Source organism: Lontra canadensis, unplaced genomic scaffold (genome assembly GCF_010015895.1).
Source record: "Lontra canadensis isolate GAN:19392208 unplaced genomic scaffold, GSC_riverotter_1.0 scaffold92, whole genome shotgun sequence".
Lineage (NCBI taxonomy): Eukaryota > Metazoa > Chordata > Mammalia > Carnivora > Mustelidae > Lontra > Lontra canadensis.
In genome coordinates, this window is record NW_022631086.1 from 5,657,367 (window position 1) to 5,729,455 (window position 72,089).

Sequence of the window (72,089 nt, forward strand, 5' to 3'; positions counted from 1 at the left end):
AAGGGGCGTCTGGCTGGCTCAGTTGGTAGAGCACGAGACTCTTGATCTTGGGGTTGAAAGTTCGAGGCCCACGTGTGGTGTAGAGATTACTTTAAAAATTAAATAAATAATACATTCCCCACATACTCAGGAATCCTGCTCTATTCCTTTACCCTGCGCTGCTGTTCTCCGTAGCATTTACCATTATCTGAAATAATATTATGTATTCACTTGCTTATAACCACCAGAATGTAGTTCCTCAAAGGCGGGGACTTCCTCGTCCTTGTAGCCTGTGATGTTCCCAGCACCTAGAAAGCTGGGCACATAATAGGCACTCAAGAAACTTGTGTGGAAAGAATTCAGGAATTAGCGATAACGTGTACGGAGCCTGAAACTCAGGGCAGAGCACAAGTCAGAGAATCAACAGATGGTACCCGCTATTATTTAATCATATTTCCTGTCTGTCCAATTCAGACAGTGAATGTCATATACCTTCTTATAGCGCTAGGCCCCAAATCACTCAAGAAACAAATATTTTTTAACCCGACTTGATTTGTTCTAAAGCCAGTGGTGAGGGAGAACTGGTGAGATCATTTTTATCCAGGCCGGCTAGCTGGTTCTACTTCATTTGAATGGCCAAGATTCTATCACATCATGATTGGTCTCTATTAAAATTAATTATGGTCAGACTCCATCCATCGCCTCCCAGCAAGAGAAGACAGAGGCTTCCGGCAAAAGTCATTCTGGCCACTTCCAGAGACAGAGGGTTTCTCTGAGGCCCTGTGTGACATTTCTTTACTCAAATCACCAAATATTGCTAATATTATTCAATAATCTTTTAGAAACTATAAAAAGGGAGGTAATAGATGTGAACTCTGCCCCCCGAATCACTTAAAATCCAAACTTGTCAGAGCAGAAGAGAGAAGAGAGGCCCCATTATTTCTCACCTGTTCCCTGCCCTGCCCCCTTCACCTTCCGTAACTTCCCCCTTCTCCTGAGCTCTGTTCCTCCAGGTCTGACAGGAACATGCCGCCTGGCATTCCTATCTATTTGATATCCCACAGTTCTGCATAGTGACAGTGCATTTTATGAATTATATGGCACGCACAGTATCTCCTGCTTTGCCATATTCAGGGAGCGGTGAATACATATGTACAATTTTAATGCAGTTCCCACAAAACCAGACTTCAGAATGCTGTGTAGAACTTGGTGACAATTCTTAGCTCTTTGTCCCTTCTTTTGCAGATTCACGAAAATCTAAAGAAGGGAAGCCTCACCACGGAGAGGGCACACAGAGGCAGGGAAGGAGGGCGACAGCCATGAGCCAGGCCTGTGCGAGGGAAATTCATGTTCATTTTGCAACTTAATCCACACTGCAGCACTTTGAGGTAGGTATTATCCTCAATTTACAGATGAAGGAAGAGGTTAGAGAGACGAGTAATGTATGTTGGGTCACTCAGATGGCAAGTAATAAGTCAAGATTTGAATTAAACTTTCTCTGATTCCAAAGGCTCTCCTAAGATTTTGTCATGTTTTCATGTACCCTTAGTCTGGTCCCTGACATCCTTGAGCCCAAGCTTGGGTCTCCTCCTTAAGAGCTCCCATGCTACCCAGGATCCTATTTGGAAAAACAAACCAACCTATAAAAAAAGTTGCACTGTCAGATGAAAAAATACTGTAAAGCCACAATAGTTAAAACAGAATGGTAAACAGTATGGTGGTAGAGTTCAGGAATAAATTCAGGCATATGACAAAGGGTGCATTTCAAATCCTTTCAAATGGAAGAAAAAATGAATTATTCTAAAATGGCATTAGGAAACCGGGTTAGTAAGACAATAAGTATTGGTAATGTGTACATCGTACAGTTAGATGAGATGAGATGTGAGTCAGAATAACTTTCTGAGTTATGGACTTTTTTTTTTTTAGGGCTTGAACTCACAACCCCGAGACCAAGAGTCCCACGCTCTGCTGACTGAGCCAGCCAAGTGGCTGGAGTTTGGGGCTTTTTCAACTCTCTGGTCTATAAAGCACTCTGATCTTAATTCTTCACACAGTCTCCTACAATACTTTCACAATTTACAAAGTGTTTTCACTTCCGTTTGGGCAGGACAAGTGTTATTATTCCCACTTTCTCGATAAGGACACCGAGGCACGGTGTGGTTAGGTTCACAGCTAGCGTCGTGGGTAAAACTTAAGCACGGGGCTTCCTGATTCCTGAGCAGCCAGCCAGCTGACTCTCAGACCAACTCTCCGCCCAGCCCTGGCTTTCACACCCACAGGATTTAAACAATGCAAAACAAATAACATCACTACATTAACATTAACACAATAACTATGTTAATTTCTCCGTATCCCTGTTCAGTCTCCGTCCATAGCACACATATTTTTACATAATTGCAATCATCGTTTAATTATAATGTAGTGGCCCCTTTTTCCACTTAACATTGTAGCCGAAGTCCCCACTGCTGTTTACAGTTTTGTAGCCAATGACTGATGCAGATCTTGACTGTCTCTTACACGCTCCTCTTCTTTAATGCCATCCATGTAAATCTCCATCTCTAATCCAATTGCTCTTAAATGAATTTCTTTCACATGAGTGAGTGCGGGCCATTGTGTTCCTCTTTTCAGACAGCCATTTATCTCTTTTCCCTCAAAGAGAAGCCTTGTTTCTTTTCCCAGCCCTGGGTAACTTCACATATTGTGTTTGGATTCCTCTGCTCTCAGAGTCTCTCTCCTGTGGGTGCACGTCAGGGAGCTCTCCCGCAGGCTTTTGCCTGGGTGTAAGCAGCAGAAGGGGGCGTCTGTTGCCTTCTGGGAGTGTGTCTGACCATCGTGTTCCTGTTAAGGATTCACTCCTCGCTCCTTTTTTAACCTGTGGCTTCTCAATTTAGCTTCCTTGGGACAGTCATCACTGAAAGCATGATTCACCCCCATGGTTTCCTCCCTGGCCGGGGAGAAATTTCAAACTGAATATTTTCATCACCGTTATGTATACAGTGTGATTCATGGAGAACAGACTCTGCTTAGAGTATTAAATAAGTCATTGTTTTCAATCATTCACACCGTGTGTTAGGAAAGAGAGACATTTTGCATATGTAATGTTCTAGTCCCTCCATTTCGGCAGATAAAAATGGCCTCATGGAAACATGCTCTGACTTGACTGGTCTTTGGAAAGGAGTAGATGGAGGAGAGACATGGAAAAGACACGTTTTTGGTCAGTGTCTGTCCTGAATGCGCCATAAGGTCAAGTTCGGTCCACTTAAAATAAAGGTGTTATGAGGCCTTAACAAGGCCATACTCAAGCAGGCTGTCAATAAACACCCATGGAATGTCTACACACAGCCCTGTTGGCTCTCCGGAGAAAGTTTGCCGTCCCTGCTCTCCAGAAACTGATTCTCTACCCCAAGTTGTCCAGCTGACAACATGCTGACCAGATCTGCCTCAAGAGGGTGATCTAGTAAGAGGGCTGTGGTAGTTTTACGAAAGGTTGATTTCGATTGCGTTTCTAACCACGAAGTGCTTTTACTTAATTAAAATGAAGCTAATGAAGCTACAGGATAATGGTAACAACAGTAATAATAACAGAGAGGGGCTATTATAATTCGGTTTTGCTTTCAGACGTCTAATTGTGCACGGGGAAGAATAAGAATGAGTTTTTGTCTAAGACCAAATGCAACTATCGCCTTTTTTGACATTAAGGAGACTTTCCTAGGGAAAGGAGTCCTGATTCCATCTGGGGAACAAAGAAGGAAAATTTATGAGTTAGTACATCCCAGATTGATCGTCACTTCCCATGCCTCGGCTCAGATGGGCCAGGAATGGCCAAACATGTTGGAACATCATGCTTTAGTGAGGCAGAGGCATTGCCAACAGTCGAAAGTTACGGTAGCTGTGATTCAGGAGGGGGAACAGCAGCCTCGACCTGAGGAAAATGTAGTGCTCCAGTAACGAGCCAAATTGCTGGCACTGTCAGTAGCTGCGATTTCATTTTATTGATTGTCTCCTGTGAAACATGAGGCTCTTTATTTGAATCATTTGTATAGGTGTCATATTGGGTTAATTGCAAAGCAATTGGATTTAATAATAATATAACAGTGTATCCATGTACATCGATTCCTAGAATCATGAGAAGTGAATTGCACTTGATCATGAGGTTGTGCTTCCCGGTGCCAGGATGAGCAAGTCCCAGGCTAATCGTGTAAATTTAAGCTGCTCAGGGTGAGCTTTAACATATATGCCAGTTTAGATTGCTACTGCAAATACTTTATAGGGCTGCAACGTGATTGGATGCCCTTGAACTTGAATTGTTTTTAAAAGCCCAGCTTTAGGTTGAGTTAACAGCGTGCCATTAAGATCAGTACCAGTGTAAACACAGAGAATGCAGGCTTTCGGTCGGCCACGCTCTCCTGCAGATTTTCATAGTTGCTGAAATTATTTTGCTCTTAGCTAAGCTGTTTTGTCTTTGTTAGTCCTTCCAGTGAGGAATGCAAGAAAGACAGTTCTCAAAGTGAACAGAAATTCCCGAAAAGCAAGGGCACAGACAAAAGAAATCAACAACCAAGGTCATTATTTCTTGGCAACTGAAGAAACAACATAGTTCTATATTTGTGTAATTATTTTTACATTTAAATGGGTGGATATTTTCCAGTTCTCCATTTGAAGGATGTTCCTTTCTAAGGGGGAAAAGTAGGGGTGGGGGATAAATTTTCTGGGAAAATTTGTGAAGAAAAAAATTAAAGGAAAAATTCAAGTCAGATCCAAGTAGGAAAACTTTCAGAGGTTTTAGAGAAAGAGAAAAAAGGAGGATGAGGAGGTGTTATAAAATGAGAAGACTGACTCAGTGCAGACCGCCTGTTACAGCAGAGGCACTCAATAATTGTTTTTGAATCAGTAACTCAATTAACTGAGCTTTTAAAAAAAACCTGTGAAGGGGCGCATGGGTGACTCAGTCCGTTGAGTGACTGACACTTGATTTCAGCTCAGGTCATGATCTCAGGGTCATGAGATCGAGCCCTGTCAGACTCTGCCCTCAGCGCAGCATCTGCTTGAGATGCTCTCCTTCTCCTCCTCCCCCTGCCGGCTCTTCCTCTTTCTAAAATAAATAAATAAAGTCGTTAATTTAAAAAAAAAGTTGTGAAGAAAGTTAATAAGCCATCAAAATGTATTGCCCAGATTGCCGTCTCTCACGCCACTAAAAAGGCATAACAAACATTCTTTGTGTAGGCCAAAGTTGGAATTTACATTACATTATATTATGTGAATTTACATTAACACATTGTCTTCACTAGTTAGATTTACTTTGTTCACCATTTTCACTAGGAACATTGCTATAACATCTTTTTTTGGGGGGGGGAAGATTTTAAAAATGTATTTATTTGAGAGAAAGAGAGAGAGAGTGCACACATTGGCAGGGGATGGGGCAGAGGGAGAGGGAGAAGCAGACTCCCTGTGGACCCCAGCTCCGGGCTCCATCCCCGGACCCTGAGATCCTGAACTGAGCCAAAGGCAGACACTTAACATACTGAGCCACACCAGGTGCCCTTGTGTAACCTCTTAATATTATTCAGCTCCATGGTCAAATTGGAGAGGTCACTGGGAGGATCACTGACAGACAATTCATCCAGAGCCAGCATGTAAAATCATTCACCTACACCCAAATGCTTCTCGTTTCCCTTCCATTTGGAGAATCTGACTTCCTCACCAATTCGGAGACAATTTTGGAGGACACGAAATAAAAACCCAAACCAGATACACTGAATAAGCATGTTATCTATGAAGAGATTTGCTATGTTTGTTCCCTACAGGTTGATCTTTTTATGAATACAGACCAATGCCACAAAGTGGTTTTTAAATGTTTTTCGGAAATGTGTTTGAATGCATGTGCTAATGGCTGAGATGAGGCCTCATTGAAACGCTAATGAATTATAGGACCGCGTTCAAAGCTGCTCTGGGCCACACTGAAGGCAACAGCAGTGAGAGAAGACAAAAACGAAGCTCCTTTTATCTTGCACAGATCTTCATTTTAATTTGGTGTGGATGGAGCAATAATATTACAGACTTAGGAGGAATATAGGAACCTAGGAAATTCTAAAAGGAAGGACTTAGGTGAAATGAGACACGACCAAGAAGGAAACTTCCCATTTATGACTACAGTAAAGTGCATGGCACTTCCTAGCATAATGGGGATAATGGGAAGCAGTATCCTTCTGTCAGGATGACAGTCCCATCTCTTCTGCCTTTTGATTTCACCAGGCACCAGATCTTCTTAATTAAAACAAGGCTCCTATTAAGTAAAAATCATAAAATGAAAAGACTTAAGTAAGAATCAACAAAAGAAGGAAAACAACATTAAAACAATGGATCCTGCCTGACTATTCAAATTTGTATATAGCTGCTCATAAACACGCATATTGTATAAAAAGTACAGCAGTTTTTAGCTATTGAAACGAAACTTGGACTCAAGACCCAAGAAAAAGTTAATAAATGCTAAAGTGCTCTTCTCCTAGGGAGATTCTCCCTCGGATTGAACAAATGTTATTTACATTTTATGTATTCTAGGAGTACTTTTTTTCTTTGTTCATAGGCATTTTATTCGGAGCCTGGAAAACAAACCAAACAAACAAAAAATTAAAAATCCTGTTGCTTTTCGTTCTATCCGCTGGGAGTCCCATCCTCCCTTTTTCTACCTTGTTTCTACTGCCTCTTCATTATAATAGCAAAGAAAAACAAGAACCCTACAGTATTTGTGCAAAATTTCACCAAAATGCTCCACCCTGTGCCCCAAGGGCAAATACTGTCTAAAAAATGGGGCTGAGGTGGGGGTGGGCAGCAGGATTGCAAAATGTGACCTGGAAGGGTGCTCTGGGAATCCTGCGCTCAGGATCTCTCTTGAGCTTCTATCTTAGGAAAGATTTGCAATTTTTATCCGGTCGCAGAACAAATAGAACCATGACTATTGTTTCACAATCTAGGCAGCGGATTGCACGGACTGGATTGCATGTTTCTTCTTCTATCACATTTCCAACAGTTGCAAATGTTTCTTCCTCTGGGACATCAGGATGTCACATTGGTTTACTATGGGGGGGCGGGCTTTAGAACTGGAGACAGCCGGTGATTGGTTGAGGGGAGATGACGCACGCTGGCTGCTCCACCCACCCTCGATCCGGGCTCTGTTGAAGCACTGACCCACCAGACTGGCTTCCCCCGCCCTTATTTTGCTTCTGTGTCCTTGTTCATGTCTACACCGACCATATTACAGTCCCCAAAGCAGGGCACCTGCTTTAGCATTTATGACCATATTTCCTGGACTATCACTATATTGAAATCAAAGCTGTCGCAGGAGATCTAGAATATGCGTTTCTCCTGTCCATCCATCCACAACAATCTATCCCATTTTTTAGGAACTCATCTGAGTGCTCCTCCTTCAAGAAAATGTCTTTAACTATTAACTATTTAACTTCTTTAAGAATTCCAATGACCCTCTTTCTGAACTAATAGCTTGAAAAATGTCTTACGTTAAGTTTATTTACCTCTATTGAATGTATTATGACGTTATATTATAATTTCATCCATGTTATTGTTTTTTTACCATGTGAAATAAGCCTTACATCAGTTACTTTGATAAATGTGCAGAAGAGGGGAGGGTTTTTTTTGTTTTGTTTTGTTTTGTTTTTAAGATTTATTTTTTTTGAGAGAGAGGGGTGGCGTTGCAGAGTGAGAGGGAGAACCAAAAACAGACTCCATGCTCAGGGATGGAGCCTGACTCGGGCTCAGTCGCAGGACCCTGAGATCACCACCTGAACCCAAACCAAGTGGGACCCTTAACCAACTGAGTCACTCAGGTGCCCCTAGAGGGGAGGTTTTCATTTTTGTTTTGTCAAGTATACTATATATTTGACACATATATATTGGAGTTTATATGCCATATATATATATATATATATTGGAGTTTTTAGTTTTCTAAGGCTATTTATGTCCAAAAACTACTTTGCCTACTCCCTTGGTCCTCTAAAAGGTACACATATATAATCTATTTATTTAAGTAATTACAGATGAAGGCATAGATTGGGGATGGTCTACCTAAAGACCCTTGGTGACAAGTCTTAAAAATCTTAAGCCAAGATAGGAACAGTAGTATGGCTATTGGCTGTGCCCGTCTAGAGATGCAATGGTCTCACCTCATAATAGAAACCCTATGTTTTCTTGTTTCCTTGTTTACTATCTCTGTTCTTTCTTTTAACCTTTTTTTATTAACATTAACTTTTTAAAAAAGATTTTATTTATTTGAGAGAGAGAAAGAGAGAGAGCAAGTGAGCCAGCATGAACAGGGAGAAGGAGAAGCAGTCTCCCTGTGACCAGGGAGCCCAATGCAGGGCTCAATCCCAGGACCCTGAGATCATGATGTGAGGCTAAGGCAGCGGCTTAACCGACTGAGTCAACACAGGCATATCTCAGTGTTTTTTAATAAAATAGTAAATACTATTGGAGTTTGAAGGGATCAAGTATATGCCTTCCAATACCACTGCTACCTGAATGTCTATTGATGTTTTCTACACCTGGTCAGACTGTCTTTGTTTGAACAAATACAATGAACATAACATTTCGAGTATTGATGCTCATGTTATCAGAAATTTCGTACTTACAGTGAGCTAAAATTAGATTCATTACCTATAAGTTTTAAACTTTGGCCCTAGATATGCTCCCTGGAGGAATAAAAATAAATCTGCTTGGGGCACCTCACCTAGGTGGCTCAGTCAGTTAAGTGTCTGAATTTGGCTTAGGTCATGATCTCTGTCTGGGTCTGGGATCAAGCCCCAGGATGTACTCCACACTCAATGGGGAGTCTGCTTGTCCCTCTGCCCCTCCCCCTGCTTGTGCTCTCTCTCTCTCTCTTTCCAATAAATAAGAAAAATCTTTGAAAAAAAAAATCTATCCTCACTTTTCTTCGAAGGCCCTCCATGTGTGTATAGCTTTTCAGTTGTTCCACATGAGTACTTTTGTCTCCAAATCAAGTATCCTCAATTCTTTCTATGGTTCTTCTAGACATTTCAATTTCCTCCTTCTTCATTCATTCAGTCAACTTTCACTGAAGATCTACTAAGTTGAAAGCATTGTGCTGCCTCCTGTCTATATAATGATGAGCAAAACCAGACATGGCTCTTGTTCTCATGGAACCCAGAGTCAAGGCAGAGAAGACCACATTCATCACCTAGTCACACTAATGTATTGATAATTAAGAGCTCAGATAAGTGCTCTGAAGGGAAAGAATGTCATTCCATGCAAGCATAGGACAACAGAACCTGACCTAGTCTGGAGATCCGGGGAAAGCTTCCCTGAAAAAAGTGGTGGCTGAGCTGAGATGGGAAGAAATAGTGGGATAAAGGGCAGAGAGGAGGACAGGTAACAGAAGAGAGAGAGGGATCAGCATGGTCAGGGATCCTGAAAGAGAGGGTATGTTGTCAAAGAAGGAAAGAATAACAAGGTAAAGTAAAGACAATGAGGGATAGAGAGGTGACAGATAAAGCTGGGGAGTTTAGGACAAAGAATATGACCAGGAGCCTTGCAGGTCTGGGAAAGGTTTTGGATTTCATCCCCAAAACAATAAGAAGTCACTGAAGGGTGTGGTGAATTGTGGTAAATTCCTGGTCCCCAGGTCACCAAATATTCTGGCTTTACTTCCTCCAGTGTTCCTCCCTTTGGGCAGATCACACATCCCTCCCTACAGAGAAGACCTTGTGACCACTTTGGCCAGTGAGCCGTGGGCAGCCGTGGTGTTTGTCCCTTCTGGACAGAAGCTTTGAGAGCCAGCATGCGGACCATACTTTCTCTTCAGTCATGTCATTGCCACCATGACCAGCAATGGCCCATACAGAGGCTGCTCCCTCAGCTTGAATTCCAAAGTGAAATTTCCATGGAGCAAAGCTGTGAATGAGCAATAAAGGGCTGTTGTTGAAAGCTAGCGAGATTGTTTGTTACGACAGTATTACCTAACATATTCTGACAGATACAAAGGACTTTAGGGGGCCTGAGGGAACATGACCAAATTTGTGTTTTGAAAAGATGAGTAACTACTCTTCAGAAAGTAGACTGAAAAGAAACCAAAGTAGATTCTGGAAAACCAGTTAAGCCATTATTATATTTACCAAGTAACAAGGTAGCACTAAATTGGAGAGTGGTGAACACACGGATACAAAGATGTAGGTATAGCCAAAAGCTATTTAGGAGATAAAATTTTCAGTACTTAGTGATAGATTTGGATTCTTGGTGGGAGAGGATGTGGAGAAATAGATGTACCGGGGGTCATGACTATGTTTCTGGCTACATTTCAGATGAACACTGATGGGCTTCTGAAGAAATGGGTAAAAGCAGAGGAGGCCAATACTCAATACTTAAGGAAAGATCATGAGGTTGGTGTAGCGCAAACCTAACGTGAAGCACATTGGAGGCAGCCACGTGATGTTCAGTGGGCAGCTGGTTAGAACCCAAAGAACTAGCTGGCTAGTGGGCAGCTCTAGAACCCAAAGGTGAGGTTACAGATACAAACTTAGGAATCACTGGCATATAGCTGGTGGTAATCATGGGCAGTAGTGAGTTTGCTAGGTACATATGTGTGTGTGTAAGAGAAGTTGATTGATTTTAGGATTAAACATTTAGAAGCTCCAAAATGTGATATCTGGGGACAGACTTACTCTTATTAAGAAGGATTAGCCAGAGAGGAGGAAGGAGAATCAGAAGAAAATGAGGTCTCCAAAGCCATAAGAAAAGACTTTTTCAAAAAGAGCGCAGTGATTCAATGTCAAGTCTCCTCAGAACTCAAGAAAGATGAGGACCAAGAAATCTCCATTGGTTTAACCACATGAGCGTCACCAGAGGCCTTTGCCAAAGCTCTCTGTTACCAGAATGATGTGGCAGAAGGCTGGCTGGTGTGGTGCCACACACAGCCCTCTGGGGCCCTGCTGCCTCCAGCACAAAGACAAGAGTGAAGTGAGGTCTGGGAGCTCTGTGCATTATTTCAGCACAAGAGAACCCACATCTCACATGCAACTTTCCCAGCCAGGAGCTCACCAACATTCACTAACATGCTCCCTAGATATACACAGTAGCATATCCTGCCCACTTTCTTCACCCTTAAACAAAAAATTCTAGCTCTAAACCATAATACAACCATTATTTATCATCACTTTGTGGGTATTTAGGAAAACAGAATTAACTACAGATGCCACGATACTCAGTTATGAATCTAAACAGACTCTCAAAAAGTATATTCACATTAATCTAATTAAGAGAAAGGCCAAAAAACCACAAGCAATGCAAAACACACACACACACACACACACCCCTCTCTACTGATTACATATATTCTTACTTTCAAATTAGAGTGGGTTTCGGGGAGTGATGGGAAGACGGGGATGAAGAAAGAAATCTCTTTTATTTTCTTCATTTCTGGTTCAGACTGCTTTTACAAATATTTTGACTATGTATTTCTAGCTTATTCACTTATAAAATTATCTGTTTCTTCTCTTTTTACAAAATTTTTTATCCTATGAATCCTTTTTTTTTGAACTATCTCAGACCTGGCCTTTTGTTACTTGCCCACTCCTGCTACCTCATGTCTCAGCTCCTTGACCCTCTCTAATTTATTTTGCATAAATACTTGCCTGACAGACTCCTATTCCTAAAATCCTATTTTAATCACTTCTAGCCCTTTCAAGAACTTATAATGGCTCCCTACTTCCTACCACATGAAAAATAGGGTTCTCTACTTAGAACACAACACTTGCCACAATCTATCTCTATTTGACTCATTCAAGTGTTTCAACTCCTCCTCAAAGTACAACCTCCACTTCCCTTAGGCTCTATCAGAACCAGCTCCCGGACTCCTACTCACCTTTCCTCTATGCTCTGGTACCTGCCTCTCCTTGGGCTGAAATGCCCTCTGCTAGTCTCTTCACAGAACCAAATCTCAGCCATCTTTCAAGACCCTGTAGGAAAAAAATCTACACGCAGAAATTGCTTAACTTTTATGAGAAATTTGCTAATTAAAAAACGAATTCTCGGGAGATTTTACAATGCCACCCTCTTTACACGAATTACCTCACTGAATACTCAGAATAGCCCTTTGAGGTGAGCCCATTTTGAAGATGATCAAAGTAAGGATTCAGTCCACCGATGGAAAGCCCCCTCCCAGCGCCTACGCATAACAAGGATTCGATAAATGTTGACCATTATTATGCCCACTCCAGAGACGTAACAACTCTGTTCACACAACTGTCCATGAAAGCGCTAGAATGCAAACTAGCTTTGGAGCCCACCCTTTGACCTTGCCAGGTAGCATGGCTATGTTGCTGAGCTTTCCTCAGCCATGACAATCAGCTCTCTATGATCTGTGCTCTCTGAATTCCTTAACAGGAGAAGTGCCTATACTACTCTATATTACATTCAATGGCTACCTTAGACTTCCTCTTTCCTCAATATATGTCTTATCTCAGGCTGTCCAAGAGTAAAGCTTACCTGTGCAGATAAATGCTTAACAATCATTTCTCAAGGAGGAGAGGGAGCTGGCTCATAGTGTACCTTCACGGTGTTGGCTGACTTCAGGGGTGTAAATATTCCTACTGTGATCAATTTCAAGATATCTAAACAAAGCCAACCAATCCATAAAATTGCTAAAATGTTTAACCATTCGTCTTGCAAGTTGGGGCAAGCTGGCTGCCGCACACTACTTGTCCTAAGAGTTAAATATTACACTGTATTCTCTCGTCTTTCCTAGTACCAAGCTTACTAGGGAGCGATTAGGACACATGACTACATATCTGGACCTTCTGATCCGAGGTGCAAGTTACATATAAACATTTACTTAGCTTCCTTCCCAAAATCCCATTGAAAAGAGGATACACAGGGGCTCCTGGGTGCCTCAGTGGGTTAAAGCCTCTGCCTTCCACTCAGGTCATGATTCCAAGGTCCTGGGATCGAGCCCTGCATTGGGCTCTCTGCTCAGTTGGGAGCCTCCTTCCTCCTCTCTCATTGCGTGTCTCTTGGCCTACTTGTGACCTCTGTCTGTTAAATAAATAAATTATTTTAAAAATAAAAAGATAAGAAACGAGGATACACAAAAGCTAATGCTCCCATAATAATCCTTACACAAGAAAAGGTGCCAACGGCCAATTAGAAAACTTCACAGATTCACGAAAGACAAGAAAGCAGAGGGACTCCTATTGATGGATAAGCCAAAGGAAACCACAGATGGAAACCAGCACCCATGAGGGCCGCTATGCAAATGGCAGCCATTCTTCCCAGGGAGACTCAGCAGGTATGGAGAGCTCACATGGACGGTGGAACAAATAATCAGGGTGACTCATTGAAGGCGAAAGAAGAGCTGAGCCAGTTTGCCCCCTCCCTCTTCTGCATATTGTCAGTACCGCGTCCCCAGCTACAGGTCTCGGAACTGCTTTCTAAACTAAGTGCAGTGTTTCTCCGGGAAGGACCCCCAGCATGGATATTTAAGGCAGGAGAAATAGAGTGGAGCCTCTGTTATCTGAACTTTCAAATGGACTCTCAGGGGAAAAGTGGGTCCAGCTTTAGTGGCCCCACTAAAGTTAAGTTAAGTTCAGTGAATGAACGAATGACTCTTCTAGCTTGGAGACAAATGAATAACTCTTCAAGCAACACAATAGCTTAAGCAAGTGCATGCAAAATCTGGGCTTAAAGCTAATAAAAATGTGTTTTAGCAGCCAAGTTGGAGAAGAGGAGGAAGGAAATCTCCAAGTGACACAAATGAAGAGATACATCAAGGGCACCAGTTGCACAGTCCACGTCCTCTGCAACTGGGGGTGACCATGAGATAGAGGTTTAGTCAATATGACGTAAGCAGCAACACGCAAGGGAATTCTGGGAAAGCTGGTCTTTCCTGATCAGGGGGCCATCCATTCTTCCTTGTTTCTTCTCCCTTGTTCTGTCTGGACCATGGCTTGTGAGGCTTGAAATAGAAGAGCCAACATGCCAGGAGAAACAAGGAGAAGTATAGGAACTACTCCTTGAGGATGGAGGGGCAGGAAGATAGAGGGAGCTTGAGGAAAAAGACAAGGCTACAGGTAGTTCTTCCCCGCTCTAAGTTCTTCTAGCCTTCCTGTTGTGTTAGAAAAATAAAACCCTTCCATGCTAGGTCACTATAACTAGTCTTGGTTGCATCCCAAAATGACACATTGCATGTCTGGAAACTTGGATGGAAGAAAAATACCTCTAAGAATGAAAAATTCCAGGCCTGAGCTAAATAAATGTGTGTAGGGGGTCTAAATTTATACACCTTGCTTGACCCAGGAATCCTAATTGAGAAACTAAGTTAAATAAAAAATTAAGCCAGGGTATTTGAAATCTCTAGAGCCCCAGCAGTAAAAATAAGCACTCACTCCATGGGACACTATCACATCTCCAAGGGAGGAGCAAGAATTAAAGATAAGTCCATAGTTAAAAATTACAAGGTCCGTAAAAGAATACACTACCGTGGGATGAATCAACTGATAGAGCAGAGGGAAGAATCAGCACTCTGAGAACTGATGAAAAAAGAACACCCTGAAAGGGACCATGAAATAACTATAACATGACTGAAGATATAAACAAAGGCATAGAAACCATAATGAACAAAAGACCAAAAACAACAACAACAACAAAACAAAACACCCAAACTTTGAAAAAAACAAAATTGAGTCTCTGTAAATGAAAAACATAGTCACTGAAATTAAAAATTCAATGAACAGGGTAAGGTATCTGGGTGGCTCAGTCTGTTAGGCATCCAACTCTCAGTTTTGGCTCAGGTCATGATCTCGTGGGTTATAGGATGGAGCCCCGAGTCAGGCTCCACACTCAGGGGGCAGTCTGCTTGAAGATTCTCTCCCTTTTGCCCTCCTCCCACTCTCTCTCTCTGTCTCTCAAATAAATAAATAAACAAATAAATCTTAAAAAAAAAAAAAAACCCTCAGTAAACAGGATAATGAATAGTTAAGACAAATGTGAAAAAAGAATCCATAAATCAGAAGACAAATTTGAGGAAACTTCTGCAAATGTAGGACAGAGAAACTATGAAATTGTAGTTAAGAACCATTGAAAATAGATCAAGAAGGTTGAATATATATCAAATGGAAATGCCAGACAGAACCAAGGGCAGAAAAGGGAGAAGAGATGATATTTAAGAAAGCAACACCTGAGGGCCACCTGGGTCGGTTAAGTGTTTGCCTTCAGCTCAGGTCATGTGATTCCAGGGTCCTGGGATCAAGTCTTGCATTGGGCTCCCTGCTGTGCAGGGAGCCTGCTTCTCCCTCTCTGTCTGCTGCTCCTCCTGCTTCTTGTGCTCTCTCATTCTCTCTCTCTGTCAAATAAATAAATGAAAATCTTTTTAAAAAATGCTTGAAAAAAAGAAAGAACACCTGAGAATTTGCCAGAACAGAGTAAAACATAAATGAGTCTTCAGATTTCAGAAGCATACAAACACCTTAACTTTACAATTTTTTAAATTCCCAACTGATTATACTGTGATGAAACTGCAGAATGTCAATGGTAAGGAGAAAAATCTTTAAAAAGCAAACATTCTAAAAACAAAACAAAACAAAAAGCAAAAATCATTCAATTGGACCATCATGAAATTTGTCATCAGTCACAACAGATATCTGTGGGAAATGAATGATGTCTTGATGCTGCATGGGGGAAATAATTCTCATCCTAGAATTCTATACCCAGCTAAATTTTTATTCTAGGCTGAAAATGACAGACATTTCAAACCAACAAAGTTTGAGAATTTACCAGTCAATGACTCTTTATAAAAGAAAGACTCTCTCTCTCTCTCTTTTTTTTTTTAAGATTTTATTTATTTATTTGACAGAGAGAGACACAGTGAGACAGGGAACACAAGCAGAAGGAGTGGGAGAGGGAGAAACAGGCTTCCCACCAAGCAGGGAGCCCAATGCAGGGCTCGATCCCAGGACTCTGGGATCATGACCTGAGCTGAAGGCAGACACTTAACGACTGAGCCACCCAAGTGCCCAAAAAGATGCTTTTTAAAAAGATCTACTGTAGGGTTTACTTCAGTAACAAAAATAATAGAATCTGGAAGATATGTTCCTCAAACATAAGGATGAATAAAGAAATTGGTAAGCATATCATTAAAATTAAATAATGACTTACTGTAAAGAAAAAATGCTGATGATCAATTTGAGAGGACTTTAAAAATAAAGTAACATGAAGATACCAGTTGACAATAACATGGGACACTGAAAAAATATAAGATTTGAGTTTAGGCTGTTGATAGAGTTCAAGGGTCCTAAAGTCCTGTGTCAGTTTGAAGGAGAAAGGATATATCAATGAACTTTACATTCTGTTAAGATTTTTTTTGAGACTAAATGGTAAAAAGTATAGAAATATAATTTCCAAGCCAAAAGAGTAAAGAGTTTGGAAATTAAAAGAAAAAAAGAACTGACAATGCCATGATAGGCAGGACAGCGGGGAGGAGACAGAAGAAAAAAAAAAAGCAGAAAGACAAATTTAGATAAATTCTAAACAGAAAAATCTAAAAACAATGTTGAGTAATACACATATTCATACTTTATATGAGTATAAATATATATTTTAAAGCATTAAACAAGATAAAATATTGCTAATAGACAGATATATGAACAAAGAGTAGAAAAACAAGGATAGGAAAGAGAGTAAGGAATTTCAGAATCATGGCTACCTCCAGAGGGGATGGAGACTGGGACTGAGAACAGGTCCAAAGGGACTTCCACTTACCTTCATGAGTTTTGTTCTGTTTTTTTTTTTTTTTTTTTTTTCTATGCTGTGAAAGAAACAAAAAGAGAGAGAGAGAGAGAGAAGGAAAGAAAGAAGAAAAATGCCGAGCTATTTGATACAAGATAATTCTACACAAACAAGCAGCACACAAAGTGTCCCCTCCAGCACTGGCTAGCTAAGTCAGAAGAGTGTCTGACCCTTGATGTTGGGGTTAGGAGTTTGAGCCCCACATTGGCTGTAGGGATTATGAAATAAAAATAAAACTTAGGGGTGCTTGGGTGTCTCAGTCAGTTGAGCATCTGGTTTCTGCTCAGGTCATGGTCTTGGGGTCCTGGGACGGAGCCCTGCATCATTGGGGCTCCCCGCTCAGTGAGGAATCTGCTTGTCCCTCTCCCTCTGCTCTTCCCCTGTCCATGCTCTCTCTCTCAAATAAAATAAAATCTTTAAAAAATAATAAAATAAAATAAATAAAACTTTAAAAAAAGGAAGTGCCCCCTCAACAAATTAACATGTACAGAGAAACAGATACATCATGAGCAAGCAGGATAAGCCCTGCGAAGGATGATATGTGAGAATGGTTTGTCCTCAGCTACTGGTATTGGCATTATTAGCGTTCTAACTGCAGAAATCTGCTGGGAGAGAAAACGGCTTTAACTTTTACAGGAAAAGACTGATAGTAGAGTGAAGGAAAGGTCACGTGGCTCTAAGGATTTTATTTTAACATTGACAGAGGTTAAAGTATACATATTATAGAAGATCCTGTTTCCTCACAATATTTACAAATAAGGATAATCTGGCTGATTAAATCTCTTCTGAAGGCAAAATAGAGCACTATATACCAGCTTGGTAAGCAAGCATCTGGGTGAAAAATTGCAAATACTAAAATCCCTTTTGGGATGGTTCCAATTTGAAGAGTCTCTAGCTTGGAAGTCTCCTCTACCCACTGCTGTTTGCCTCAATTCTGGGGGCTTCAGGGTAAAGGGGAGAAGGGGGACATTGAGGAGGGGGAGGAGGGGCGTGGGAGATCAGATGTAAAACTGGGCAAACCACTCATCTGCTTTACTTACTTCTTCCATTTCTCAGGAAGAATTGGACACGAAGAGAACTGGAATAAATTTCAGATGTGTTAGCTTTCTACATTTCTTCTGCCCACAATTTTCCAGAGAGTCGGCTGCCCTTACCTAGGCCAGACTTTAAGAGAAAGTGGGATTTAATTACATCTCTTCCAATGCAAGCTGGCCATGGGGACAGTATCGGTGGGAAAAGTTTGTTCATGTTTATTGTTAAGTTTATGGCAGCTAAAAATAAAGCTCTGCTCCTCTGTCTTCTCAAAGTGATGACAAAGATTTTCACCTAAATACCAAGACCACTGGACATGACATCTCGAGCCACTCCAGCACTAACCCCAGAAGGATCCCATGAACACCTCAAGGACTATCAGACAATGTGAGCTCCGCCACTCCAGCTGAAAGGGTGATTCTGAAATGTTACCTTCTCCCCAGTTCTCTTTTTTTATTGGGTTATAATATACATATTATAAAATACACATATTTTACATATATAGTTTTAACTAATTATAATTATACAAATACAAATGCACCGTTTTAAATATATAAGATATACACATAATTTTGATGAAACTGTACATCCATCCCAATCACAATACCATATAAAGTCATTCTTTAAGGAAACATATTATCTGAATAGATCCAATAGCAAAGAAATAATAGCTTCTATTTCTAAATATCTTGCATTTGCATCTTAGACCCAGCATCCGAGACGTGAAGATAATGAGATACAAGGTAGTAAATAGTATATTTTACCCAATGTATAGGAAGAGTTCCCACTTTCCATAGTCATTTAGATAAGAAACAGAAAACGCTATAAATCACTGCAAAGTGATTTGTACTTGAAAGCACAAATCTTAACAACTTGTATGCTGAAAAGTGATGAATCATACTTTATTTTCTTTTCAAATTTTCCTCCCCTGCCTCATGAATAAGCCAATACACCTTATCTTCTGTCCTATCTGAAAAATCTGGGTTAACAGCCAAGGCCGAATTCCATTCTAACAACAGGGTACCTAGCTACAAATAATTCTCTTGAAGTCCAAGGCAAATAACAACAAATACAGGAACACCTTACTCTGAGCTTCCTTTATTTTGGTTTAAACCTCTCTTAACAGGCTCTGTTCAAGTCTTTGGAGCATTATTAAACGATCCTGCTATTGATTTTCTGCACTTAGTACTGGTGGAATGGAGAGACTGGAAGCACTAATGACTGAAGTCCACTCACTGCCTGAAGGACAGGTACAAAGGCGGACGTACTTGGAACTCATTCCTCCAACCATCCTCATAACTTAGACTTCGGCGCCTGGAAATAGGACAGGTGGGAAATAGGACACGGAACCCAACTCATCTCTCCTACTTAAATATAGCACTGCTTCTATTTCTGTTACTTATCTTGGGAAATTTCGTAAGTATTGGTGTATTTTCCTATTCAGAATGAAGCCGTATGTTTCATTTCTACCTTTGAAATCCGAATGTCCAAGCAATCGTTTTTAGAAAAGCACTCCTCTATTTTCAGCTTCATTCTCCATGGGCTATTTGTGACGCCGTGCCGTTGAGTAACTAGAGGTTACAATAAGAATTTGTCATGCCAGAGTCCATCTTTAAAAATAAAAGCTTTTAAGACAAACACACCAAATTTTTAAATGAGTAGAACAAATGAACAGGCATTTCACATAAAAGGTGGGGGTGGGGAGGAACGGTCTCCTAAGTTCAACCTCATAAATAATCAGGAAAATGCACATTAAAACCACAATGAGACACCATTTCACACCCCATCAGATTAGCAAAAATTTGTAGTCTTACAATACCAAGTGTTGATGAGGATGTAACAGTAGAGAAACTCTCATACAAATTGGTAAGAGCGAGGAGGTGTCTTTAGGGGTGATATGTCAGGATGTCTTTAAAATGGTTCAGAAAAAAAACACCACAAAAATGTATAGAGGGAGAAAGAAAAGGCAAATAAGACAAAGTTTGTTTTACAAAGTAGGGGACAGGCTCTGGGGGGCAGAGTCTGGAAATTGGAATCACGGTTCTGCTGCTCGTTAATTGTAGTCTGGTTTAATTATTTAAGCTCTCTTTATGTCAGTTTAATTATCTGTGAAATGGGAGTAAGGGTGGTATGTAGTTGCTAGAGGTGTGAGCATTTAGTATGGTACTTCATGAGAAATCCTTAAAGGAGTCCCTGCGGTGACATAAGCCTTCAATAAATGTCAGTTATTACCTCTGTGAGCTCCATTTTGCAGATGATGTAAGTTGAGACTCAAGGGGGAAGCAACTTGTCCTGTCACATCTGGTGCTGGTTGAGGCTGTGGGGAAGCTCTCCCACAAATCAGCAGAGACACCCACACAGCAGCTCCCTAACAGCCAACACTTGAGCAGCCTAAATGCCCACTCACTGTAGACTGGTTCACTAAACAAAGCTGGTTTGGTTTTGGGTTTTTTTTGGGGGGGGGAGGTTATTTATTTATTTAGAGAGTGTGCACGTGTACACACAAAAGTGGGAAGGGGGGAAGGACAAAGGGAGAGTGAGAGTCTCAAACTGACTCTGCACTGAGCTCCGGAGCCCAATGTAGGACTCAATCTCATGACCTTAGATCATAACCTAAGAGAAAAATCAAGAGTCCAACGTTTAATGGACAGAGCCACACAGGCGCTCCAATAATGCTACGTTTCTATAACAGAAGGCTATACAGCCAGGGAGAGGAAAAAGATGTATTAACATGAAGAGTATAAAAAAATTAAAATTAGGGGTGCCTGGGTGGCTCAGTGGGTTAAGCCTCTGCCTTCAGCTCAGCTCATGATCTCAAGGTCCTGGGATCAAGTCCTGCATTGGGCCCTCTGCTCAGCGGGGAGCCCTCTCTCTCTCTGCCTGCCTCTCTGCCTACTTGTGATGTCTCTCTCTGTCAAATAAATAAATAAAATCTTTGGAAAAAAATTAAAATTAATTAAAGGGTTTTATTTTATCCTTGAAGATTTTAGCTGGTGCAGCAACAAGACTGATTAAGTCATAAAAACTACCATAAAAAAACAAAAAAAAATTTTGTTTGTACCAGTTTGTACTTCAGCACAACACTTGTTAAGATCAGGAAAGTACTCTCAAAATATTTAACACATGAATAGTTAAATAAGCCAAAAACTTATTCCTACAGTGAACTAATTGACAACAATTAAGATCAGGTTTTAAATGAATATTTAGTGACATGGTGAAATGCTCACTTTATAAACTTTAAAAATATAGGATTCCCAAACTTTAAATATATACAAATATATATATGCAAATATATACATTTGCATCCATACATGTATATGTACATATATCTATGTATCTATAAAGTACTTGTATATATATACATATTTAATATATATATATCACAAAACTTGAAAGTTTATACACCAAAATAAATCTTTTCTATTTTTTAAAGATTTTATTTTATTTCATTTATTTATTTTTAAGCAGACTCCACACCCAAAGTAGGGGTTAAACTCACAACCCCAAGATCAAGAGTTGCCTGGTCTCAACCCACTGAGCCAACCAGGTGCCCCTAAAATTCACCTTTTTTTTTTTTTTTTCAAAGTTAGAAGTGGTTTTCTTTGAATGGAGAGATGGAAAATGATTTTTTCCTTTTTTTCTTCTCATCTGTAATCTGTATTTTCCACAGTGAAAATGTACAACTGAGGACTCTGGAGGGTAATTAGGCATCTAATATAGTCAGGGATTGCCCATGTACAGTCCTAAAACATTTCCACTCCTCGGTGAAACTCTTCACCTGTGCTCAAGAAGACATTTACAAGAAGGTTCATAGCAACATTGCCTCTAATAGAGAAAAAGTAGAAACACTCTACATCCATCCACGGAAGCATCGATATGTACCTGGTGAATATCTAGGCAGCACTTAAAAAGAAGGAAACAGAGATACAATAATCAAGGTGGTCTATCACAAAAGTATAACGTGGAGTGATATATATCTGAAAATGGCAGAAATGCAGGTGGAGTAGGATACTGTTTATAAAAAGATTAAATAGATGCAAAACAACATTATGTATGTTTACTTATATATTATTTGTGTATATATGCATATGTAGGAAAAATATTTTTAATACATGGGAATGTTGAAACACCAAATGCAGGGTAAAGGTTATCTGTGGAATGTGAGGAAGGGAAATGAGATGGGGGGGCATACAACTAGGGGGGCAGGGAGAGGACTGTAAGCACACCTGTAATGCTTCTTATCTTGGACTGAGTAGTAGAGTACAGGGGTTGGTTCTTATACAATTCTCTGCGGGGGTTTGTATGTGTGTGTATGCCTGAAGTATTTCAGAATAAAATAGTCCTCACATAACGAAATAAAAATTTTAAATTGTTTATCTCGAGAAATACAATTATTTGGAGGTGCAATCATGGACATTTAGACTAATTTAGTGTGTGTGTGTGTGTGTGTGTGTGTGCACACGCGCGCACGCGCGCACATGCGCACACAGCATTGACAGGGGGTGGGGGTTCCAGTTGGACTGATTTTTTTAAATATTTTTACATCTTTATTTTGGCAAAAACAAGATTTCCAAACCAGAACATTTAATTCCTGCGACAACAGAAACGATTTTTAATGAGAATATTTGATTATAATTATTACCCAATTTCGTTTAATACCCCAACTCTATCGGGAGAAAAAAACTAAAACATTCGCCCTTCCCGTCCCTAAAACATACATATTTAAAAGCAGGGGGTAAAGAAAGACCGAATCTGTAGAAAGCTGTAGTCATTTTATTTTTCCAGCCAATTCTAGATGTAGGGGAAGAAGCTCCGTGGCTCAGGACAGAGGCCCTGGATGACTAAAGCCACATTCCCAGCCTTGCTGAAGCCCATCATCCCAACCCTGGCCGACTTTGTCAGAGGCAGAATGACACATTTGCACATGGTTAAACGGTTTCGTCAGTGAAATAGATTTAAACTAGCTTTAGAAGGAGGAAAAGAAAACATTCAGTTCATTCCACATTTTCCCTTAAGTACACTGTACCTTCCAGTTATGCTGCATTTTGCATGCCTCAGAGCTCTGAAACACTATTTAAATGGTGCACATAAATCATTTCGTCCCCAGTGAAATACAGCTATCTCCTCCAGGAGTAATAAGGGGTGACCCGTCCCAAGTGACTACACCCTGGGGTGAGGCCACGGCTCGGCCAATATCAAAGGCAGGTAAACCGAAGGGACCCACGTTCTGTCTTCATGGCCGGAAAGTCTGGAGAAGTTCTCGTCTTTTCTTGTATCCATCCACCACAAATTTGGGTTAAAAGCTCTCGTTTGAAACCCTGGGAAATTCTACCTCCCGACCACAAGATCTCAGCAGTTCCAGCGTGTGGGAAATGTAGGGTTACAAGAGCGGAAAAGATCATCCAAAAAAAAGGCAGGCTGGAGGGAGAACTCCAAAGAGTGGCTCTGGAAAAGGTTACACGACCCAGAAATTAACAAAGATGTAAGTGAGGGGGTGGGTGTCCGTGTGTTCCCAGCAAAAAAAGAGACTTTCCTCATCCCCGAGAATCCACCGTGGGGGTTCGTGCAACGCACGGACGCGACTCGATTGACAACAATCTTGTTTACACACCGCACACCCTGGGGGAGAGCCGTCCTGTGTTCGCAAGCCAGTGCCTGCGTTCCAGACGCTTCCCGGGAAAGGAGCGGGCCGCGCGGGGGTGGGGCCGCCAGGCCCGGGGCCGCGCGGCCCGCGGCTGCTCCCCCGCCCCGCCCGCCCCGCCACCGCGCTCCCGGCCCGAGCGGGTGCTGGGAGGAGCGAAACCGGTTCCCGGGTCAGCCTACCCCAGGATGTGGCAGAGGAGGGCTGGCCGATACTCGGGGAGCCTGGGAAGGCAGCGGCCTCTGCCCCGCGCGTCCGCGGGCCTCCGCACATGTGCACTCTTTCTGCATTGCTAATCAGGACCTGTAAGGAGCCTAGGTAATTTCCAAACCCAAACCCTGCCCCTACCCCCAGCGGCACACACTGGCTCGCACCCCGGGTCCGTAGGAATTGCCAGTAAGGGCGCCTCCTGTCCGAGGAACGTGCTTAGCAGCCGAATTCGGCCGCAAGGATGGTCTGAAGGCGGCCCTTGCTCCAGGCGTCCCCAAGGAGAAGAGCGAGGTCCGCCTCCGGAACAGCCTGGAAGCTTCGACTTCCTAGGGCAGAGGAGAGAAGTCTACCTCACCTGAGCCGAGGCCAAAACCCGCCCCTTCCTTTGGGGCCTGGCTTTCCCTGTAACTGAAAGGACCACATCTACTGTAAAATTTTTCTAAATTTCACTAAATTGCTTTCGGTTGAATAATTATGGGATCTCACTTTCAGAATTAAATTCATCACCCACCAGGACGGCGCCCCAGACTGGGCACATGCACAAAAATTGGCTGAGTCCTCACACAGCCCAGTGGGGTTGCTGCAAATACTTGCCCAGGGGGGCGCCTGGGTGGCTCAGTGGGTTACGCTCCCCACTCTTGGTTTGGGGTCAGGTCATGATCTCAGCGTTCTGAAATCCAGACCCCTGTGTGTGTTGGGGGGGGGGGTCCTGCTCAGCGGGGAGTCTGCTTAAAATTCTCTCTCCCTCCCCCCACCCCCGCCTCCCCCGCTCGCTCTTGCTCTCTAAAATAAATAAATATTAAAACAAAAAGCCCAGGCAGACAAGCAGAAGGCCTTCCTAGGCTGTGTTGTTGGTGTAAAGTCACCCAGACCAGCACCTTGCAGGACCTGCTCCTTAAAACCCAGGTTTCCATACTAGGGAATGGAAATGCCTTCACCCTTGACTTCCTTTTCTCTGCAACCCTTTATCCGAAGCTGCTTTCATTTCCTTCTTTCCCTCTCCTTTCTCTCTGTCTTTTTGCTCCCTTGGCCACAGGGTCACTTCTTCCTAGCCGCAGGAAGACTGTCGAGGACAGAGGATTAAAGGGTAAGGTGGGGAAGGGAGATGCTAGCCATCAGAGCAGGACAAGGGCAGAGCCGGCCTTCTGCTCCTCTTGCCAAGTGAATGTGGTACGAGAACCAGCTGGGTCGGGTCTGGACACGCTTTCCTGTTCTGCAGCTCCCAGAAGTTTTCGCGTCTCTAACTTCAGTGATCTTTGGTGCCCCTAAAGGCAAGTGGGACACCTGAATCATAAAGTTTCAGATGAGCTGAGTTCAAAGTTTTATTTTCTACTTCTAAAGACCTCCATAAATTAGGGCAAAGGGAGTTGGAATCCCGCCTCCTGCCCCTGCGTTCCTCTGAGATTATTAAGGTCGGCTAAGCAGTCGGCTCTTGGGAAACCAGGTGTAACGAGACCTGGCTGGAGGGAGCTGGGGGTTGTTTGTGGAACTTTCTTCTCTGCGGCAGGAGCAGTCCGGCAAGTTTGCCACTTAGAGCTATGTGGTGTCGCCTGCCTTTTGTAGCAAAAGTCCCAGGGCACAAGGCTTCCCGGCTGAGTATCAGGCTGGCCTTGAATGAGGAGGAAAGCAGGCACTGTGAACTGGGGGCTGCGGGTGTGGGAGACCTGTTCACTCCCTCCTCCACCCCACCTCCCCCCTTCTCATCGGCAGTAGCCTGGCGAGCTAATGTTCAAAGAGAAGCAATGCTTCAGAGCTTTGCCACCAATTTGGATGGAGTCCTTAGGATTAAAGTGATAGGATATCGTCAGAATGAACATTCTGCACAGATCTAAGTTGATCCTGAAGAAAGCAATTAATTCTTGCTGTTCTGCTTTCCTTATCTTCATGTGGAACCCTACTTTGTCGCAACTCTCTCATGTTTTTGCATTTCCAGCAAAAGAGCTGTTTCTAAGACTCTTACAACAGTTATGGTGTTGGGGATAGTTGGTAATTCCTGTTTTTCCCCTCTGGCCTGTCAGCTTGCAAATGTTCTGCCGCTGTAGCAACCGACGTGTTTTTGAAACCTGGTTGCAGAGATGCCATTTGGTATAATTTTCCAGGTTGTGCCGGACCGTTTCCCCAGGGCGAACACAGAGACCCTGGGCCGTGCATGTAGGTTGAGACAGGAGGGGAACATAGAGCAACAGAAGGGTGGGGACTTAAGGTGGCTTCGTTCCAAAGCCCCGGGATGGCCCCACAATCACACCAGATCCTGTTCTGGACTATCTGTCTGCCCACTCAAATCAGGTTCCCATAATAACAAGGACAAAAGTAGGTGGGAGTGTGAACCATGGAAATATCAGCTCCCTATGGAGCAAGTTTGTTGGTGTTTATGAACGTCGGCCTTTTGAAGAGATGGGGACCTAGAAAAAATCGAGGCTATATTGCGGGAAGAAAACGAAAAGAGAAAGTAGGAGTAAGTGAACCACCCATCCAAAATAAAGGAACTCTCTCCCACTCTGCTTTGTACTGTGATCTAAACCTACCGGAAGCCAGACCCAAAAGATAGACAAGGCCAAACTGATGAGTGTATCATGCTGTCAGCTCCATGGGGTTTGCAAACAGCTGAGAAATGACTCCCATTCTCATGACTCTCCAAGACATTCTGTAGTGAGTGTCATGGTGACACCAGCTGCTCTTCCACTTCCTGTTATTTCCTGGAGGGCCTTCTGCAAAGAGGAAAGCACCCCTTTCTGCTTTATTCCAATAGACTGGTCATTTTTATATCTCAGTGGTCCCCAAAGCATCTTATAGAGGAATCTAAATCCATCTGTTATTATGGGGAAAATACAGACTTTCAGGGAACAGAAATGAGAAAGCCCTTTGGCTGAAATTATTTATTTTTTATAAAATCTCTCCGTAACAAAGAACCTATCTGGGTGATAAAGAGATTCAGAAGCATGGGGGAATGGCCCTCACATTGCGTTTTGTTTTTACTCTTTGGTTACGTTCTCTGGGTCAATCAGACCAATTAGAAAAGTCAGTGATATTCAAAGTGGGGTAGTCTTTTACTTAGGACTCGGACAACTATTTTGCTGGAAATATAGAAACATTAGGGAATCGGATTCCCCATAAAGATAAGGGAAACAGAAAACAGTGAGAATTAGTTGCTGTCTTTGGGATCAGCTTAGATTTGTGCAGAATGTTTGTTTTGACAATATCACTTTCATCCTCAGGACACCCTTACAAATCCACATTGATGTGTCCTTAAAAAATAATGTGACAGCCAGTTCTTAACTACTTGAATCATGGTGCAGAAAGAACTTATTATAACCAGCAGACCAAGGGACCATTCATAGAAAAGATGGGTGAACGGGACACAGGGGTGGGGGGAGGGGGATGAGGGTTGGAGGAAGCAATCGAAGTTCCTGATTGTTTCTCTTCCCAAAATTCTTTTTGACAAAGATTCAGTTGCACCAAATATGCACCAGTGTCATGATGACCAGACCATCAAACTTGTTTCATTAAACGCCCTCTGTCCTCCTACGATGGTCTAAACAGGGTTTTCCCGCTTCGCACTCTATCAATCCAGAGTGATGATTGTGCCATAATTTAGAAGATCCCTTGTATCAAATATTAATATTTGTATAGTTATTAAAGTATGTAATGATGTGCACAGGGACTCTAAAATTAAATATAGCATGTCATTTATAGTCTTTTCTAAAACCATAAATGAAAAATTACTTTCTAGCCATTAGTCTTTGCTGGAACCACTTATGAGATGACTTCTGTTTTAAACGGTAGATATAACACTTTTTAGAAAGTACAGCATTTAAGTGAAATCGTTTACCTTGATGATCAGGTGGTTTTCAGATGAGGTTGATCTGTGCGCTCTTTCTTGAACAAACTATTGAGTAGAAGACAAATAAATGAAACAGATAAAAACAAAAAGGGTTGAGGGGGCAATGGGGGAACAGGTTTTAGGGCTTTCAACCCTCGGAAGGGCCACAGAAGCACTTTTGAGGAAGAGCAGGGCATGGGGGACCGTGAAAGCCAGTGAAGTATTGTCAGACTCATTAAAAAGAAAATAAATAAAAGCCTGTTGGGGATGACATACCTCTTCCTTGTAACCGTATGTGTCTGTGAAGTACCATTCAATTCATATCTGGTTCCCGTCTTCATCATTCTTCCCCTCAAACTGCAACTTCTGTGGCATTTTATCCTAGGGCAGATGGATTCTGTGTCTGTGAATTTTTAGATTCTCAGTTGTGTCCTGGCAGTTCAGACCAGGCCGGAGGCATGTTAGGCCAAGAGGCACATGACCTCGATGAAATTATTGAGCTAAGTATTTCTATGTTGTCAAATAACCATAGCATCTCAAGAAATGATTGTCAACTTATGATTAGAACTTTAAGGCTCTTTCATCCAGAAAAGGTGATTTATTTGCAGTTGAGACCACTGAGGTCTTGGAAGTTGAGGGAGATCACCAAGGTCACACGAGTTCATTCCAGACCCCAGCACAAGTCTCTTGGCCTGAGTCCTATGCTTTTTCTGCTACCCTGTGGGATGCATTGCACACATTTATATGAAATTTTTACAGCTTGCAAATATCAAAAGAACCATCAACTGAAACCGATGATTTGTACGTTTGTTTAGGCTCAGCTAGTCTGAAGTCATAATCAGGAGGCACAGCTCATCTTAGATCACAGATCCTGGAAACGTCCTTAAGAAACACAAGTCACTGCAAAAGGATTTTAGGAGGTCATGTGGGGAGACAAAGAACACTAAGGTACGCCAAGCATCTGCGCCTTCTTTGGGAAGGGGGGTGGGTTGCGTAGCGTATACTGAAACTCATCAGCAAACGCAAGACTGGGACGGGGAGGCTGAAACTCTGGTGTAGCTGACTTGGGCCACTGTCTGCATCGAGAGCTCCTTTCCCACCTAACTCCCTGGGCAGAAAGTGGGGAGAGCTCATCCCATGGGCCAACCTTCAGTCCTGCACTGGTGGCAGAGGACTCTGAGTTTGTGTCACACACCCATGATCGAAATAAGGGAGCTTCGTGTGGTTTTGAACTCGTCTAAGCATATTTGTAACTACTCCACATGCCTTTCCAAATGACCTAATTGGACATTTTGTTTATAAGTCCCATTCCTTAAACATGTCATTTTCTGCTTCAGCCGACGTTGGATTCGTTTGTTTTTGCTCCTTCTGGGCTTTCAAGAGAAATACTGAAGGAGGATTCGCTGTGAACCAGATCGATACGATGGTTTCCATTTTTGGCTTTTTGGCATCTTCGCTTATGTTAGTCGTTGTGTGCCTAGTTGTATATACAGTGATACGACATGCATTTCAGTCTGTGTAAATGCACATGCTTCCGAGAGACCAAGCAGCACAGGCTTCCGTGAGGCACACGTCTGTCAACCGCGAGTGGAGTGAGAGGAGTGAGTCTCCCGGCGGGGGTTCCCTGTTGCTCTGTACAGTTTGGCAAATGGAAGACTCTCAACTTTGGAAAAGCATCTGGGGGTACTTGGGGTAATGTCCTGTTTGTTATTTGTTACCTGGCTTATTCAGATTATGTTATAAATAGGATGGCCTCGGTTTTTAAATGACATCATTGATACAGCATTTGAAGTTTCCTCAGGAAAAAGAGTAGCGCTTAGTGTAGATCCTGGAACACTTGCTTGCCCTGCCCCGCAGGATTGATGCGAAGAGCAAATTGGGTGAAAATTGTAAGGGACGTTGCAAACTGTGACGATCTCTTCCCATTTATTGGTATAGGTACATGTTTGAGTTACATTTCAGCATGAAAGCAAAGACCAAAAATTCAGATTATTGCTTCCACCCACTCTTATGAAAACGTAGGACACTTAACCTGGTTTTTTCTTCAGTAGCTTTATTGATGTAGATTTTACATACCCTAAAATTCGCTCACCGTGAGTGCACACTGATTGATTTTGAGTAAGTGTATAGGGTCGTGCAACCATCGCTAGAATCCAGTTTTAGGACCTTTCCATGACCCCAGTAAATTCCCGTTTGCCCATTTGCCGTTTATCCCTTTTCACACCCCGGCCCCAAGAAAACACTGACACGCCAACTGTTTCTATACATTTGCCTTTTCTGGACATTTCACATGAAAGGAATCTTTTGGATCTGGCTTCCTTCATATAGTTTATGTTTTTGACATTCATCTATGTTGTAACATATGTCGGTACTTGGTTCCTTGTTATTGCTGAATACTATTCCATTAACATTTGGTTTGTTTTGAGTGTCTGACTATTCGAAAAATGCTGCTATGAACATTCACGTACGTATCTTTGTCTGGACATCTGTTTTCATTTCTCTTGGGTGGATTCCTAGGAGTGAATTGTTGGGGTTTATGGTAAGTTTATGTTTACATTTTTAAGGAACTGCCCATCTGTTATCCAAAGTGGCCATATCATCTTATATTCCCATCAGCAATGTGCAGGGGTTCCGACGTCACCGCTGCATCCTTGCCAACACTTGTTACTATCTGTCTTTTTGATGACAGCCATCCTGGTGGGTGTGTAGTGATGTCTCGTGATGGTTTGGATTTGTATTTCCTTAACAGTTAATGATGTTGAGCATCTTTTCACGTGTGTGTTATTCGTATATCTTTTTTTTTTTTTTTGAAATCTCTATTCAGATCTTTTGCCTAGTTTTAAAAACTGGGTTGATTGCTTATTATTGAGCTAGACCCTACTTGTTTTTTGTCATTAATTACCATTTCATCTTTCACCGACATATGTGCTCTCCTATTCTGTTGCCTTCCAATGTTACTATATGTCTGTACTTCTTTAATTTTTAGTACAAATACATCTTTTTCCTCCAAACTTGATTTTGAAACTTCCTCAAGGAAGTTTTTTTATTTCTTATTTATTTCTTTTTATAAGCCAGACCTAGCAAGATATTCTAAAGATATCTCCTCAATAAGAATTTGTCACATAAATGATGAAAAGCTCATTTTCTGTATATCAGTATCATCAGCACACCTGGTATTATAATTTAGTGAGTCGCATTTAATTTTCTTGATTATTACTTATTTTGTACATCCAGGGTTTCAGTTTTAAAACCATTTTGGAGCTGAAGGAGTGCTTCAGATAGTAAACATGGACAAACAAATTTAATTATCAGAAAAGGATTAAAAGAGATTCCAGGGAAACATTAATAGTTTGTGGTGGTTAATATGTTCAAATAAATTCAGATTTTTAGGTATTATAATTTTTCTGCAAATGTCTCCAAGTGCCTTAACAAAAATAGCACAAAACATAATTATCAAAATGGGCAACTCTCTCAAGTGTACGCATGAGCAGGTTGAAAGCAAACCAAATGCTTTACCTATCACCAGTACTCTGGACCACAAATAAAGATTTCTAATTATAAATATAAACCTACTTATGTATCAGCCTGAATATAAAACAAAAACAACTTTCCCTATAACTAGTAAATAACAGAGGGAAAAAAAAAAAAAAAAACTTTTGAGCCTTGCCTGGAAGGATGCCAAAGATATACACTTGAGAATATTTTAAGGTAATTAGCATTTTTGTCTCTGTGTCAGTAAAAATAGGCTTTTGCCTGCTACTAATTTTCTTTGGGTTAGTGAGACCATTGTATGAGTGAAGGGCCGTTAAAGGCCATTTATATTGTACAAACAGAGGCACAAATTAGAGAGGGCATGTTAATAAGGAGAGGGGCCTTATGAGTGCTCAATTATGAGCCCAGAACCTGCTTCTATTTTAGGGGGATAGAAAACACATCAATCTTGCTTTTAGAATATTTTCAATTAAAATGAACAGCACAGGGCATACTAAGAACCAGCAAAGGCTGTGGCCATGCGGATTTTGAATCGTTCTTATGCACCATCTGAGTATCAAAACTGATACACATTTAATGGGCTGAAATATAATTTGAGATCCCCGAAGAATGAGGTCCCTGAGCTGCATAAGAAATTCTAAAGGAAAAGAAATATAAAACTGGACCATCTGTTTCACTTTTCAGCCTGCAACCTTTAGAGTAGAATATTTGGAGGAGGATGCTGTTTAAACCCGAATAGGGATGAAATATAGTACATAAACTCATAACATATCATTAACTTCCTCTCTCCCAAGCACAATCAATAGCGTCCGCCAGCCTAGCTCTGCATGCTAAAAACAAAGCCCAGTGTTCCCCGCACAGAGCAGTCACTTTTCCCCCACACCAAAACAATAGTGGATAGATTACTCTCCGGCCCTAGGCAGTGCCCCCTGCCTAATTGGGGTGAGCAAATGGAGGGACCCACTCTACCCAGGCAAGTGTTCGGGGGATGTAATTATAGTTTGCATATGCAACGATATCCGTGTAAGCCCAGTTTGCACTTCCTTTAGCCACTACTTTCCGTGGCTTCCTAGCGTGTTTCTTATTCATACTTAGGAAAACATTTCAAGATCTCGTCCCCACCAGGTTACCTTTCCCCTTATGCAAAATACTGATTTTAGAAATAGAGCTAACAGGCGGTCAGTCAGGGTTCACGGAATGCTCAGAGAGTGGAAAGGCACTAAATAAAGCAGTGAAAGGTGGCGGGAATGAATGCCTTTGGTCTCGAGGTAGAGAAACCACTACCCCCTCAGTGCTATTCAGTAAGCCCAGAGCTGAACTTGTGCAAACCATGATTGTATTGGATTTTTGGCTTCTCTTTTTCAGGTGGCGCTAGTCCCCTCTCTTGAAACCTTTGTAACTATTAAGGCTGAAGTGCCATTTAAAGAAAAAGGAAGGCAAAGAAATGAGCTATAGGAAGCCATGGTGAGTCATTTGTCAATGAATCCTTTCTTGAGCTCATTGGGGAAGCAGGCTTCAGGGTGATGGGATCATAGGCTTTATTTTGAATTTGTCTGTTATAACCTTAAAGCTTTCTTCAAGGGAGATACATAGGGTTCATACCTGATACACAGTCTCTGTTGCTACGGAAAAGTCTGTACTTAACCATATTACGGTGTTCTGTTAGGAGCAGGGAAACCAGAATATCAGTTCATCTCTTTTTAAAAACTGTGTTTTATGGGCGAAAACAAAACAAAAAACATGGACAGCACCTACTTTGGACATCAGAGAACAATTTTGAAGGCCTTTTTTACATTGTATGTATCAAGAAGCTGTTATGCATTTAAAGATTCATGGTGGCCTCTTAGCTACAGAAGTTAGCCGTCATGTTATACAGTTACTCACCTCAGGCGATGGAAGATCCTCTGAAATTTACATCTCTGAGTTCATCTCCATGTTGCATGTCCAATTTCCACCCGAGGCTCCACAACGGAGCTCTCCGTTGGGCATGGTATCTAGTACTGCCTTCTTGGTGCAAGGTTTCAACCCAAGAAGATGCTACGATGAGTGCTTGCTGTTCATGAGTCTTCTGTTCAAAATGGAAAGGTAAGGCTTTCCCTAACACGAAATCTGGGCTTTCCTGGAAAAAAGGCAACAATGGCTCTAAACACAGTGTAAACATTTTCAGCTTTCACATTTTTTCTCTTTGTATCCATCATTGCAAAGTATCGTTTGATTCGTTTTAAAACGGTAATGTAGGGGCGACCTGGGTGCAGGAGTTTCGTGCTTGGAATTGTGAGTTCAAGCCTGATGTTGGGCACAGAGATTACTTAAATAAATAAATATGTTTTGTTAAAAGCCAGTAACGTATTGTATAGTGCTAACTCCTACACTTGTAGGTAGACCTGTTGGTTCCCAGCAGGAATCTAGAGTCAGGCTGCCAGGGTGGGGGTCCAGCTATGCCATTTGTAGTCTGTGTAATCTTGGGCAAGCTTCTTAACCTCCCTGTACCGTAGCTTGAATGCTGGAATAACAATGACACCTATTTTATAGCGCTGAAGTGGGAATTAAATGAGATAGTTCCGGTAAAGCATGGAAAATGGTGTCTGGCTCATAGTAGGTATGCAGTATGTGTTAGTTTATTACATCGTTGCGTGTCTTTATCATCCTGCAATTTTTAATTTTGCCCTTTTCTATGAATATGGAGCCATTTCTTAACTCAGAAGCATTTTTCTTTAAAAGATTTTATTTATTTCTTTGACAAAGAGTGAGAGAGCAAAAGCAGGGGCAGTGGCAGAGGGAGAGGGAGAAGCAGGCTCCCCACAGAGCAGGGAGCTTGATGAGGGGCTCGATCCCAGGACCCTGAGACCATGACCTGAGCCAAAAGCACACACTTAACTGAGCCACCCACTCACTTGAGACACATTTAAAATGGTAGAGTTTGGGTCATTGTGGCAGGATGTTAGAAAAATACGTGGGATTGGGGGACTTTCCAGTGTCCCTCAAATAATACTGAGAATATAAATGACAGTTTCCCTGTAACTTTAAGAAAATTTGGCCTTTCAGTCTGGAATAGTAAGTATGATTCCTTCTTTGCCCGTTGTCCTGCTAAAAGCTCTTTTTTGATTCTAGATAATACAAATTAAAAACTGTTTGCCTAGATGTATATATGTTATAGAGGTCTTTAAATCCTCTGTTCATATCCGTGCTACATTAACAATCCTTGTATGTTACTAAACGTAGAAAGAGGTTAAAAATAATTTTGATCATTCACTCCAACATAGGCAGAGACCAGTCATGGTCTTTGGGATACTGGCTTTTACCGGTATGCTGAGTATAATAAATGTAGACAAAGACAAGGAGGTAGTTTTGTGTCTCTCCAAACTGAATGTGTAAGGTTTCGGCCAGACCTGGAATTGATTGTTAGGATTTGACATTTCTTCACAACCAGCAGGAGCACTATTAGTAGGTCTCTTTCCTTTACTCGGAACATAATTTGGTCCTGTCAAGTTAATTTGGCTACAATTGAATGGAATGTTTTGTTCTTTAGTTTTGTTGTTGTTGTTGTTGTTGTTTTCACATTTCATTTATATACTATCTCTAGTGAGGTCAAATTCCCCATGTAAATATTATCCAATTTATTCTCATAACATCTCTAAGAGATAGAGTGTGTTTGTCTATATTATTAACATCTGGTTTTAGAAGATCCACATTTACTTTGTTGGAAAAGCACCGAAAATAAATCTCATGTAGACACTAATGGAAAATATAATAGGAGATAAATACAGGTATGTCTGCAAATGAAGATATTTTCCCACCTTTGAAATCTGTTGACTAAAAAGATAAAAAGTGGAACAACTTATGATGATTGAATAGTAATAAAAAGCAGCATTTAATCTAAATCTCTCCTTCCTGTGATTACAGCATACTAAATATTACTCAGTACCGGAGAGTGTGCTGATGAGCTACGTAAATGTTTTCCAATAAAATTAAATAGATTAGATTTGGAAATAGAATGTTAATGTTTCCAAGGCTTTTAAAGAGTCGTCTTTAAAAACTTCTCTGAAAAATACGTGCTTGTAGACCGTGTCACAGTGTTCTGAGTCCTAGCAGAGTGGACAGCGTTATTTCCACGCGGGTAGAACAGGCGGAGGCAACCATCATGTGTGAGAAGTTCTTGTCGTCTGTGATCCTTTATTGTTAATTCTCTTCGTGTATTTTGCCTGCTGCTTTGTTTTGGTTGTCAGAGTCTGTTACTGAGACAAGAGTAAGCTCATCCTGCCCCGACAGCCGCAGAGTGAGTTGGCATAACGCGCTGTGAGGTGAGTCTAATTGCTGTTAATTTTGGGAGGATGCATAATCCTATTAAAACGAAGAACAGTTATAAAAAAAAGATAAATAAGTGGTGGCAAGTCTAGATTACATGAGAGAAGGACAGCCTGACGAGGGAAAACTCATTAACCTGAAAGGAAGCAGTTCTTTGCTTCCAATGTAGCAATTGTGGGGCCGCATTCCTACTAAATCCAAATGGAAACAGTTTTTCTGAGTCATTTATAGACTTAAATATTAGGTTTTCTTATATGTGAAAAAGGAGACCTTACTGTGATTCCTAATTGTTAATAGAATATCAAAATGCCATGTTAGGTAGGTTTCTAGGGAAGCTTTCATCTTGTTCCCTAGATGTTATTAATGAGTCAAAAAAGGTAACTTTATATTAGGTGGAGAGAACACCGTAAACCAGTAAACCGTAAACCAGTGCTTCTCAGACTCCAGTGTGATCCTCATCTTGGGATCTCGATACATTGTGGGCGTCGATTCAGTAGGGACTGGGTGGGCCCCGAGATGCTACAATAGAGAAGCCCCAGGAGATGCCCAGGACCCCTCCTGGAGGAGGCAGGCTGCAGAGAACTCTTCTACAAAGAAATTCACGCAATTACAGTGTTACTTGCTTTGTCATCATTTCCGGAAATTGAATGGCATTGGGGTAACTAAACCAAGTCACTTGCTTTGCAAATGGAAGTAGAAAGAATGAGCCAATTTAAAGCTTCAAGGACTCCTTTATGATTTTTTTAAAAGTAATCTCTACCCCCAGTGTGGAGTTTGAACTCGACTGTGAGATCTAGAGTCGCACGCTGTGAGGCAGCCGACTCTTGACTTCGGCTCAGGTCATGATCTCAGGGTCCTGGATCCAGCCCCACGTCATGCTCCCTGCTCAAGGATTCTCTCTCTCCCTCGGCACCCCCTACCACTCATGCATTTTCTCTTTCTCCTCTCTAAAATAAATAAATACATCTTAAAAAAAAATCGCATGCTTTACTGACTGAGCCAGCCAGGCCCCACTAGGACTCCTTTAACGACAGCTGGATTTACTGGTAAGGTTGAAACTATAGAATGGAACAGGCAGAAAGGCAGAAAGTCACCTGGTTCCTTTTGGAGCTTCATTAGCTTCATTTGGAGCTACAGGAAACATGGACATATTCTGTGCATACAATAGACTTCACAATGGAAATTCATGATGACTTAGTAGAAGAGAGCATTGTACTGGGGCGCCTGGGTGGCTCAGCCATTTCAGTGGCCAGACTCTTAATTTCAGCTCTGGTAGTTATCTAAGGGTTGTGAGATTGAGCCCTGGATGGGGAGTGCTCTGTCCTGGCCATGGAGCCTGCTTAAGAGTCTCTCTCTTTGTCCCTCTGTGCCTCCCTGCTGCTCATAAGCATGTGCATACTCTCTCTCTCTCAAAAAAAAAAAAAAAAAAAAAGAGAGAGAGAGAGATTGCGTAAGCACTGTGCTTCTTCTCCATCGTCCCACCAACCAGGTTGTTTAAGTGAAAGCTTAATGCTGCAAGCATCTGACAGCATGCACGTTTCACCCATTTGACCTATGCCCAGGACATGCCATTTATTGGTGGTTTCATACCAGTAAGATCATCTGACACCCCCCAGCATGAAGTCTGGTGCTGTGGGCTGTTGAATGCGTTAATCTTAATCAAACCTCAGATAGCTGAATGAGAGGGAAAACTTAAAATAATTCAGAATACGTTAGAGTCTGAAGAGCTCGAAATGGGGAAAATGGGTCTCGAAACTGGACTGCACATTAAATACTCTGAATTTGGGTAATCACAAACTACCATTTATTACCTTACCTCGTAAGTTTGTAGGGAAAGTAAAAACAGAGGGTAAGAAAGTGAATTCCAACTATAGAATGCTATGTGGAGGTATTAGTCTGCTCAGGCTGCTTTAACAAAATACCATGGCCTTGGTGGCTTAAGTGATGGACATTTATTTCTCAGTTCTGGGGCTGGGAAATCCAGGATCCAGGTGCCAGCTGAATTCGGTTCCTGGTTAGGAAGGGCCTTCCCCCTGGTTTGCAGATAGACTTGCCCTGTGTCTTTAAATGGCTGAGAGGGAGAGAGTGATCTGTTTTCCTCTTCTTATAAAGCTACTGATTTTCTTCTGAGGGTTCTAACCTCAAAATGCTCTACTTCATCTAGCCCTGAGTACCTCCCAAAGGCTGCATCTCCAAATACCATCACATTGGGACAGAGTTTCAACATTTGAATTTGGGGGGGCCACCGTTCAGTCTATTGTAGTGCTAAAGGCTGACAAGATGGTGGTGGCTTTGTAATTATAACAAGCGCAAAGATGAAGACTTTTTTGTTGCTTTTCTATTTACATATACTTCTTATATTTGTTGTCTCTAGAACTGCAAGTGTGTGTGTATGACTGATGTCAAGTCTGGAAATAAGGTCCCTGATGATAGTGCCGCCATCCCATTATTGAAGGCTACTCATCCTAGAATCAGTTTATCTCCTACCCACAATATCACCTTTTAAAAAAATAGTTGTGATGAATTTACGAACTAACTCGCATAATCTTACTCTAGGAAGACAAATTTAGTCCTACTTCATGAAGACAAATTTACTTCTAGAATGTTAGAGAAAAATCTCCACCTTTTAGTACTCACTAGAAAGCAAACATGGCAGACAAATATGCCATTGGAAAGACTTCTTCCTAGTACAAACTCATGGAAGTGATGTATACAATGGAACGACAAATTGCCCAGATGTCAGAAGGAAAGCAAGAAACCAAAGCTTAAGCAAAAAGTATAAGCCGATGCTGCAGGGACCTCTGGGGGTTTCTGCTTTGGGTAAAGGCCATGGGGGATGAAGATGGGCAGAGGAGGAGGGAGAGCTGGGGGCAAAAAATAAGGCTGTAGACTCACTGGGCAGGGAGGCTGAAGCCAGTCCCCTGCAGAAAGCTTGGAGCCTCAGGAGAGTTAGCAAAATTCCACTCATTGGCTGAGGGAAGGAGAAGGATGTTTGCTATAATTGAGCCCAAGATGGTGCCCAAGCCAGAGAAGGGACATCATTGGAGAGCAACTGATACCAACCTAGGCCACATCCTGAGAGGTCTGAATTTATACTATATGCCTAGAAAGCTAGCTGTAAGTCCATTTCTTGGTAGGCACTCTCTAAGCCAGTAAATTAACATAAAAATACATCCAGAGCCTTGAAACCTGCAGAAATCTGACAGAAGCCGAGCATTCTGTGAGGTTACTTTCACAGCTTCTGGGTCAGAAGCTGGCTAGTCTACTAGGGCTACCAGAACAAAATGCCCCAGGCTGGGTGCAATAAGCACCAGAATAAGGCTGGAAGTCCAAGATCAAGATGTTAGCAGGTTTGCTTTCTCCTGAGGCCTCTCTGCGTGGCTTGCAGACAGCTGCTTCCTGCTGTGTTCTCACATGGCCTTTCCTCTGTGTGTGCACATCCTTGGTGTGTCTTGCATTTTTTTTCTTTTCTTTTTTTTTTTTTTTTAGAGGAAGGCAGAGGGAATGGGGGAGAGAGAGCCTTAAGCAGGGCTTGATCTAAAGACCCTGAGATCATGACCTGAGCCAAATCAAGAGTTGGATTCTTAACTTACTGAGCCACCTAGGCTCCCCTGTGTCTCTTCCACATCTTATAAGGACATCATTAGTCATATCAGATTACTCTTATGACCTTATTTAATGTTAATAACCTCTTTAAGGGGCACCCTGGCTCAGTTGGTAGAGCGTGCAACTCTTGATCTTAGGGTTTGAGTTCAAGCCCCATGTTGATTATACAGATAATTTTTAAAAATGTTAAAAAAAATCACCTCCTTAAAGGTCATATGTCTAAATACTGTCACATTGGGGGTTAAGACTACAACATATTTGAGTTTGGGGAGGAGGACATGGTTTAGTCCATCTCTCAGAAAAGCAACCAAACCCATGGAAGATGAATTCATAACCACCACAAAAAAATGTTACAAAGTACATAAGGAATGCTACTTTATGGTAGAGTTATCAGAGGCAAAAATCAGCTCCAAAACAACAGATGACAAAATCAGACACTAAAAAATAAATAGAATGAGCAAGCGGATCTTTAAAAAACATGCAACAAAACAAAGTGCCGTGGAAATAAAGAATAGGCAGATTTGGAAAGAAATGGAAAGTCTGACAATGGAGATTGCAGTCATTACAATTTCACTGAATAAGTTAAATTACCATATTAGACACATCAGAAGAGAAAATTAGTGCAGTGGAAGATATAGTTGAGGAAACCACCTTGAATGAAATACAGAAAGGGAGAAAGGGGTGGAGGAGATGAAAGAATGGTTCAGGGTGGGAAGACAGAAGGAGAAGTTCCATTGTGCACCTGCTATGTCTCAGGGAGACACAGGGAGAGAGGGGCGAATGGGAGACAGGCTATATTCAAAAAGAAACGGAGTCTTTTAAAAGATCATGTAAGTCCAACTGAGCCTTTAAAAACTTTGGTGCTCCTGGATGGCTCAGTAGGTTGAGCATTCCACTCTTGATTTCAGCTCAGGTTACAATATCAGGGTCATGAGATCGATCCCAGGAGCCCTGTGTCAGGCTTCACACTGACCATGAAACCTGCTCAAGATTCCCTCCCTCCCTCTGCCCCTCCCCCACTGCTCATGGATGCACGTGCGCGTGCGCACGCCCTCACTTTCTCTCTCTCAAAAAAAAAAATAATATCAGCACCTCAGTATATACAAGAAAATGAATCTTTATGGTATTTGGTGTATCGCTGTACCTCATTATTAATAATTCCAGTTTCATAAGCAAGTACTTTTCCTTTGCCTCGTGGCTCTTTTAGAAATGGTTTTGTTCACTGTGTCTGCTGTTGAGACTAGAGAACTATATTTTGTTGCTGCCTTATAAAGAGCTTTCCCATACATTCTGTCATCATCTAATTTCTTCCCCCTTCATGGTAGAAATCAGGGAGGCATTTCCAACGTCCCGGACTAGCATGCAAATCACTTACCAATCTGCGAGCGAACAAGCGCTTCTGGAACCAGAAATTTCTTACGAAGCCTGTGGAGACTTGGGCATTCCCAGAGAGCACAGCCCTGCATAGGAAAGTTACTGACATTAAGGACTGAGGAGCTTAAAGACAACCTACTCTCCCCCATATTAGGATTAGACGCTGGTTCAAAGAGATTTGCTGTCTAGATGATTGAGAAGAGAACAGTGTGAAAGTGTCTGAAATATCTGATAACGGAGGAGGGGCTGCATAGAAACACTCGGGTTTGTTTGTTTGTTTTCTCCTTTAAAATCTGACTAGGAAAATTAAATAGACTTTTAAGAATTTATTATGTGTTTTGCAAAAGGAAAAAAATTCTCAATCAACTTAAAAAACACGATCATTTGGCTTTGGGCTCCCTCAAGACTTAAAATTCTGTGGAGGATTATGTGTGTGTAATTTCTTTTAATAAGCCACCCATAGAGGTCTGCTTTGGAAAGGTTTAATCCCTGAATGTGTTTGTAGAAAATTCTGATTGCTATTCTAGAGAGGCAGGCCACTGTGCCTTGAGCAGTGTCCCATGGGCCCAGTAGCAAGCCCCGGCACAACCAAATGGCAAAGCATTTGACATATAATTCTCCTGGGTTTTTTATTTTTAATTTTCCGTGTATGTTACTGAGGCATCTCCTCTCCTCTTCATCTGTATTGCATTGTTTTTATCTGGAACCGATCTTGACCTCATCTTTTCTATTTACTGGCTTCCACAAGAAATACAATCAGTCCTCGGTCCTTAAAGAAGATCTGAGGTGCCATCATAAAAAGTTGTGCCCCACATTATGCAAAGTTCCACCCCTCACTTCCTCGAACATCTCTGACCCCACCCCTGCCCCCAAACCCCCAGTGATCCGAAGTCACCTGTAAGGATACGCTCTGCAACACAGTCTCAGCGGGAGACTCACTCGATACTCCTGCCCCCAGGATTTTCCCTCAAGTCCTCCTGTTTGCCACCCACCTTGCCTGTTAAGTTGGGTAATTCAGTCACCAAGCCCCAGTACCCTAGCTCATGCCAGCACGCAGTGAACTGGCAGCCCTCCAGCTACAAGAATTTATCCTCAGAGAGCAACAAGAGTGACAATCAATAATAATTCTGTTACATATGAAAGTAAAAGCTTTATTAAATGAGCAGTACTGACATTCCACCCCCAAAACCACCTTTGTCTTATGAATGTAATATAAAGGAATTTTTAAAGAACTGCAGTCATCGAACAACAATTGAGTTCTAGTTCCACAACTCTTATTACCATAACTAAAATTTGAATTTATTTTGGGGTAGACTGACTTGGGATTTCTGAGCAGGTTCTCAGCTCAGTGAATACCTGAGGCTTTAAAAAGGTTCACACAGCCCTTGACTCAGATTTCAAATGCTTTTAATTCAGTTCCTACTCAACTTCATCTCAGTAGGTGTTCAGTAAATATTGGTGTAATGAATGGGAAGGTCCGTATATGTTACCACATCCAGATAATCTGTGGGCCGAAAGTCTGCCTGTTTTCTGATATGTCCTCTCTTTTTCCCTTTGCTTAGACAAAACAAAAACAAAATCCCTTGCCCAAACAGAAACAAAAACAAAATAGAAAAATAGAAAAATAAATATCAGTAAGATAATAATAATATCGTGTATGATAAATAAAAGTATTCAATGAAATGTTTTCAATAACCCTCGCTTCATTGTATTTAAAAATAAACAAAAAATGTTAGCCTCCAGCATGTTATTTTCTCTACCTCTCTTTAATTTTGTCTGATTTTAATTTAGTCAGTTCATTATGATGCTTGCAATTTGATAGACTCTTTCATCCAAGGAATAATTTATTTCTTAAAGTCAGTCAGATGACTGAAAAACAAATGAGTGTTAAAAACCACTTGGAACTTGAAACGGTGGTTTGCACGCATAGGTTAATAGTTATCTCCATATAAAATCCTAGAGTCGTAAGTTCATAGAATTTTAGGGGTTAAATCGTAGAATGATAAGATTCTCAGAAACAGAAAAATTAAAGAATTTCATTTTACATAAATTAGCCTTCGGTATTTTTTTTTAAAGATTTTATTTGTTTATTGGACAGAGAGGGAGAGAGCACAAGCAGAGGGAGCAGCAGAGGCAGAGGGAGAGGGAGACACAGGCTCCCTGCTGTGTAGGGAGCCTGATGGGGGGCTCGATCCCAGGACCCTGGGATCATGATCTGAACTGAAGGCAGACGCTTAACCCACTGAGCCACCCAGTCTCTAACCTTCAGTATTTAGACTACTTCATGCAGCGTCATTATGCCCAAATTCCCAGAGATAACACTCTGATGAGCATTAGTTAAGTCAAGTAAGGTAGAAACAGCTGATGGACTGCCTGCCTGGTGATCTGAGCCTTGGACAATGACGTTCCGATAAAGTTGTGTATGGAATCTAACAGTGATTAACTTTTAAGTCAAGCGTTATTTCCCTCAAAAAAAATATGAAATTCCCGAGGATACGTGTGATAATTTTGGAAAGGTAGGAGACGTGGATAAAGAGAGGGAGTCTGGAATACATCCTCCAAAGAGAGAGTTGCAGTAGAAAGATGCAGAAAAAAAATTGTTGAAGTAATTAAGGACAGTTCCTCATGAATATTCTATGCCTCATATTCCTAATTTCTTTTATTCTAAAGATTTCATGAGGGGTGCCTTGGTGGTGCAGTGGTTAAGTGTCTGTCTGATTCTTGGTTTCAGTTTAGGAGCTTAGGTCCTGATCTCGGGGTAGTGGGATTGAGCCCCAGGTTAGGCTCCCCACTCAGCGTGGGATCTGCTTGAGATTCTCCCTCTCCCTGCCCCTCCTGTTTGTGCTCTCTCTCTCTCTCTCTCTCTCTAAAATAAATAAGTAAATCTTAAAAAAAAAGAGAAAAAGATTTCAATGAGGTATGAAGATGGTTATCATTCTTTGATTTTTCATTGTTCTTTCCTAATTTTTACTTCTTTCTGAAACAAATCTATCTTTGAGGTAATGATTATATTAAAGTTATATCAAACAACTATTTTAAGATTAAATCAAATAGGAGAATGCACTTTCTTTGGAAAAAATGATTAAATCCAGTTTCCCTAGCGAGAGAGTTAAATAGAAATGATTTTAAATCAAATTTGCCCTGGATAAGGGGTCTACTTATAAAACTTGGAATATCCTTTTAATGTAGAATGTTTATTACACAGTCTTGGAAAACCATTTTAATACACATGACAAGGTGTTAATTTCCTTATGTTAAATGTTCTTACATATTGATACAAAGGTAAACAAGTCCACTGAAAAACAATGAATGGTTTATTTGCAGTGAAAAAACTGACTGATAAATATATACAAAGTTCAAGCTGAGTTATAATTGAAGAAATGAAAACTTCTAAAACTGAGAAGTGAATTCTTTTCTTTTCTTTCATATTGCCAGGGATGAAAATATTTGTTTTAGGCATGAGACATCTGCAGTCTCAGGTACCATCAGTAGGAGTGTAAATTGATACAACCTTTTTCAAGAGTGACTTGGCAGGATGTATTAAATGTTAACATGTAAATTTTACTTTTAAATGTAAACTACACATCTTTTGATCTTCCAGTTCCATTTAGATATTTATAGTTTTTTACACATGTGAACGAGAATAATCATTGTCGGGGCGCCTGGGTGACTCAGTCGGCTGGGTGGCTGCCTTCGGCTCAGGTCATGATCCCGGGGTCCTGGGATTGAGTCCCGTGTCTTGCTCAGGGAAGAGCTTGCTTCTCCATCTGCCGCTCCCCCTGCTTGAGCTCACTCTCTCTCTCTCTCTCTCTCTGACAAATAAATAAAATCTGTAAGAGAAGAAAAATCATTGTCATATCATTTGTACATAGCCAAAATCCGCTGAAGACCTGTCCATAAGAATCCATAGAATCCGGCTCTTTGGTACATGCTTGCCAGCAGATGTTCATAGGAAGGAAGGAGTTACATATGCTACTAGAAAGAAGTCCGAAATAAACTGTTATGTGAAAAAAAAAAAAGTTAGAGAACATATATAATATAATCCCATTTGTCTAAAATAAATATTTTATGTCTATGCTCTGGAAAAACCACAGGAAGTGGAAGAATAGAACTTTTCATTAGTATATTACTCTGTCCCATGCCATTTTTTGCTCTCTTTCTTTCTTCTTAGTTTTGTTTTTGTTCTGTTTATTCTTTTGTTTGATCGGTTGTTGCCATGAACATTTATTATTTATATAAAAATGTATAGCTAATGGAGAAAATAATTTTTACTTTAATTAAATATGTTGTTTCAATATTCCTAAATCTTCTGGGAACCACAACAGAAGGGCTTTTTCCAAGAACAGGAATAGGATTAGGGGTATCCTCAGTCCCTGTTTCCCTTTTCTCCCCCATGACATTCCTAGTGGGGAGACTCTTCCGTAATAGCCCCTGAGGTCCAAAGAAGATGCTTAGGGACATGGGTGGCCACACCAGGTCTGAGAGGGAACTGGGCTTTAAAAACAACAGGTAGGGTGCCTGGGTGGCTCAGTGGGTTAAGCCTCTGCCTTCGAATCACGCCATGATCTCAGGGTCCTGGCATCGAGGCCCGCATCGGACTCTCCGCTCAGCAGGGAACCTGCTTCCTCCTCTCTCTCTGCCTGCCTCTCTGCCTACTAGTGATCTCTCTCTCTCTCTCTGTGTCAAGTAAATAAATAAATAAATAAATAAATAAAATATTTGGAAAAAAAAATGAAAACAACAATTAAATGTGCATTTCCAAAACAAAACCCCCCAAACCAGCCCATACTTAACATGCAGCACTTTTTCATCTTTTCTCATACTGTCTCATGTCACTGCTGTCAATTAAGACAAAGTGAAAGTGAAGAGGAATTAAAGGCACAAGAAGAAGTACCTCTTTCGAAGCTCTCTTTTGTAGGATGGATCCAACTCCAGAGAACTCTTCCAGTTGTGAACAGCAGCAACAACAAGAACCGAAAGTATTTTGCTTTGCATCATGTAGATGTCAGTTACATGATGAGAAAAAAATAAAATATTCATGCTACAAGAAAGTGGCTTTTGCAGACTGGAAAGCATCTCTGATGCACTGAGAAATGCTTATTTCAGGGAGATTTTCTGCTGTTGGACTCAAGGCCCTGAAAGAAAAACAAAAACAAAAACAAAACCCAGAAGTTGTCCTAAAGGCTGTTTGATTTATCCCTCTTATATTTCTTCAAATTTTCTTGCAAACTCCTTTGGAAGTAAAGTGTATTTTAAGAAGCGGTACCTTGGTCAGAGCTGCTTTCCAATAAGGGGGAGGATGGATTCAACTGTCCTCCTCCTAATTGCTTTGCAAAGCCTTCCCTTCTCCCTAATCTCCCTGTAGTTTCTTAAGAAATGAGGCACTTACATATCCCAAGGGGTTAAATGGAGATTTCTGCTGCAGAGGAGAAAGTAGGGAGTTTGCAGCATTAATCATTGAATAACATCAATCACACATCCACTTGGGCAGTTAAATTTCTGTTGAGCAATGTACAGAAGTACCTGGGGAATGTCTCCCTCTTCGTAAGTGGTGTTATTAGAAATCCGTCACGAGGGCCTTGTAAAAGTAGATGTTGGGGCGCAAACAAAGTCATTTTCGTGCTAACACAGTTCTAGGCAGAAATTATCGAGTAAATAAATTATATTCCAAAAAAAAATTGTTGTGCCCCTTTCTTTAACAGTCTATTAATCAATCACCTTCTTACTCCACACTTATGAGCTCGTTGGAGCAAGAATGATCTTTCTTAAGCACCGTTTTGGTTTTTTGCTCCCCTTTTCAGAAACTGTAAGTCAAAATTTTGCTCTAGTGAAATCCGTATTACTGATCCATATTGAAAAGTTTTCTAACAGTTGGTTCCTTCTCCCTAATTTCCCTTTTTAAAAATTATTGTGCATTCATATTATCTTTGCTAGCCTAGAATGCATGGGAATCCACCTCGGAATTTGCCTTGCTCCATCCAAATGCTACTGCTGACATCTGCAATGCTTTTTAGCCCGTGCTTTACCGTTCCAGATCCATCCCACTCTGCTCTGACTGTCATTTGTCATTCCAGCCAGCTTTGCAAGATCTAAGTACCGGGTGGTGTATTTAGAATCATAAAGTTATGGAGAGTTTTATTTCTATTTTACATGATTTCACGTCAATTCAATGCAATCTTAATGACCTTTAGTGGAATATTAGCACACTGGAGGCAAAGGCTTCTTTTATGACTTCCCTACTCTCACGCAAGAGGCTTCATGAGCTAGTTAATTTCCAGGGTCCAATAACCTCTCAGAAAAAGATCAAAGTGACTTCATTTGAAAATTAAAAATATCATATTGGTGTCATATCAATATCATATTGATGAGTCAATCATGAAAATGGGTCAAATGATTGCAAATCAGTCTAAAACTATGATGAAATTCAAATGTAAGTTCCAATTTAGCAGAATTTGTCTTTTGTTGTTTTGTCAGAATGTAAAAAAAAAGGCATAAAGTTCATTTTGAGAAGTTTTAAAAGATTTATTAGGAAGGAGATGCCATATCAACTATTATACAAATATTTAAAAGCTAGATTAAGTTATGGCACTGATAATAGATAATAGATATAGAAATAGATATATAGATTAATAGAACAGAACTGAAAGTTCATAAGTGATCTTGTATATAAGGAGAATTTAGTTTTTCCTAGAAATGGCATTTTGTATTAGGGGATAAAGGATGACTGATTTAATAAAAGGTGAAAGGTTTGGTTAATCACTTGGGAAAATAAAAATTTATATCCCTACAATATAACAAAATCAATGCCAGATGGGTTAATAATTTCTAACTAAGTCAAATAAAAATAAAACAACACATACAAGTATTATGGGTATCATAGGCAAATATTCCTACAGTCTATAAGAAGAGACAACTTTCTAAAAATGATACCAAAGACAGAAAGCTAAGTCCTGATAAGCTTTTAAAATTCCACATAAAGGGGCACCTGGGTGGCTCAGTTGGTTAAGTGGCTGCCTTTTGGCTCAGGTTGTGATCCCAGGGTCCTGGGATAGAGCCCTGCATTGGGCTCCCTGCTCAGCACAGAGCCTGCTTCTCTCTCTCTCCCTCTACCTGCCACTCTGTTTACTTGTGCTCTCTCTATCAAATAAACAAATAAAATCCTTTAAAAAAAATTCTACATAAAAATACCACAATCAGTGTTTAACAACAATGAACTGACTGAAGAAAATATTTATAATAAGTAAGACAGACAAAGGATTAAATATTCAATATATAGTCTTCTATAGTCCATAAGAAAAAGAATGCTTTGATAGAAAAATGGTTAAGGAACTTACAAAAGCAACATAGAATAAACACAAATGACAAACAGTTTTTAAAAATGTCTAACCATTTCAGTAATCTAAAAAGTACAACCTTATTTTTGGCCCATCTGATTGACAAAGTGAAATTTGGCAATACATCTGAAAAACTTTCAATAGGTTATATCCCAGGGGCGCCTGGTTGGCTCACTCAGTTAAGCATCCAACTCTTGATTTAGGCTCAGGTCATGATCTCAGGGTGGTGAGATCAAGCCACATGTTTGGCTCCATGCTCAGGAGGGGGTCTGCTTGCTGCTCTCTCTCAAATAAATAAATAAAATCTTTTTAAAAATAGATACAAGGATATAACCCATGACTTATCCATTCCATTACAAGAAATAGGGAAATACAGGCACAAAGGAATGCTTATAGCAGCTGATCATTACAGCAAAATATTTGGGAAAACATGTTATTCAGGGAAATCCCAAATAATAAAACTTAAATAAGGTAGATATTTATTTTCTTGCATGCAAATGTTGAGATAAGCAATCCATATTGCAACTCCATGATTAACAGTGACACAGGTTCATTCTATCTTGCATCTACAATCTTGTAAACATGAGGATCTACCTTGTAGTCCAAGATAGCTAATTGATCTCCAAATGTTTCATCCATACACACAAGAAGTAGGGTATAAAGATAACACGAGGAAGATAGGAAGGAAGAAGGGCACAGTTCTTTCTAAGGATACATCCTGAAAGTTGAACATGATACTTTCGTTTGGTCACATGGCCACATCCACCAGCAAAGCAACCTGGGAAATAAGGCTTTATTCTAGACAGCACCTGCCAGGTAAAAACTAGGAGCCTTGTTATGAGGGAAGAAGAGAAGAAGGGGTCTTGGGAACAAACTGCCGTCTCTGCCACATAACCAAGAGGTTGACTCATAAATGGTTCCACAACAAACACGTTATGGTTCATTCAGACCTCAAAGTACTATGTCATTGTTAAAATGATGGTATGGATCTATAGTTATCAACATGGAAAGGGATACCCAATGTATTATTAAATAATGTATTATTAAATATTTTTATGGTATCTTATCATCTTTTCTCTGTGTCTAGTTGTCCTTTCATATATTTTATCTGTCAATTGATTGATCAATCTATCTTAAAATGCTTTTTAGTTTTGAAAGCGATAAAATTTCTAAATTGCTTTGTTGGGTTTTAAATTTCTGACGATATTGCGTTGTGATATGAAATGTGCTGCGTATGAAATGAATTCTTTGGTATTTGTTGTGACTGGAGTGTGTCACTCTCTAGTAATTTTCTGTTTTCCCTAATTATTGGGGGCAGGATTCTGTATATGTTTGTTAGAGCAAGCTTAGCAATTGTGTTGTTTGAGATACTTTATATTTCCTAATTATTTGTAAGCTTTCTGTATCAGTTCTTGAGAGATGTGTTAAAAATACCAACTACAATCAGGTAATGATCACGGGGTCCTGGCATCGAGCCCTGGGTCAGGCTCCCTGCCTCTCTGCCCCTCCCCTGCTTGTGCTGTCTCTCTCTCTCTCTCTCTCTCTCAAATAAATAAATAAAATCTTTTTTAAAAAATACCCACCATGATGGGGGGATTTAATAATTCCTTTAGTATATGTATCATTACTTACCTTTATATGTATTTAAGACTATATTTTTGGGTGCATGAAAGTCAGAATTATTATAATTTTTTGGTAATTGTTCTTTTTATTGTTAAATGATAACCCCCCTTTTTTTTAAGTAGCCTCCATGTCCAGCATGGACTTGAACTCACGACCCCGAGATCAAGAGTCCCATGCTCTATGAACTGAGCCAGCCAGGAACCCCAATGGTAGCCCCTTTTAATACCTAATATTATTGCCTTAAATTCTTTTTTATTAAAGATTTTATTTTTAAATAATAATAATAATAATAAGTAATGTAAATAATCTCTACACCCAATGTGGGGCTCAAACTTAAAACTCTGAGATCGAGAGTCACATGCTCTACCGACTGAACCAGCCAGCGCCCTCATTGTCTTAAATTCTATTTCATCTGATTAGTATTGTTTTCTGCCTTCATTTGTTTAGTATTTGGTATTTTTTTTCCATAATTTTACTTCAAATTTTGTGCGTTGTTGTCTTTTATGCTTGCAAAGGGTATACGTATAGAATTTGTATTTCAGTTCAGATAATTTCTGCTTTTTAACAGCTGAATTCAGTGTTTACTTCCATTAGGATTGCTGATCACTGGATTTATTTCTACCAACTATGTGTTCTATTTACCATTTTTTTCCTTATTATTTGGGGTTTTTCTGATTCCGATTGGATTGATTTTCTTCCCTTTTTCCTTCTTCAGCGTCCTGGAAGATGTATATTCTATTTCTATTAGACGTTATCCTTAAATTTTGAGTATGCTGCATTTGACTTAAGAGACATTGCATTTACTCAGTAACTCTGTTCTCTCTTCTCCCGTGTTATTGTTGTCTAGTTTATTAGCTTCATCTGTTTTTAAAAGTGTCCCCAAATTAGTCTTTATTATTAGGGTTGTAGGGTATCTGGTATGTAGTGCTTCTCTTCCTCTCTGAAATTCAGAACCAATATGGAGAAAGAGGGGAAGAAAGGCAGGAATTAGAGGTGGAGATCAAAATGCAATATTAGTTTTATTTCAGATAAAGCTGATTGGAGAAAGTGATTTTAGATCTGTGGCCAGATGGGCTTGCTGATACTTAATTCCTGAACTAGATGGACTTAGCCCCCAATGGCACAGTGAGACAGCAGCAGGTCTCCCTAATAAGGTGGATTATTCACCACCTGGATCCAGGCAAACCAGAATGTTCCTTTGGTGGAGGCAGCAGACCCGAAAGAAGAGAGCATAGCAGGGCTGAGCCAAGCATGGTGAGGTGTGCCTCCCAAACTTTCCCATTCTCCTGCCTGTAGGTGCAGTGGTTAAGGAAGCAGAGAGAAGTTATGAGTGTTCTCGTATTATCACTTGTGGAGATTAGAGAACTTCTCCTTTCAATGGATATATGAATGGGAAGTAATAGTTCCTCTAAGGATCATGACTATTACTGCTGTTCTTGTTAATAATATTTTCCGTGGTTCCTGCTACCTGCTGCTTTACCCTGAAGCTAATATTTCAGCTGCAGCCCCTTAACTTGATGAACCCTCCTCCCTACTCTGATACCAGGAAGAAGTGGCACCCCAAGATAGTGGAGGAACGGAGTCCTGCTAGTCTGGAGGTCCTTTTTCTCATCCTGGGGTAGTCTTGGAGCTGCAGGAAAAGGGGGTGGGCGTTGGACAAGAGTCCCCAGTGGGGTGTTGGACAAGAGTCCGCCTTCTATGGATTCCCTGGAGCATTAGCTCCTTCTGAGGTGAGAAGACTGGGACTGAGGCTCTGCCCACGTCAGCTCAAGGGTCATGTGACTTGGCACAGCCCGCCGCTGAGAACCGCCCTGGCAAGGTAGGGGTGGGAGGGGTCCTGGGTGCGGTGAAAGCCAGCCGACCTGAAGAGTTTGCTGTGACAGGGAGATCCACGGGCTGGAGTTATCCCACGCCTCCCTCCACTACCAGCAATGCATGTGAAGCTAAAATAAAATTTTCTAAACTGTGACTGATTTTTTTTTAAAAAAGAACAAGTTTTGACCAACTGTGTTAGAAGACCAATGCGTCGGGGTGTCTGGGTGGCTCAGTCGTTAAATTAAGCTCCATTAAGCTCTGCTGGTTAAGTGTCTGCCTTCAGCTCAGATCATGATCTTGCGATTCTGGGATGGAACCCCACCTCGGGCTCTCTGCCTCTTCCTCTCCCACTCCCCCTGCTTGTGTTCCTTCTGGCGCTGTGTCTCTCTCTGTCAAATAAACAAATAAAAGCTTTAAAGGAAAAAAAAAAAAAGACTAATGTGTCTTCCTACCTCTTTATATGTGTCTTTCTACCTCTTTATATATAAAGTTTATATTTAAAAGTCATTATTGCATTAGGAGATGAGAAAAGGGTATGCAGTCGAAAATGGTAGGGAATGAAATGTATTATAGAGGAGGTGAAATTATAATAAAAATAAATAATAATCTAATTAAATAAAGGTTGCATTACATTCCTGGATTTTTTGAGTTTTTGTAGCGTTTAGCTGCAATTTTTTTAACTTATTTTTTAATTTCAAGTTTTTATTTAAATTCCAGTAAGTTAACATGCAGTGTAATATTAAGATGCAGCATAATTTTAGTTTCAGGTGTAGAATTTAGTTGATTCATCACTTATATACACATTTATACATTTAGCCCACCCTCACCCACCTCCCCTCCAACAACCCTCAGTTTGTTCTCTATAACCAAGAGTCCGCTTTATGGTTTGCCTCCCCTTTATTTGTTGTGATTTCTGTTCTCATTCTAAGGAAATGTGGACCTTTAAAAAATATATTTTAAGTAATCTCTACATCCAATGTGGGGCTGGAATTCATAATCCCAAAATCAAGAGCCGGATCCTCCACTGACCCAGCCAGCCGGGTATCCTGGAAATGTAAACTTTTGTACCTAATTTTCTATTGATCCTTTAATATTCATTTCTTAAAATGGGTTCCCCAAGTTAAGCAAGCTTAAGGTCCCACAAAATATAGATCCACCTGGGTGGCTCAGTGGGTTAAGCTGCTGCCTTCGGCTCAGGTCATGATCTCAGGGTCCTGGGATCGAGTCCCGCATCGGGCTCTCTGCTCAGCGGGGAGCCTGCTTCCCTCTCTCTCTCTCTGCCTGCCTCTCTGTCTACTTGTGATCTCTCTCTGTCAAATAAATAAATAAAATATTTTTAAAAAAGTATATAGATCCACCTCTGTTTTTCTTTTTAATTTTTATTTTTTTAGTGGGGGTGGGTCAGAAGTGAGGAATAGAGACGACTCTTTTTTTTGCGAGAGAGTGTGAGAGAGAGAATCTTAAGCAGGCTCCACATCCAGTTCGGAGCCTGAAGCCAGGCTCGATCTCATGACCCTGGGATCATGACCTGAACAAAAATCAGGAGTCAGACACTTAACCAACAGAGCCACCCAGGTGCTTCCATCTGTGTTTTTAGTTTTATAAGAGGGTTTGCCAGTTTCTTTGCTTACCTCTCCTCCATGTTTCTCACTTTTTTTTTTTTTTCTGGGTTCATTTTCCTTCTGGCTCAAGTACATCTTTTAATAATTCTTCCCATGAATGTCTGTTAATGAACCTACTTATTTCCTCTCCTGTCAGAGACCACTATTACCCTAAATTTAAGATTTATCATTTCTTTCTTTCTTTGTAGTTTCAGCAGAAAAGCATATTGTTACACGTTTTAAAACTTTTGTATCAATGAGCTAAAGGTGTATATATTTTTCAATTTGTTTTTTCCACTCAAAATTATGTTCCTGGGATCCTAGTATGTTGTTGAGTATAGCTATAATTTATTCCTAATCATTACTGTATTGTATTCCATTACCCACGTTTTATCCATTTTACTGTTAATGGACAGTGGCTTATTTCTAGTTTTTTACTAGTAGGCATAATGCTACCTTAAGCATTTTCATAAATGCCTCCTGGAAATCAATAGTTTCTCTAGAGTTTATACTTAGGAGTGGAATTGCTAGGTGTTGGAGTATGGACAGCTCCATAAAGAAAAATTGGTTTCCAAAATGACTGTACTAATTTACCTTCCCATCAGTACTATGTGACAAATTGCCTTGCCGCACGTCACTGCCAGATGGCTGATAGTTCTAGACTTGAGTATTTGCCAGTTTTATGGATATTAATAGTTCTTCATAATAGAATTAATTCGTATTTTTCTGATTGTTAATGAGACTGAGGGACATTTTATATGTTTATTGGCCATTTATATTTTTTTATAAAATGCTTGTGTAATTCCTTTGGTCTTTTTAAAATTTTTTTTTGTTTTTTACTTACTGATTTATAAGAATTTTTTTTACATATTCAGGATACTAATCACTTGACAGTTATATATTATGTGAGTATGTTTGTATATAAAAATATATTTGAGGGCGCCTGGGTTAAGCCGCTGCCTTTGGCTCAGGTCATGATCTTGGGGTCCTGGGATCGAGTCCCGCATCGGGCTCTCTGCTCTTCAGGGAGCCTGCTTCCCTCTCTCTCTCTGCCTGCCTCTCTGTCTACTTGTGATCTCTGTCTGTCAAATAAATAAATAAAATCTTTAATATATATATATATATATATAGATATATTTGAGAGTGCCTGGGTGGCTCAGTTGGTTAGGTGACTGCCTTCAGCTCAGGTCATGATCCTGGAGTCCCGGGATCAAGTCCCACATCTGGCTCCCAGTTCCACGGGGAGCCTGACTTTCTCCCCTCTCATGTTTTCTCTCTCTCACTCTCTCTCTATCACATAAGTAAAGAAAATCTTAAAAAAAAATATATATATATATATATAAATATATATATAAATATAAATATATATAAATATATATATTTATATTTGACACATCTCTTTCCAGTCTGTGGCTGGTCACTTCATTCTCATTATGGTGGCTTTTGAAAAAATGGATATTGTTATTTTTAATGTAGCCAAATTTGTTAATTTTTTTCTCTATGGTTTTCAGTTTTTATTTCTTGTATAGGAAAATGTTTGTATCCCTGAGATCATAAAAGTATTCTCCCATATTTATAGTTTTGTATTTTATATATAGCTCATTAATTCATCTAGTGTTGATTTTTGTATATGATATGATGAAGGGGTATAAGTTCTAATTATCTTATGTATCTTATCAGTGTTTGTTTTTATATGTATGTGTCTTTTCTCACATCTCACTTGTTATACAAAAGATACAGTGTTAGATACAGGAAAATGGTACTCTGAGAAAAAAATGTAGCCTCAATACTTAAAGGCTGAAAATTAAATAGCGATGTTTCCAAGTTTGAAAGTTAAAGAAGAAGAATAAAAAAAAACATACAAAGGAAGTAGAATAAAAAACACTATAAAGAGCAGAAACCAATTAAATAACCATCATATAAATAATAGATTAATTAAACAGAAATCACATTAAATAATAGAGAGGCTCAAGGAAGCCAAAATATTGTTCTTTGAAAAAATTAACAAAGTAGATAAACTCTGGTGTGATTATTTAAGAGAAAGAGAAAAGATACATATAAATTTCATTAAACTGATAAAGGTGTCATAAGTTTGGATATACCAGAGGTAAAAAGGATAAGGAGATGCTTTTCGTTAACTTTATGCTGATTAAATTGAAAATGTAAAAGAAAACATGCATATTTCCAGAAAAATGTGTATTGATTTTATGTCTATATTGCTACACTCTTACCAGTGCTAATAATTTCTGTGTGGATAATTTTAGGTTTTCTACATAAAACAACCATAGAACATGTGAATTGTAACAGTATTTTTCTTCTCCCATTATCTCTGCAAATGTCTCCACAAATTTCTTTCTGGAATGCCTCTTGGAAGTATATGTTAGAACTTCTCATTCTGTCTTCAATGTCTCATAAATTCTCTTATATTTCCATCGTGTTATCTCTGTGTTACATTACAGGAGGTGTATTCAGATCTGTTTTTTTCAGTTGACCATTTTACATGATGATTTATTTGTTTAGTTTTTAATCTGAATGAATTAATCGTTTATTTCCAAGAGTAAAAGTAGTCTTGGTTCAAATCTGCTTATTTTCTGTTCATATTGTCCTCTTGTTCCATTGTTTCAATTCTTTCTTTCACCATTGTTTCAATTCCTTCTTTTGCCTCTGTAATCATTTTAAACATAGTAACATTTCTAGTCCCTTTCACAGTGTTCCAGTATTGATAGTTCTATGATTTTGTTGCTTATCGAGTCTTTTGATTCATCCTCATTTCCTCACATGGTTTGTAATTTTTTATTGTGAGCTCATCTTTTATTATGAGCTCATCTTAAGCAGTGATGGTCCTTTCAGTGGGAGACTTAGGTACCCTAGATTATGGATTTGTCCCAATATGTGGATTAATTTTTGGTTCTGCAAAGGTCCCAGCATTTTTATGGGCCTTGAGCAAATTTACTTTTTCTTGCCCAACTTTTTGTTACTATGTCAGCTGAGAATTCTTATGCTATAAGACGACTATATGATTCAATCCTACACTCAGGCTTGGTTTAATTTCTCAAAAGAGATGTTTCTTTTTCTTTCAGATCCAAAGCCTTGAATATTACAAAATACCTTGAACTTTTTCCTTGTTGGAGCTCTTGTTAGTGTCATTTTTATGTACTAAGCAACTTTGCAAGAGCTTTTCCTTAATCGGCCCTCTGAATTACAGATATTCATCTTGAGTGGACCCAAGGCCATGTCTTTTGTCTCCATGTGAGGTTTATACCACAACCCCCATTCTCTAGGTACTTGTTCCATCAGCCTGACCTTATAACTCCAGCTACCAGAGAATTTTCTTTTCTTCCCTCTTGGCTCAATTATCTACTTTTTTTTTTTTTTAAAGATTTTATTTATTTGCAGACAAGAGATCTCAAGTAGGCAGAGAAGCAGGCGGGGGGGGGGGAGCAGGCTCCCTGCTGAGCAGAGAGCTAGATGCGGGGCTCAATCCCAGGACCCTGAGATCATGACCTGAGCTGAAGGCAGAGGCTTTAACCCACTGAGCCATCCAGGCACCCTTCAATTATCTACTTTTAAAAAACACAATTTACTTGTGTGGCAGTAATTTATTTTGTTTATTATAACTTAGCCAAGAGAGTGTCCACATCAGCCCTTCATGTTGCAAGAACCAGCAGTGGTAGAAGAAGTCTTGATTTACACACAAATTTACATCACATTTTTAAACAAGATTTTATTCATTTTAGAGGTGGGTGGAGGGGTAGAGGGAAAGGGAGAAAGCTAAAGAATTCTAAGCAGACTCTGTGCTGAGCATGGAGCCTGGCACTGGGCTCAGTCTCACGATACTGAGATCACAGCCGGAGCAGAAACCAAGTGTCAGGCACTTAACTGGCTGTGCCACCTTGTACCCTGACATCCATAGTTAAATAAATATTCCCCATTGAGTGGGATTATAGGTGATTTTGATTTTCTAGTAAAGCCTTAATTTTATTGCTTGGACTTCATACAATGACTATGCAACACATTTATTATTTGAAAATATTATAAAGTGATTTCAGTTTTGAAATGAAAATTGGATTGGAGTATCATCTTACCATATAGTTCAAAAATTATTTTACTCTCAACTCTCTTTGTTAAGCAGGTGGAGAAGTCACACCAAGTTCTACAGTTATTCTGTGTTTGACTTTAGAATGCATCACCAATTCAGCTCAAATGAAGAAAACAAATTTAAATTAGTCTAAACTTGAATATTTTTAATTTTTTCCCAGATTTTATTTAGACAGAGGTGAGAGTATGAGTGGGGAGAGGGGAAGAGGGAGAGAGAGAATCTGAAGCAGACTCTGCATTGAACACGCAGTCCCACGTGGGACTCAATCCCATGGCCCTGAGATCATGACCTGAGCCAAAATCAAGAGTCGGTTGCTTAACCAACTGAGCCATCCAGGCACCCCTTGAATATATTTTTTTAAGATTTTATTTTTAAGTAATTATTACATGCAATGGGAGTCTCCAACTCACAACCCCAAGATCAAGAGTCCTATGCCGCACTGACTAAACCCACCAAATACCCCTAAAGCTTGAATATCTTTAATGCTGTTTTATTTCTTCAAGTAAATGCAATAAATGGAACAATGAACACTATCAAGGAAGGCCCTGTGTTCCATTATAAACAAACATTAGTTGTTTTATGCTTCTGAATAGGAAGACATTTTCCACTCCATCCCAGCTCTTTGATGCTTGAATTTACTAGTTAACATTAAGTTCAGGTATCCTCGAGAGTGTTGTACTGATAACGTTGGAAATGTCTATGGTTCCATTTCCTAATGATATTTGTGCATGTTTGTTTCTGGGTATATCTGGGATGTGGGATGTGTCTTGGGGTGCGAGTGTGTACGTGTGTTTGAGGGAGACTGGCACAAGGTGTGGGGGTGTCCGTTCCTGATGATTTTTGATTCTCTTTTTTGAGGAATACCTTTACTTTTAGTTTTGTACCTATTCAAATGATTATTAATTCTAAATTATTTAGGCTCTAATAATGTTTTTGTCTAAATGATTTGCCAATATAGATATATTGAAATATTTTTAATTTGAGTGTTTTTAAAAAATCTAAATTATTTCCCACAATGTCACATAGAAAATCACATAGTGTATTATCTGAACATTTCCCTCAGGGCCCCTGTTTCCTTCAGAAAATCTTTACAATAAATTTTATTAAAAAACAGATTCTGAAGTTGCCTGACTGGCTTAGTGGGTAGAGCATGTGACTCTTGATCTCGGGGTTGTGGGTTCAAGCCCTGCATTGGGTATAGAGATTATTTTAAAAATAAAATCTTCGGGGTATCACTGGGTGGCTCAGTTGGTTAAGCGTCTGCCTTCAACTCAGGTTATGATCTCAGGGTCCTGGGATCAAGCCCCTCATTGGGCTCTCGGCTCAGTGGGGAGCCTGCTTCTTCCTCTCCCTCTGCGCCTCCCCTGCTTGTGCTCTCTCTCTCCCTCTCTGTCAAATAAATAAATAAAATCTTTTAAAAATAAATAAATTAAATTAAATGAATAAAATTAAATCTTTTAAAAAGTAAAAATTGAACATATTTTATATAGAACAAAAGATTGCCAGTGTAACAGAATGTGTAAGACTATTCTTCCAAATGGACTTTCAGTGGAATATACACATCTCCTTTGTAAATGTTCTAACTTTCCGAAGACTTTAGCATTTTTTTATTTTTATTTTTTTTCTTGTTTTTCTCATAAAAGAAAAGAAAGAAGGAAAGAAATGGAAAAAAGAATGAAACGTAATGAAGTCTAACAAACTCTAAATAATATTTCTTTGTAAATCTAGCATTTCCCATTCCAAGTTATTGGTAGTCCTGAGCTGGGAGAAGGCAGGAAAGGGCTCCTGTGTCATCGTTTAGGTGTTCCTGGAAGGCCTGACTACACTGGACTAGAACAGCCTGGCAGAGTCCAGTCCTGGAATGCGACCCATCTGCTGACTTGGGCAGAAGCTACAGGACCAAATTCAGCCTGGAAAATTATGAGAGGTGCCGCAGTCTGGGCTTCTCCCAGGCTCCAGAGGACATGGCCAGGGGCCACAGGCCTTCCCTAAGATGTGGACTAGCTAGAGACATTAGCATTCAGATTTTTATAGTTCCTTTATAATATTTATATATTATATATATATTTTTATATATTTAATAATATCTATATTTCTATATAATATTTATATAGTTCCTACCTCCAGTAGGTGGTGGGTGTTAGGTGTCAGTGGCTGTTCCATGATGTTCAATAAGAAGGAAACTCCTATTTGACAGTCCAGACAGGCAGGCAGGTAGCATCAAATACAGTTGTCAGTGGGTCCCAAGCCTACAGCAGTCAGCCACGAGTTGAGAGACCAGACTCCCGGGCTAAAGGAGGGTGGAAAAACAGAACCACTTTAGTGGTGGGAGCATTGTGGAGCCTGCAACTCAGAAGGATAGAATAATAGGCAGGATTCAATGGCTGAGACCCAATCCCAGGAAGACAAGACAAGCACGTGGTTAGCATGTGGCGGGAAACATGCCGACTGATCTCAGCCACAAGGCCCGCCCTAGGCCTGGAGGGCAGCTTCAAAGAATGAACTGATGTCCTGTCCAGTAGCTCAAAATCTACCCCCTCCGCCCACCCCACCCCAATTCACTGATGATTGGTCCTTGAGCCAGAGGGAGCTACACCTGCTGGGGAAGATGAATGGAATTTTTCAGCTTTGGTTTTATTCATTTTTAAACATACACTTTTGAATAAAAAATCAAAACTTTATGGAAAGGTATACACAAGAACTCTTGCTTTCACTGTCCTCTCCATTCTGCCCTCCTCCGCCCCCTGCGGACTACCACCCCCTATAAATAGTTATCCTTTCAGTGTTTCTTTTCACAAATATAAACTACTATGGATACATATTCTTACTCCCCTCCTGCCTGTTATACAAAAGATAGCACACTATATACATCTTGGGGTTTTTTTTGTTTTTTGTTTTTAACTTGACAATATGTCTTGCAGATTTCTCTACCCCAAAAGGTGGAAATCTTTGTCTTCTTTTATGGCTGCAGGGTACTGTGCTGTGTGGAAGTACGGAATTATTTTGAACAAAGGCCCTATTTGTGCTGAACACTTGGGTTGTTTCTCATCGTTTGCTCTTACAAACAACACAAGGCATGATTCTGGGTGAATGTCATCTGTACTTTTATCAAGGTATCCATAGCATCGATGCTTAGAAGTATAGTGGCTGGTCAAAGGGTAAGTTCATTGATGATTTTGTTCATTATTCTCAAGTCTTTCCAAAAGAACTTTTGGTTTTCGCTAACCTTAGCAGTATGAGAATTCCTGTCTACACCCCCCCCCAACACCCCCCCACTCCGGTTCCACCAGCACAGCACGTTGTCAGACTTTTAAGTTGTTACCAAGCTGGCGGGAAGGTTGTAATTTTGAGAATTGCTCTTTTTCATTTTTTAACTTATTTATTTTTTGAGAATGACACTTTTGAGAATTTACATTTATAAAAGCCCCCACTAAGTAATGCTTCGTTATTTGGAATAGTCCTTTGTCCTTCCTTCTTTCTTTCCTTTAAACACCATAGGCCGGGGTTGCCTGGGTGGCTCAGTCATTAAGTGTCTGCCTTTGGCTCAGGTCATGATCCCAGGGTCCTGGCATTGGGCTCCCTGCTCGGTGGGAAGCCTGCTTCTCCCACTCCCACTCCCCCTGTTTGTGTTCCCTCTCTTGCTGTGTCTCTCTCTGTCAAATAAATAAGTACAATCTTCTAAAAAATTAAAAAAAAAAAAACCACCATTGGCCCAAATAGTTTGTGTTTAGTTGTTTAGGCTTAGTTATGTATTCTAAAACCTGAAGCATCCTGGATAGAACGAAAAAACTGGCTGGAGGAGGAAAGAGGAAGAATTTAGAATCCTGACGGGGCACCTCCACCTTCTGCACACCAACCTGTGCTGGGTACCCTACCCCCCAACATGGGGCTGACCTCCTGGCCTTGACTGAACATCTCCCTGCCCACTCCCTGACCACCAGCCTCCTGCTACCTGCTCACAAATATTGCCTATGACAGTAGGATGCCACAGAAAGAATTTTCAAAGACTTGCATGACATACAGCTAGCCCACTTGGAGCAAGAACCATGAGAGCCCAGCCAGAGCACCTCAAGTCTGTGGAGGAGTGGCTCAGGCTATTGTCCATAAATCTGGTGTTCAGTAAGTATTGATACAGAAGGATACATCTTTTTCATGTGTACTTGGATCATTAAAAATTGGTTTGAGCAAACCACTGGAGAAGCATGAAGTGTTCTTATGAGCATAGAGGACAATCTTGGTGCTCACGACTAGAACAGATGACAACACAGCCCTGGGCGCACTGGGGCTCCTGCCTGCCTGTGCTGGAGAGAATGTTCCTATTCCCTATGAGGCTCCTGCTGCCCAACTTCTTGCTACTTTCACTGTGGAAATTTCTTATGGAGGCTGCCAGAAACCGAATTAACACATTTCTGAGAAAATGGAATATGTAGACATAGATCTCAAAATTTGTAAATTTAAAACTGTTCAAAACCAAAACATGAAATCAGATCCTGACAGAATAATAAAATGCCAAGACTGCAGGCCACCTAATTGTTAGTGTCTTGCTTTCGAATGAAAAAAAAAAAAAAAAAAAGAAGCTGAAGCAATATATTTGGAAAATACATCTCGACTCAGCTATGATTAGCCTAGTTTTAGATCAGTCATGCTAATTTTTTTTTTTTTGGAGTACAAAGAAATTGTGAATAACTCTATCTAATAATTTTAATAATCTCTAGCTCTCTGAAAGTACAGTGAGAAAGATTTGGCAACAGTGTATTTTAGTTATACCATCTTAAAAAAAATGTAAGTCTATAGGGTGCCCACAAAGTCTTTTCTCATGCTAGTTTAAAGTTATATGGATGTTTGGGGCACCTGGGTGGCTCAGTGGTTAAGCGTCTGCCTTTGGCTCAGGTCATGATCCCAGGGTTCTGGGATCGAGCACCATACTGGGGTCCCTGCTCAGCAGGGGAGTCTGCTTCTCCCTCTCCCCACTCGTCCTGCTTGTGTTCCCTCTCTCGTTGTGTCTCTCTCTAAATCTTTAAAAAAATATATAAGTTATATGGATGTTCCTCTCCGCAAAAGTCTTACTTCCCCCGTGTTGTTCCAGACATGTCCTCCCACACTGATCACTGAAAGCATCCATGAGCGCTGATGCTAAGTCCTTGAGTCACGTTACACGGAGAGGAGAACTTTTATAACGTCTAAAGGCAAAATTCCCCATTTGTTAATTAGGGACCCTGAGGAGATCATGCTGAGGGCTGTCCTCTAGCTCCAAGAGTGGAATGTTGACACTCTGTCTGTTCCTGGAGGGAGGCCGTCTCACCTTCTCATTTCCGTACCAGTCATCACAAAGTGCATTCAGATGAACGGAGCAGTGGGCGCTTGCTTGCTTTAGAATATGGTTGGTTCTATCAGGCGATCTTCTGAAATTGTGGCTCATGTCCTGACATGGGAAGGATTCTGCTTGATTTCCTCAGAATAATGGGTTGATTTCCAAGGAGACACATTCTTATGCAGAGGGACTTTGTGGCTGTTGGGGAAGCATCAGAGGAGCTCTAATGGATCAGTCACGTTGGTACCATCTTCTGGGGCTGGGACGTTACTCTGTTATATCACTCTGCCTGGCTGCACAGGTGATTCATGCATTTGAGTAATGCCAGAGAAGGACTACGTTGGGCCCCGGATATACGCTGGGGCGCCCTCCTGCAGCATTCAGTCAAGGGGTGGAGACACGAACACTCACAGCCATTTATGACATACTAAGGGTTGAAGGAGGGATGTCCATGAATCAGTTTTATAGCCGAAGAGGTGATTACTCCACCATGTATGGGAAAACTGGGGCCGGGAAGGCTTTACGGAGGGAGTGACACTGAACTGAATTTTCAAAGACAGTAGCTTTTGACGAAGCAGTGGGAAAGAGCACAGCAAGGAGCAAATGCAAAGGCAGAGAGGAATGAGAGAGAGCCCCGGTGGGGCTAGGAGTGAGACACAGAGGGGGCCAGACGCTGGAGGAAGTGTCTGCATGTTTGAGGAATGGCTGGCACAGCCGGGAACCAGCAAACGTGGGTCAGGGCAGAGGACGCCATTGGGACCAGGCAGGGCTGTCCCCAGGGTCCCCATAATGAGCTGGCCGACCACAGGGAGTGGGCCTTGCAGAGGAGGAGGGGCACCCTCAGGGCTCGGGGGCCGGTGGGTAGGAGGAGAAGAACCCGGTGAGGGAAAAAGAGCATGGAGAAGCTTCGGGCTAAAATGGTCTTAGGGAAGTCAGAGGAAGAGAAATCTAAAGTTGAGGTTCAAAGAGCTATCGGAATAGCCCCCCACTGGTTCACTTGCCTCCTTTCATAGAGAAGGAAGTCGAAGTCTCTGCCTGAAGGTGCTGCTTTGGGGTCAAAGACTCTGCATTGTGTCCAGAAACTCCCATCCCATCCACACCCCTGAGGCTGTTTCGTTCCTGCTTGGTACTTAGAAGGGCTTAGCTGATCTGAATAGACGCCTCACCCTGGCACCAATACATAGGGCACCCTACTTCAGATTTCAATGTGTATTTCCAGAAGACTGATGCAGAGGAAAGCCAAGAAAAAAACTCATGGGATTTCCTAGAAGAAAAAAGGCCATTAGAAATCATAGGTGACCTTTTCCAGTGGCCAGGTGATGTTAAAAAACCGAGTGTGGCAGGAATTATGAAATAAAATGGAGGCAGGCGATCAGCTGTCCAGTGAGTTTACCCATGGAAGGTCAGCAAGCAAGGTCATTCCAAAGTTTTAACCTTGAAGCTGACTTTTCTGAATTATCTCATGTTAGTAAGATGGTCTAGCCTAGTTAATGATAAATGTGTCAATGGATAAATTACAATTTGCAACATTGTTTTTGTTTTTGTTTTTTTTTTTGCAGACCGAGTAAGGTTTCTAGTAACAGTATGTCTGGCTGTCTCTAGAAGTCTCCCTATTGTTCTCCTCCCTCTTTTCCCTCCACCCCACTTGCTTTCTTCTTTGTCCTCTTTTCCACTGCAACCACCCTGGATGCAGCAGGTTCTCAACCCCGCGAACCCCCCCCATTCTTTGTCATCGCAAACAAAGGGTCCCACAGGTCCCCACAGGCAGGGTGGGGGTTCTGGAGGCCACCTTCCTCCTTCCTCCAGCCTTAGTACCAGCATTCTTTTTTGGAGGTGGAGAGCTTCTCCAGGCTTCATGATCACCTCCAAAGCAAAAATGCTTCTAACTACCCACCGTCGTATCAAGCCACAGAATCATGGAAGGACTAGGTTAGAAAGGCACCCCTAGCCTGCATACCCCTCCGTCTCCCTCACCTAGTCCCTGCCAAGGATCAACTGAGACAGGGCTAGCCGTGACAAATCCTGGGATTCCAGCCTGTAGGAAATGGGTTGAGGACCCAGAAGCCTGAACTGTCAGGATGGAAAGAAAACCTTTTCAGTGGGTAGGTGTGTTTTCCTTTTCATAGGTTTAGCTTGTGAATAGGTGGGGCTGTGAATGAGGGGATACTGTGCAGTGAACAGACTTTATCCCCAGCCTCGCAGCCTTCCCATTCACTGCCCTGGGTCCTGCTTCAGCTCTCCGCTCTCTGTCCTGTTCTCTTTCTCCCCTCCTCTTCTTCTGCATCAAAGCAAGCCTTCAGGAACGGATCCAAAATATACTCATAATATGGTGTCAGTGACCGATAAAAGTTTCAGGTACTACTCAGTAGAAACATATTTGTATTCTGATAGGGCTCAGAGCCTTTAAAGAAAGGAATAAATCCATAAATCTTTAATGGAGAAATGTTAATTAAGTAGTAGAAGAAAGTTTGGAATTGAGTGGACCATACCTAGTTTTCCTGAAATCACATGACAGATACCTATTCTATTTAGAAATCAAACACACACACACACACACACACACACACACACACACCCTACTTACCCACTTAATTCCAGGCAATATGTCAAATTATATACATACATACATACTCTCTCTCTCTCTCTCTTTCTCTCTCTCATTTAAGTCTTACCCAAACCTCCCCTCCCCAAATAAAAACATGCAAGGTAGATATTTACTGTTTCGTGTATATGCTGCTACCCAGAAAGTTAATCGCCAAAACTTGCACTGCCCATAAATTTGGAACTGGGATGTGAGTCCAGCTTCTTTCTCCAGATCAGGAAGCTGCCAGAGGTAACACTCTTTTCATGTGGTGGGAAACAGCTTTCCTGCTTGCCTCCCGGGTTGCTTAGTTAAGGAATGCACAGAGCTCTAAAAATCTTTTAAGTCATCTTTAAAAGTCCTCTTAATTGTCTCTGTTTTCCTCTGAACTTCCTCGTTTGTGGATGTCATCCTCGTAATGAAGCCCAGTGCCTGCTCTATTTTCATTTTTCAGCCAATGCAGGATATAAAAAATAAACAGCATATGGTGCAAAGTTAATGAGATTAAAAAAACAAGTTCACTTAAAATAATCCATGGGCTTTTCTACTTGTGTTCTTGGTCTGGCTTCAAAAACCACAGGCGTTTTACTATGCTTTAAAAAAGGGTGAATATTTGCATTGTTTCTGTTGAGGTCAGTGGGAAACCAATCTCACGGAATCAGCACTAATAATCATGTTGTTTGTAAACAAGTGCCGCGCTAACCAGTACAGACTGAGACTTACTGTGATGGGCTCGAGCGTTAAACATATTCAAGGCAACTCTCTCCGGTTACAGATCTCATGCTCGCGTGATACCCCTTCAGCCTGCAAGGATAATAAAGTCTCACCCAGGGAGGAAGATGGGAAATCAGTTTCTCAGAGTGGTAGCCCTCTGAAGATAGCCTACAATTTATATTACCATAATAGGTCGACCTGACCCTTTCAGAAAAATTTCCTACACCTTTGAAGCAAATTAAAAAGAAGGAGGAGGAGGAGAAGTTAGGAGTCCTTTCTTTATTTTAAAATGATTAGCTAACCACATAAAGGTATTGTTCCTTAAGCTACATCAGTTCTCTGCGTTGAAAGAAACAATTAATTAGAAAATGCATGTGAATAATTTTACTTGGATGTTTGTGTTCAGCTTCAAAGTTCTTTTGACAATTAAGTCCCAAGAGCCCACGGTGGGTCCAGGATTGTTCTGAGTAGGGTGGAAGAAGGAAGAGAATCTTGAAGGTGGGGACTTTTTGTTCTTAAGGAATTGATAACCCAGCTAGAGGGACATAAGGGCCTTAATAACATAATAGTATCAGACACTTCCCTTATGACATGCACTGTGCTCAGAGCTTTGCAAGGATTATTTAATCTCCGAAGCCCAGTGAATTAGGTACTGTTATTTTTCTGTATTTTTGACAGGATGAAATCAAGGTTTGTGTGGTTTACTGAAATCTCAAAGTGCTGTGAGGATTATGAGAAATCATAGGCACTATATCGGGTTTTGATATTGTTTCCTATTTAAAAAAAGAAGAAAAAAAAAAAAGAAAAAAGACCCAAACAAAGCAAAAAAACAAAACAAACAAAACAAAACATCAGTATTTTGAACCAGACAGAAGTTTTCCTCTCTCATAAACCAAGTCTGAAGGCAGACAGTAACTGAGCCGGCAGCACACCTCCCCTTAAACACCCCGACTTCCCTGTCTCCTAGGGATCTGGGAAATGTAGACTTTAAAAACTTTTTTTAAACAGGTGGTCATGTGCCCAGCTAAAAACTGGGGCTTCAGCTACTAAGGGTAAAGAGAACAAATGTTGGGTTAGCAAAGCAACTTGCTTCTCTGCCATATCTATGTGCCCTTCTGCGGGGCACAGGATAGACAAAACACGTGCTTCGTAAATCATAGCTGTGAAACTCAAAGCAGCTTAGAAGTGGCTGGGTTTGTTGGTTTAAATACAACTATTTCTGCCTGAGGTTTTCCCTTTTCTAGATGGATGCCCTGTCCTTAAATAGGCAAATGAGTGAGAAGGGAAGGCGTGCTGAGTACTCCGGACAGGGCTTGCCTCTCCTTTTCCTCCCCCAGATATGCCAGGTGGTTTGTCCCAAGGTTTGCAGCTGTGGAAAGGTGGCAGAAAGCCATGTCAATGCAAAACAAAAGATACTGCCTGGGTACGGGCATTTCCCAACCTAGGATTCTACTTTCTTCCTGTGCCTTCTTTCAGGGACTACAAATGATACCTCCAACCCCTGGCAAATGGAGAGCATCTGGGGAGCCACACTGCATAATTCCAGGGGACACACAGTCATAGGGCTTGGAGGCATCCTTTTAGTTGGAGGGCAACAAGCCTGGCACCCCCTGAGGGCTGTGTCTTGACTCACTCTGTGCATTTGTTTTGAAGAGTTTCCCAAGGATCATCTCAATCTCACAAATTCCGAGATCTGAGAGAAGGCTCCCAGGTCACAAAATGTTTGCACTGTGTGGATCTGAGGAGTCGTTTCCAGCTTTTTAAAACCCTCTGAGGTGCCTTTAGTTCTGAGACTCTATGCTGAGCAAAGTTGGCTTATCCGAGCAGTAGAGAGGTAGCGGGGCAGGGAGCGGTACTGAGAAAACGAGGGTAGGATAGAGGGACAGGAGGAAGGGACTGGAATTTCCAGCTGCTTCATACATTGGGCCAGGAAGGGGTGGAGGAGGAAAAAGAAGTGAGAGGTAAGGCCCAGATCCTTCCATCGCCTTGTGTGCACATCTGAACTGTTACCAAAGTCTTCCCCAGCCTCTCCTCACCATCTGCCCCACGGAGGGTCACTGCAGGCATGCATGTATGACTTCACGTAAACTAGAAAAAGATACCCCATCCTCCAGTGGACTCAGTCCTGTGCCAGGACTCAGTGAGTGGCAAGTGAGACTCTGGCTGGCTTTGCAGCTCCCACTCATCTCCTTGGCTGGGAGCCCTTGAGCAGCAAACAGTCCGCACATTCTTAAGTGGGGACTCTTTGGGGTCAGTTCACTTATCGCCATCCCCACAGTGCCTCCTGTCCTCATCCAACTTCTCCATCTCTCATCCCTCCCTTGGACCGTGCTTCGTCGTGACAGATAGCTCCGAGAGCCACTTACAGGCTCCCATTTAGCCTTTCATGTTGTCAAGTAAGGTTACACATTTATTCCTAGAGATACAGTGGCCGGATGAAAAGAGTTTCATCATGTTGGTTTTAAACTTGTGATCTGTTAACAGATCACACAGCTGGAGGGCACTGTGAATTAATTAAAAATAAGTCCTAGAATTATTCTAAGCGTAAAAAAGCACACCTGGATTGCACTGTGTTTTGGAGGCTGAATACATTTAAAAAATGTAAACATTAAATGAATTTTTATGATCCTTAGTGTTTCTTCAAAATTCACTGGGAGCCTCAAGAAGTGGAGGTGGTCAGGCCTCCCTGGCCTGAGAGATGAGCCTGGACCCCGAGACAGTCCCCAATGCTACCTCCCATCTGCTCTGGCTCCACCCCTTCCCGGCAGCCAGCGGGTCCCGTGACAGCCCGGATGCAGTGCTGTCAGCCCGCGGCTCACATGTGGCAGTCCCTTAGCACTGCTCTTGGAAAACCGGCCTTGACTGATGACCCCACCTCTGCGGCCGCTGCTGGCACGCCGGCCCCACTCTGCTCTCTACCCCACTGGCCTTCTGCTGTCTGGGATGCCCTTTCCCTTCTTTCTCTGGTTTACTCCCACTTTGCAGTTTTCCGCCCAAGCCATACTTCCCCTGCCTGGGTCAGGCTTCTTCATTGACTACCCTCCTAGAACCCTGTCTCTTCAGAGCATGTTATGTGCACACAATTCTACGTTTATTGGTGTGATCATTTGTCTACCAGCAGGTTCACTCCGTGAGGTAAGCACCCCCCCCTTCCTTCTCTGCACCTCTCCCCACTATGATGGCTACAGAGCTCAGCACCCAGCCGGTGCAGAGGAGTAACTCGGGTGTTATTTGCTGAATGAATGGGGCTGAGCCAAGAGGCCACCTTCTCAGCTGCTCCTTGTGTTACGCTTTGGGAGGGAAAACTTTTCTCATACACGGGTCCTTGAGAAAGCAGGTCACCAGCACCAGAGAGAAGTGCAGCTTGAGAAAGGAGACATCTGAAGGGTCAGAGATGCCAAGGATCTAGCCCATTGAATTTTAAGGCCTATAGCAACATCCCACATGCTAACATTTCCTATAAGTTAGGGAGAGAAAAAAAGATTTATGCTTAACAACTTGGATGTTCTTGGAGGAACGCATTGATAATTTCTCAATGAAATTTGTGAATTTCATTTTGTGAAAGAAAGCACATAACCAAGTCCTTTGTCCCTTACCAGAACAATGAGGGCACTGCCAATAATCTACCGTTAAAGGTGCCCACTGATAATCTTAATGGATCAGGGACAAAGCAATTGAAGATACTCAGGGTAAAATAAAAATCACACATGGATGAGAGGCCTGGGTGGCTCAGTTGGTGGTGTCCAACTCTTGGTTTTTGCTCAGGTAATGATCTTGGGATTGCATGATCAAGCCTGCATGGGGCTCTGGGTTCAGCAAGGGGTTTGGTTGTTCCTCCTCCACCCCCACCCCCCGCCCAAATAAATAAATAAACGATTTAAAAAATAATCACATATGCACTACATTAATGCACATGAGTTGCTTGGAATTTATTGTGCTTGAAGAGTAGTTTTATTTTAGAAGTTTATGTGTACTATGAAGCAATTAATCACATATAAGACCCAGAAGGGCCTCAGATAAGTAACTAAAATCTTTCCAGAAAATGGAGGTGTTTTGCTCTCCAAATGACTTGCCTTCGTATTCTTGATTATTATACATGACTTCAAATAGGTTTATTTCCCAAGTAGTTACTTCCGAAGAACCAGAGTGGAGCTATCTACAAAGTGTCTTTATCCACACAGCAGGGTTATCAGTGATAGAAGCCATACAGATGATTATAAGACATGACATAATCGTAGGAGAGAGTATTGAAACACACCTGTAAGTGCCCAGTAAGAGATTTTGATGGGAATAAAATGAAAGAAATGTCATCAAACACATATTTATCTAAAAGGCATAGAAAATTTCTAAACGAGGCTGTAATAAAAATATTATTTATTACATACCATTCAAAATGTGGATGGTCAAATATAAGATAAAAAGTACAATGTTCTAAAATGTAATAAGGTGTTTCTTCATACATTTCATTGATGTTACTATGTTTCTTGTGACCCTTGAGAGAGACTGCAGTAGCCTAATGGGAAATTTGACTTAAGGTTCTGGAAGTGTAGCCCTGTCAGTGGTGGGTTCCCAGTGTTACCTCCGAGCGCGGTACCAGATTGAGGATTGAGGATAAGGGCGAGGTGCCTGCCAACAAGTCATAGTCCCAGGGAATCTTGTTCGGTGGGAAAGTCTGAGCTTGCTTCTTTATTGGCCAAACACTCTATGACATTTCAGGGCCGCCCTGAGTACGTTTTAAGGTAATTGTTTATTTCCCCTATTGAAGACAGGACCAAGATAATAATTATCTTTTTATTCTAAAACATGTCACAAAGTAGATTCAAGATAAATTTGTTTGATAAATCAGTGGAACTTATTCCCATCTAGGTTGATTATGTATGCTATATTATTCTTACTAAGTACAATGTGTTACTATTCGTCAGAGTCCCCAAATTTATTTATTTCCGCCTGTTTTTTTTTTCTTCCATATCCCACTTATTGTTTGCCTCCTAAACTTATGGATCACTGCTAATTTGCATAGTTGTTTCAAATCAAATGCTATGTCCCATATCTTGCATTTACTCAGTTATTCACTGCTAACGTCTAAATCGGAGAAGTGAAAAGGACAATTGTTTAGTGCTTTTAAAGTCCCTGCCCAAGATCAGTAGGGAAATCCCATTAGCTCCATTCATCGCATTTCTCATAAATCTAAAAGGAAAGCAAGTATCCAAAGCCTTATTCTTTAATAGTTCTTATTTGTAAAACCTTGACAGGGCTTTATTCTAAATTGCTTCCAAATTACATAAAGAATACTGAGAAATATGATGGTTAGTGAATCGTGATAGCTTTAGTTATCGAATAAATAACCAGGAGAGTAAAAGGGGACTAATCTGAAAGCAAACAGAATGATGGGCTACGGTGAGGCAAAAAGAACAGAGCTGTGGCATTCTTCAACTACCATCTGGCTCAATCCTCTTTAAGTGGCCAAGTGGAAGAGTCTTTTATTTGGGGCCCTAAAACTTCTTCAAAAGGAGTATTTAAATATTAGTATTTTCATAAAGTAACTCCACTCCTCCCACCAAAAAAACCCCCAAAAAAACAATCCTTTTTGTAGCCAAAAAGGAACGCTTAAGAAAATAATGGGTAATCTTCTGGCTAAACATGAGGGCGCAGGGCAACCTGTGGGTGGGAGGTTGGCTGCAGGGGCCTGGTGGCCATTCCCCAGCTTGGGGGGACTTTAGCTCTGTCACTTTGTTGTTTTGAATGACTTATTCAAGTTGTCATTATTGTTTTGAAATTAGGCAAGAGGTGTAAAAGTAAGGACTTCATTAGGAAAAAAAATGTACCTGTTAATTTCTAGTACCTTATTTCATCAAAAGGAAACAATCATGTAGTGTTGCCATATAGGATAAATGAGGCAAGTGGATACAAGAGAATTATCATCTATGGTTCTAACTGTGCTTTTGTGAAATGGGGACCCGTTTCATCACTTTCGAACGGACCCCTGACAATTGCTGTTTTTGTCTATTAAGTCATAGATTTTTACGTGAAACTCTAAGAGGCTTTTATTTTGTTTTCTTGAGAAGGTGTGTTTAAAAACTGTAAGCTGAATGATGAGGAGCCCACCACTTGTCTTCAGCAAGGATGCTTTCAAGAAGGTATTTTAGCATTCTCTGTGGTTTAAGAGACAAAACCAAGTCCTGCCGGCTTTGTGTTGTGCTCTTACAGACTGCAGTGCCTTCTGTCTGCTTTAGGGTGTGGCATCTGCCATTGGGGAGGAGAAACTGGCATGTGTCGCCTTTTATAGCAGGCTGATTTCATTGTGCTAGGGGCCTCTATTTCATAGCCTCTTGGTTCCAATCTTCTAGTTGACTTGCTAAAACAAATGGGATTAAAAGAGATTTTGACTTTCTGTACCTTTTTTTTAGTTCCATGATTTTTGTATATGAAAAATATTTTTAGAAAAGGGCCAGAGCTAAACTTGGTGACTCATTTTCCCCTTTCAGGATTAGCTGTGAAAATAAGCCACAAAATATAGCTACACCTGTTTAAATGGACTTTGACATATTTCATCAGTTTGGAAAAATGCTCTCTTACAATTATATGTATGTATTTAGTTTGGGTCTAGATGTCTAAAAGCATAAATACGTAACTGATTTTAGAATATACGTGTACACATACAAAACAGACATGTATTTATATTTGCATATAAGAAACTTTAAAAATTCAACTTTTGTGGTGTATTGCGTATAATTAGTATGTATTTGAAT

General features: G+C 40.9%; 1 long non-coding RNA gene across 3 annotated transcripts; it reads left to right on the plus strand.

Moving 5' to 3' along the window:
* The first annotated feature begins 23,585 nt into the window (after window positions 1–23,585).
* On the plus strand, window positions 23,586–50,778 carry LOC116854527. Of its 3 annotated transcripts, none has more exons than XR_004380178.1 (4): window positions 23,586–23,773; window positions 32,343–32,441; window positions 35,204–35,278; window positions 50,766–50,778. It is a non-coding gene; the product is annotated as an uncharacterized LOC116854527 (long non-coding RNA). The 3 variants fall into 3 exon arrangements; XR_004380179.1 differs by lacking the exon at window positions 50,766–50,778 and adding an exon at window positions 46,297–46,333; XR_004380180.1 differs by lacking the exon at window positions 23,586–23,773 and adding an exon at window positions 28,847–29,086.
* Window positions 50,779–72,089: the final 21,311 nt, after the last annotated feature.